The following is a 72,089-nucleotide window of genomic DNA, read 5'->3' on the forward strand; positions in this document are numbered from 1 at the left end:
CTCAGTGTCACATCTTAAGAGGGATGTCCAAAGAAGCTTAATATAATACATTTGTGAAGCTTCTTAGCAACAGGATCTGACTTTGTATGTAGTATTTTTATGTAAAAAAAAAAAAAAAAGGAAAACAATTAGTATAACAGATTTGTTGTTATAGGTAAAAAGGACATGCTCATTTAATAGATGGGGGAATTGTGGCTCTAAAAATTAGAATACTTTTTCAAGAATGTGTGTCAAGAACATTGAGAGACAGACAGCAGGCCTGCTGTGTGCCACAGTATGTGGAATGAGGTGAAGCTGTAGCTGAAGCAAGCTGCCCAGCGGGCCTCCTAGGTCCATCAATGGATAAAGGACACAACTGAGGCTAGAACACCTACAGTGCCAGAAAGAATTGAAGTAGCACTGAGATGGCAGAAGAGAGGGAACTCGAGGATGCCCTCACCATGTGAAGAGAAGAGACTGCATGTCTCACCAGCCCTCCTAGCCTGAAACAATAGGCGGCAGCAGATGACTAATTACCAGGTGTGACAAGGGACTTCTTCTAGAGGGAGGCCAGTGAAGACTCTAAAAATAGTAAAGAACCAATATGTAGATTTTTAGGCCAACAGAGTGAGGAAGAGGTGATAAATTAAACACCGATGTGTTGACTTTGAAATACCTGTGGGACATTTGAGTGGATGTACACTTTGAGAAACTAACTTGACAATCATTTGCTTATAAGTAAAAATTGAAAGTATAGGCTTTACTATCAGCATCATTGGGCTTTACTATCAGCATCATTGGGTTTTTATGCCATCCCACCAGGACTTCCTTTGCCTGACCCATCCGTGTTATAATAGAGAGAAAAGCCATGTTCACACAATGTGACATCTCCCTTCCAGGCCACAGTTCACTGGATGAGGAGTCAGTGCATTGCCCACATTAAACTAACGAATTTAGAGTTTGGACTAGAATAGACTAGCTTCAAACAGGTTGCTTGTTCAACATAAAAGATGTAAATTTGGGAAGTTGTTTCAGCAGCCATTTGCCATCATGTCGAGAAAGAAACAGAGAAAGTCAGTCTAAAGCAGGAGTGAAAGGATGATGCTGGCATGAGGAGAAACACAACAGAGGTAAGAACAGATAGAAAAGATGTCCTGGGTTATCTACAGTGCTTCAGTTTCAGGTTAGATTCATTCCTAACACCTAGACACATTGAAGGTCTTAAGAGTCCATGAGGCACTCTTCCATCTCAACCAAAAAAATTCCTTATTTTGTTTAATCAAGTTCAGTTTGATTTCCATTACTTTAAACCAAGAGTCTTGGCCAGGCACAGTGGCTCATGCCTGTAATCCCAGCACTTTGGGAGGCTGAGGCGGGTGGATCACTTGAGGCCAGGAGTTCAAGACCAGACTGGCCAACATGATGAAACCCCGTCTCTACTAAAAATACAAAAATTAGCCAGGCATGGTGGTGCGTGCCTGCCATCCCAGCTACTTGGTAGGCTGAGGCAGGAGATTCATTTGAACCTGGTAGGCAGAGATTGCAGTGAGCCAAGATCGTGTCAGCCTGGGTGACAGAATGAGACTGTCTCTCAAAAATAAGTAAATAAATAAACAAATAAATAAATAAATGTCTTAATCCATGGAAAATAATAGTAATAATAAATAAGATGTTGTGGAGACAATTTTTAGAGGGAAGAAAGGACCAAGAATGAAAGGATCTTGAATAATATTCAACATCGAATTTCAGGCAGAAAAGAGGAATTCACAAGATATTGAAAAGCTGAGAAGTGGCCAGAGAAAGAACATCTAGAACCTCTAGTGCCTTTCAAGTCAGGAGAAAACCATTTTGACAAAGAGGTAGAGGTCAGCAATTTCAAATTCTGTTTACTAGTCATAAAACATGAATGAAAAATGTCCCCTGTATTTAACAAGTGGGAGGTTATGATTAACCTTGGTGAGAACAGTTCAAGGGGATTGGTGGAGGTAGAAACGAAAATATTTGGGGGCAGTGACGGGAAGCTATGAGGAGTAAATAGAGGAAGTAGAAAGAGCAAGGACATGTAACCTAATCAATAAATTTGATTTTAAAGACAAGGACAGAAGTGAGAAGGGTACTTCGGATTAATAGATTTTTTTCCGTGTGTATGTGTGTGTGTATGTGCGCACGTGTGTGCATTATGCACCTTGCAACCATGTCAATGTGCTTAAATTCTGATGGGAAAGAAACACCAGGAGAGGAACATACTGGAGATACAGTAGAGATTGGGTACTGGCATGAGAAGGCCACAGGGGTGGGATCCTGCCAACAGTGAGAGGCACCCCTTGCACTGAAAGTTAAGAGAAGGAAGAAAGGTGCTAAGTCTGAGATAAGACGCCTGTTCTTTGTCAGGGAATTAAGGAAGTGTGGCCACGGGACACAGCACTATTAGAGTTAGTTGTATCTGCCCCTTCCTAGCCACATTTCTTTTCCTTCTTCAAGTGCTGGGGACATGGGACCTTATAACCCTTGCCATCCAGTGAGAAAGGTGGTTGGAGCCAAAGAAGTCTGTGATCCAGCACAAGACTTCGCATTGCTTGATCAATGGCATCCTCCTCTATGCTGTTTTGTTCTCTCCTCACCACATAAATTCTATCCTCCATCCATAGACATTTAGAAACATTTGTTCTCTCACTTAAAGTTAAAAGCTCTTTGTGGGAGAAAAACATGTATTGTCCAGTTTTGTATCTTCCCCTTCGTAACTTACATACAAATGGCTCTCAAAAGCAATTATTTCAAAAATTGAATAAAAATGCTACCTAGTGTCTAACTTAAACAACAATTCATTATCTAACAATCCTTTTTCACTTCAAACACTAAAGTATCATAATTTCTGTTTACCTCATAAAAAGTGAATTGATATATATGTTTTCTACTGATCACAGAAAGAAGACACTTTGTAGCATTTATTTAATTTGTAGATATTGTAGAAGCTCTTATAATGTGATTCATTTTAATGAACCTCCAAATAAGTAACAAATTACTGGATTTTCTTTTTTTCATAGTTTATTAAAGATTTCTTCTTTAGTTCTTTTCAGACCTATTTATTTCAAATCTATTGTAGAGTCATCCAAAATTTAAGACATTTAGATTAATTTTAGGCATCACATAATGCAGCTACTGTTTCTATGGTTTCATATTTCTACGTCTCTTGAATACACCCTTAAATATTGGTAATATCGTATCCTGTCAACACTCCTTCCCCCCCCCCCCCGACCCCCTGACATTGAGCCTGTATTTAATATCTATTAATCTAAAAATATTCAAATGCAAGTCATGTGATTGGGAATGCCTTTCTGCTGTTAGTATTTCTAATACATTTTTTTAATTTTCATTTATTCAAAGTAACTAGATTGAAAATCCAGTTAATGTTTAATATTCAGCTTTGCTCTAAATTCTGAGCCACCAACACTGTTTAATGGTACGTTGCTGCCCTCTAGCTTACGTTTGAAAACTTTTCTATAATGTAACAATTTATCCAGTAGTCTCTTGGATATGCCCAATACATTGATATTCATTTGTATTTAATGAATCCTATATTAGCGGTTTTATAAACATTAAATTTTTATAGTTATTAATTAAAGTGTTATTTTTCTTTCCAGGTAAAACTGATCTTATTAATCTTAGGAAACATCTTGAAGAGACAAGAAAAACTTTGTTATGTCATTGTGTAGCAGGTTCTCAGCCAATTTCTTTTTCCCTTAATTTACACATTTCGCCTCCATATAGGTTGGCTATTTTCAAAAATCAGTGTGTTTTCTTATCTTTCATTTCTTAAGAAGCCAGAGAGAAGTATCAAATCTTTTATGCTCTCAATGAATGCTGAGTTCTTGTCAAAGAATATTTCTAAAAATGAAACAAAATAAATTGATTGGCACTATTTCAAATTCTAAGGATGGTCAGAAATTTCAGCCAGGTGTTTTTTGTGTTCAAACAAATTAAGAAACTACTTAAGGCTTGAATTACTGTTATCTGACCAAAGTTCTGAAATAATGTTATGGCATCATACTTCTTTGTCATAAGACCTTCTGGCCTGGATAGAGTTATCAAGCATGTATCTACTACCTACTTCTGTTCATTTTAATGCCTAGAAGCCTTAAAACTAAAATGTAATATTCAGCATAATTTTCAGTATTGTACTTAGCTGAGACTGTAGTGAAGGGCATTCTGGTGTAGCACAGAGACCATGAGACTGAAAGTAGAAACCTGGATTTGATTCCTAGTTCGTTCAACACAACAACTTTTTAGGGTCTTAAATCTCGTTTTTAAAAATAATAAGTCTACCTTTCTCATAAAATTGTAGACAGCATGAAAAAAGGAAATGAATGAGAAAGTGCCCACATGATGTACGTTATGTACTAAGAGCTTAATAAACCTTTGTTTAATCCGTATCTAGTATAAACATTCAATTGTTCCTAGTCTTCTGATTAAGGGTAATTCTCTGCCTTTCTTCTTCTCTCTTATCAAAGTTTTCTTGCTCTTCGCCTGTCTTTTTATATACTGTTTTTCAGTCAGGCTTCTTTCTAAAAATTCTAGCTACTTTAAGAAAAAAAGAAATTTATTTAAAAAATATTAGATATTTAATAGAATCTCGGAGGGCCAGAAAATCAGGTTCAGAAGCTACGCTTGACTGTTCCAGAGACCCGACAGCCACTGGCACTGGCAATAGCACCACCAATGCCCCCCCACAATGCCACCCCAGGATGGCACCCATGGATGCCTGTCGCTGCTGCCTCCCTCAAGCTCAGCAGAGTGGAGTCCATGTTTTATGACTGCATCTGATTGGCAGAGTCCTTGTACCGTGGTGTGTCCGGAATTGGTGGGTTCTTGGTCTCACTGACTTCAAGAATGAAGCCGCGGACCCTCGCAGTGAGTGTTAACAGTTCTTAAAGGCGGCGTGTCTGGAGTTGGTTCCTTCTGGTGTTCGGAGTTTCTTTCTTCTGGTGGGTTCGTGGTCTCACGAGTGAAGCTGCGGACCTTCGCGGTGAGTGTTACAGCTCTTAAGGCGGCACGTCTGGAGTTGTTCGTTCCTCCCAGTGGATTCGTGGTCTCGTTGGCTTCAGAAGTGAAGCTGCAGACCTTCCCGGTGAGTGTTACAGCTCATAAAGGCAGTGTGGACCCAAAGAGTGAGGGCAGCAAGATTTATTGCAAAGCGCGAAGGAACAAACCTTCCAGGGTGTGGAGGGGGACCCCAGTGGGTTGCCACTGCTGCCTCAGGCAACCTGCTTTTATTCTCTTATCTGGCCCCACCCACATCTTAATGATTGGTAGAGCCCAGTGGTCTGTTTTGACAGGGCGCTGATTGGTGCGTTTATAATCCCTGAGCTAGACACAAAGGTTCTCCACCTCCCCACCAGATTAGCTAGATACAGAGTGCCGATTGGTGCATTCACAAACCCTGAGCTAGACACAGGGTGCTGATTGGTGTGTTTACAAACCTTGAGCTAGATACAGAGTGCTGATTGGTGTATTTACAATCCCTGAGCTAGACACAAAGGTTCTCCACCTCCCTACCAGATTAGCTAGATACAGAGTGTCCACACAAAGGTTCTCCAAGTCCCCACCAGAGTAACTAGATCCAGAGTGTCGATTGGCGTATTCACAAACCCTGAGCTAGACACACGGTGCTGATTGCTGTGTTTACAAACCTTGAGCTAGATACAAAGTGCCGATTGGTGTATTTACAATCCCTTAGCTAGATATAAAGGTTCTCCACGTCCCCACCAGACTCAGGAGCCCAGCTGGTTTCACCCAGCGGATCCTGCACCAGGGGCTGCAGGTGGAGCTGCCTGCCAGTTCTGCGCTGCCAGCGGGCACTCCTCAGCCCTTGGGTGGTCGATGGGACTGGGCGCCTTGAAGCAGGGGGCAGCCCTCGTCCGGGAGGCTGGGGCCACACAGGAGCCCACGGAGTAGGGGGAGGCTCGGGCATGGCAGGCTGCAGGTCCGGAGCCCTGTCCAGAGGCAAGGCAGCTAAGGCCAGGCAAGAAATTGAGCACAGCAACTGCTGGCCCAGGTGCTAAGCCCCTCACTACCCCGGCCGCTCGGCCGCTCCGAGTGCAGGGTCCTCCGAGCCCACTCCCACCCGGAACTCGCGCTGGCCCGCAAGCACCGCGCGCAGCCCGGGTTCCCGCCCGCGCCTCTCCCTCCACACCTCCCAGCAAGCTGAGGGAGCCGGCTCCGGCCTTGGCCAGCCCGGCAAGGGACTCCCACAGTGCAGCGGCGGGCTGAAGGGCTCCTCAAGTGCTGCCAAAGTGGGAGCCCAGGCAGAGGAGGCTCCGAGAGCAAGCGAGGGCTGTGAGGACTGCCAGCACGCTGTCACCTCTCAATGGCAGCAAGAGAAATTGGGAAGGTGAGGTTCTGACTTCTACTTTCTGAGACAAGAGCCCAAAGAAGAGGGATTCCACAAATCTAAGAGAGCTATTGAAAGGTTCCACATGGCTAAAAAGCATGACAACTTCACCTTGCTCTTTTTTTTGTTTTTATTGTTGTTGTTCTTTTGATCCCCATCAAGCTAATCAAATGGTGTTTACTCAGGAGTTTCTAGAAGCAGAAAACCTGAAGAAGTTCTAATGGCAGAAATTACAGGATCAATAAAAAAACACAAACTGTTGGACTTCTCCACTGTCTCTATTCCTCCCTCTCTCTGGGTAGGTGAATTTGTGTGTTTTATACTGGACAAGCATAGTATTGTACTATGCTAATAATATATGCATTGATTGATTGATTGATTAAACATTAATTGAATTCCAGAACATATGCAAGGAACAAGAAGTATTAATGCAAATGTAAGTAAGATCTGTACCTTTTATTCTGAGAAGTCACATCCTAATTAGCAATTAGGAAGTATCATGTAAACCCCTAATTATAGGCAGCATGAGAAGAGCTTTAACAGGGAAGGCACTGTGCACATAGGTAATGTTTAAAGACACAAATTCTTACCCCTGTCATAGAAAACCCAAGGTTAAAGGTATTGTCCAGTCATACCTATATCATAAACATATTGGTAAGCGTATTTTGTCAAACAGGTGACTGGAGATATGTCAATAGACTGTTCTGTTTTACTGATAAGCTCAGACTTCACTGTATGCTTTCAATTTTTATTCAGATTAAAGTTTTTTGATCTTTCATTGCCTTCAAATAATCATTTCAAGCGTTGTTGTTATTCAAACACTGTAAAATGAAATTTTAGATTATAGAATGTCCTTGAAAATAGAAACTTGTTACTACAATACTAATGTTTTAATTTCTAGTCTTAAAATATTATCACTTTTAATTTACATTTCTTATGTATACTCATTTAATTACCAACTTTAAATTCAGTAATCACATTTTTCCCCTAAGCTTTGATTAGAACAATTTTAGTAAATGAAAATAAGAAAGCAATTTTTGTAAAGCTATTTATAAAACACCCTTTTCGAGCCATAAAGAAGCTTTCCAAATCGTTTTTTTCAGCATTAGGTCTACAAAAAAAAATTATTTATGTTCTGCTTAAGATACACAGATCCAAAACTCCTTCATTGTCTGCTCATCTTTGTTTTGGTCTCCCCTAGTATGGTGGCTCCCAGCTGAAGGCTTAGCACACAAATGGTGCTCAATAAGTGCTGCTGAATGAATGTCTGACCCTCTTAACCCAGACCAAGAAGGTAGAAGCATCAGCAGAAAGTCCCTTCAACAATAGAAAGCCTATGAACAGATGAAAGAAATAGAAAAATAGATAACTGATTTTTACATGTACCTACCCCAATTTGTCTTTTGCCCTGAACTCTGCTGGCCAATGCCTCTTTTTGGGTTGCCTTAAAGAACAAGAATATACATCAGCACACACCTAACTGAAATCTTGGAGACTGCCACACCAACTTACATTATCAACTGATTTGTAATCTATGGCTGAATATTTTCTTTGACTCACTACTGTACACTTAATACTGAAGATAATATTCCTAGTTATATAATTCCTTCACATGGCATCCTGAGTACTGTGTTTTTAAGTTATGCTAATAATGCGAAAGGGGAAAAAACGGCTTCAAACACTGTGATTATCAGACTTTTTACAGCATCTTTGCTCATTACGGTAAAATGAAGTCAATGCATTAGACATGTTTCATTAAGGCCCGTGGACTATAAAGGGATATGCCACTTTATAGGGATGAGTTAGAGCCAATCCCATTTTTTGCATGTGTGGATCCCTTTGATTAACTCAGATTATCCTCTCTAGAAGTGGGAATATTGAGGAAGTGGTCTTTCACTGGTTCTTATACCTTTATTCTTTCATCCCCAAATCCCTCAAATTCCCCACTCATATGCACACACACACACACACACACAAACACACATACAACACACACATGGAAAAGAGAAAATAAATTTCATTGCAACTAACAAAGAATCAAAATCATTGTGGCTTAAAGAAGATAGAAGTTTGGTTCTCTCTCAGGTAAACATCTGGATGTAGGCAAGTCAAACTGCTCTACAAAGCAGAGGTTCCACCTTATTACTGTACCCTGTGAAGCAAACCTCCCTTCCCAAGGACATTATCCTAGCCACATTATCTGTAGGCCACTCAGCAGGAAGGGTGAAGGCAGCAAGAGAAAGAAAGGGCAGAGCACACAGCATCCGTCATTTAAAAAAATGTTCTGAAGTGTGGTAGGGCATGGTGGCTCATGCCTGTAATCCTAGCACTTTGGGAGGCCGAGGCAGGCTGATCACCTGAGTTCAGGAGTTCAAGACCAGACTGGCCAATATGGTGAAACCCCATCTCTACTAAAAGGCCAGGCATGGTAGCAGGCACCTGGGATCCCAGCTACTTGGGAGGCTGAGGCAGGAGAATTGCTTGAACCCAGGGGGCAGAGGTTGCAGTGAGCCAAGACCCCCCCAACTGCACTTCAGCCTGGGTGACAAAGTGAGACTCCATCTCGGAAAAAAAAAAAATACAAGAAAAGAAAAGAAAATGTCCTAAAGAACTTACATGCAACACTTCTACTTTCACCTCTTTGCACTGAACCTAATAACATGACCACATCCAACCTTAATGAAGGCTCGGAAATATCATTTCATTTTTCATTGCTTTCAAAGAACATATTGAGGTTTTATTACTGAGAACAGAGGGGGAAATGAACAGAGGGGAATTTTCTAGCAGACAGCTAGAAAATTGGCATGAGAGTCTTCCTTATCCCTCCCATGATGTAATGTGTGGGATTTCATTCTGGAGGTTTCAGGACAGGTTACCTTCCTTCCCCCAGCTACCCTACACTATCTTTCTCTCTACCCCATATGCATCCATGAATTTTATTCTTTTCTTTTTTTTAAGACAGTGTCTCACTCTGTCAACCAAGCTGGAGTGAAGTGGTGTGATTATGGCTCACTGCAGCCTCAAACTCCCAGGCTCAAGCGATCCTCCCTTCTCAGCCTCCCACGTAGCTGGGACTACGGGCATGTGCCACCATGCGAGGCATTTTTTTTTTTCTGTAGAAACAGGGGTCTCACTATGTGGTCCAGGCTGGACTCAAACTCCTGGCCTCAAGCAATCCTCCTGCCTTGGCCTCCCAAAGTGCTGGGAACTTTCTTCTTATGTATCCAAACACACTTCTCCTGCTCAAAGGAGAAAAGAAGGGAGTAATTAGTGAAGGATAGACTGACTGTCACTATTTAAGCTACTGAGTAATATGAATTTTAATAAGAGGATCTGAGCCAAATTCTAATCCTCTGCTTGTGTGTTTGCTATCTAAATTGAGACCACAGTCAGTTTTAATTGAACATAAAATCTGCTGTTTGATCCTAAGCAGTAGAATAATGTTTCATTTGCTAGTAAGTGGATTTTGGACTTCTTCCCAAAAGAAGCTAAACTTTTGTGATAGTTAACAATATTATCTCATTCAAACAAAGGCCTGGAACACGTAATATTCTCTGGGGAGGTACCAACCTCTGTGAGCAGCAGATTCAGTAATTTGAATAACAAACTTAAACTCCAAACATAGCCCTGGCTAGCCAGGCAGTTGTTCTCACACTCCACAGAGCACTAGAGGTTTCAGAGGGACATCTAGTTTCAAAGAATGAAGCAGAGTAGACAGAGCCCACCTACCCTCACACACAAACATCTTTCTATCTATACTTTGTGTATTGAACTTGTATATGAGGCATTGTTAAAAGAAAGGCTTTAACTACTTTTAAAATCTGACCTCGTTGTTACCAGCTCCAATTCTATTCCTTAGGGTTTTGTTTCTTGAGGACATTAAAACCTTGAAGTTCATAAGCTTTTCAGGAGCTAGTGGAGAAGGGTGAAAAGAGAAGAGACTTAGGGGAAAACTGCCTACCTGTCATTATATTTTGGCAAAAGTTTATTTAACTTGTTTAGAAAGATCATAATGGTGCATACAACCTGGATTCACAATATTATTTGATTAGCGAGACTATATTAGTATATTTGTCTCCCTGGAAATCATAACCTATGTGTACCATTAAAATTTCTTCTCCTTTTCTTTTTTAGTCATTTAAATTTTGCTTTCTAATGCTTAAGTCTTTTTTTTCTTAATGTGCGAATATATTTATTGCCCCCCAAAATTGGATATTCTTATCCAGGTCAACATACACATAGGAAATGACTAACTGACAAGATCTGGTAAGTTTGCATATTATAGCTTCACCACAACTTTGTTGTTTGTTTCTGTTATCAGAATCTTCTCAGCAGTCCTACTTCATCTTTCAAATATTCCATGGACAAAAAAAAAAAAAGTCAAAAGCATTCGTAATCTTGTTATTGTTGCTGTTGTTAATTACAAAAGTTCAGTCTTTTTGTTTTGGTAGATTAGCTTTAAGTAACAATTACATGTCTAAAGGAGTAGTTGTGAGCTCTATTCTAAATAAAATACTCTAAGAATTTATTTCTCTCTGCAGCTATTTCTTCATTCTCCAACTCATATTTCTTCATGGCAACAAAATATCGAATAAAGGTTTCTCCTAGAGCCTGTCTCAGACATTGATCTTCTTCCAGTGCCACAAGGGCATCTTCTAGTTTTAAAGGGATCTCAGAAGGTTCTACTTGGTAAAAGTCTGTGCTCTCATCTGGACCAGCCAAGACCTCATTACTGCTATGAAGTCCATCTAAGCCAGCAGCAACAGTTGCAGCCAGCACCAAGTAAGGGTTTGCTGTTGCTGAGCCTAGTTTATTTTCTATCCGGGTGCCTTTCTCTCCATGACATTTGATATTAAATATACAGCTATTGTCATTGTATCCCCATGTTGTAGGCACACTCTTCTTCAGGTCTTTCCTGTCCTTGGAATAACGCTTTCGGCAGCTAACAGAAGGCGCCATCAGGCAGCTGAGCGCAGCAGAGTGCTTCAAGAGTCCTGCCAACCATTTTTTCCCAGTGATCGTGAGCTGCTCAGTTCCAGAAGTGCTGCAGAACATGTTTTTCGTCCTATCGACATCCCAGAGACTATGAGACAAAATCCCTGAATCACAAAATCCAGTCTCAATGAAGAAGCTGGCAATGTAATTATATTTCCTCGCCACTTCTTTGACACCTGTTCTGAGGGTAAATGCATTATCAGCTGAGCTAATGCCAAATTCAGGCAGGAAAGAGATTTCCATCTGACCAGGCCTGGTAGAGGAGGAAAAACTCTCGACATTGGCTCCAGTGTGATACAAGCCATCAACAAGTTCCTGCATGAAGGGCTGATCATGGTTATTTAAAAATGTTGAAGCAGGAAAAGATATAATCTTTGAATTTAAAATTTCAGGCACACCAAAAATGCAAAAATCATAGATGAAAGCAGAAAGCAGGGAAAAGCCAGAGGCCTGCAGCTGGCTCAGCTGCCTCTTTGCAATGTACCTTGGGGAAGTCAAAAGAGGCTCACCAGTCACAGTGAAGGTATCACATATCACTCTTGCAGTTCTGTCAGCCCATGGCAAAACTCTAAAGGTTGATAACTCTGGCATTAGGACTATGTCGCTATTAAAACATGTGGCTCTTATGTGATTCATTTCATTGTCCTTAGGATTTGGTATCACTTCAAGATAACCTCGGGGCATGCAAACACCGTGGCTCACTTTCTCCTAAAGAAGGAAAAAAATGAAGAAATTAGGTTTTGAAAACAAACAAAAGGGTTGGGGCGGGGGGCGGGGGGAAAGCCTTGCTAATGAAAAAAAATATATATATATATATATAATAAATATATATATATATGTTTAACATTTGTTGGTTAACATTAACTTGATATCAGATAAATGTTAAACATTTTAAAATAAAACCCCCAAAGGCAACTTTATAAACAATGCATTGTTTTAAGCCTTGAAGGCCTTATATGCTCTTAGATCTGAAAATAGCAGTTATAAATGAAAGGTATAATGATAAAGAAAATCCGTTACAGCAAAAAACAAAGGTAAAGCCTTATGGAATTATTTGAAATTATCATCATCAAAAGTGCTTCCTGAAGCACTTTTTATTTTATAGTACAGTTGTTAATTCTTCAGATAAGGCTTTATTTTTGCTTATTTTATTGTAATTCTGAGTTAACTGACCCTCAAAAGTCTACAGTAAACAATTCTCAATCCTTCTCAAATTGCAGACTATGGTCAGTACTGTGGCACACAGCACATTTGTCCTAACACCAGGGGAGCCAGGACGCTGACAGCTGCATTCCTCTCTTTATTCACTTTTACAACCCATTTAAGAATTAAAAACTTCACTGTCTGAGTCCCAGAACCTTTGTCCGTGAATGTGGACCTATAACTCCAAAGTTATAGCTTCCAAAATGTTGTAGCCTTCAAGTCAGCATGAACTGGGTGTCAACAGATCTGCCTTCTCATCCTAGCTCTTTCGTTAATTGCTTCTGTGAATTTCGGCAAGTCATTGGATTATGTGCCTCAGCTTCCACATCAGCAAAACAAGTGTTAGACTAGATGACTGCTAAGGTACTTTCTAGCCATCTATCTCTAGGGTTCAGTGAATTTGGTCATTTATTTAACTTTTGCTCTGTGCCAGGCAACAGGGAAGCGATAAGGTTATTAAGTTGAACAGACACATAAAACAATTTCTGGAAATTATGTATTAGATATATCAACAAGGTTGAAGGTTACGTTAATAGATGGAGAAAAATCACTGAGTGTAAAAGGTTGGTTCTCATGAAGTCAGTGAAGATCATGAGGTTAATAAAACACTCTAACAATCTGCAAGCCAGACACTTTCCTTTTCTTTCTTTCTCTTTCTTTCTCTTTTTTTCCCCTTATAAACAACAGAAACTTATTCCTCTTTAGTTCTGGAGACTGAGAAGTGCGAGATAAAGGCAACAGCAGATTTGGTGTCTGGTGAGGGCTGCTTTCTGGTTCGTATATGGCTTCTTCTTGTGTATCCTTACATGGTGGAAGGAAGCCAGACTATTTCTTATGCTACCTCCAGACCCCAAGAAGCATGGCTATCAAAGAGGGGCTGGTATTAGCCAAAGTAATTTACTGGTTCACTCTTCCGCATTTGCCCATGAACCACTGCCTCCACTTTCCACCATCTCTACACATATTTTCGAATGCTATTTGACTGAACTTATCCAACTCCACTTTAACCAATAATAAAGTTGAGTGAGCCAAACACCATTTGGTGCCTGCCTAATTTTCCAACTCACTCAGGGACCTGTACATGTAAACTTTATACACACGCGCACACACACACACACACACACGCATACTGTGGGATATTAGAATATTATAGCATGGAATCCTTTAATTCATATTTTCACTATAAGCAATAATGTCATTTCCCTGCTTGTCAGTTTTTTAGTTTGAAATTCCGTATATTAGTTCTTTACATATCTAAAATGAGAAATAATATATTTTATTCATGAGACTTCTATGAGTTCCTGCAATTTAAATCTGTGTTTGTATGCACTTGGCTGTGAGTAGTAGAGAACAGCTGGTTGCCATTTCACTCCAATAGTCCTATATGAACTCAAACCATAGTAAAAAGTCACACTTTATTCTTTAGATTATTTAATTCGTATTTTTTTGAACACTCTTTTCTGGCACTGTAATTTGCTTTATTCTTTTCTTGGACATAGAGAATGCAGACTACTCTATTAGTTACGGGAAATATATGAATATATGTTAATATATTCATGATAATATATTGTCTTAAGTAGTGTTTATAGATATAAAGCACTGGAACAACTTCATCTTCAATATAGATCACTATGGACCCAATAAAATTTTTGCAGAATAACTTAAATCCTTATCACAAATGAAACTTGGACCATAGTAAAGGTCATCTTTTGAAATAAGCCAAGAATTAGTTACAAGTCCTGTAACAATATATTATAATTTGGCTAGATCAAATATAGAAAAAGCCTACATTATTTGCATATAATTTAAATAAAAATCAACCCTTTTGATAGAACAGAGATAATATAAGTTGGTTGTAAGATTTAAACCTTAAAACACCACACACACATGCAATGTTTAGGTTACTTTGCACAAATGAATCTTTTTTTTTTTTTGAGATGGAATAAGGTACACACACACACACACACGATATTTAGGTTACTTTGCACAGATGAATTTTTTTTATTTTTTTATTTTTTGAGATGGAGTTTCACTCTTTTTGCCCAGGCTGGAGTGCAATGGCGCGATCTCGGCTCACTGCAACCTCCGCCTTCCGGGTTCAAGCGATCCTCCTGCCTCAGCTTCCCAAGTAGCTGGATTACAGGCCCCTGCCACCAGGCCCAGCTAATTTTTGTATTTTTAGTAGAGATGGGGTTTCACCCTGTTGGCCAGGCTGGTCTCAAATTCCTGACCTCAGGTGATCCGTCGGCCTCAGCGTCCCAAAGTGCTGGGATTACAGGCATGAGCCACTGTGCCCGGCCTCTTAAACCTATTTTTAATGTCTATTCACAGCAAATTTTCCAAAATAAATTATTTTCTCTTAAATTACAAATATTCATTGTGCTAATACTCATTATTTATACCTTCACAAGTTTCAAAAATAAATTTAAAGTGGCTTCTTAAAAAAATATAGATACTCTATGATCATTAAATGAGAACAAAATAATAATAACTAGGTAATGAAATAGGGAAGTTAGTTATTAGGAAACTGGGACTAAGAATAAATATAGCCATTGAGAAGGTGTATAATGAGTTACATTAAAATTCTCATGATAAACAAACTTTTTCTCTAGCTAAACTCAAGGAAAAAAAGTGTTTTTTGTATGTGGGATATTGAACAAAATAATGAAAAATATTTTCAGTAGCAGTTGGATAAAAAAAAGTATGCAGAATTTTTCTCTTTATGTCAATTATATCAATCCTTAGCAAGTATAAGCAGCATACTGTTTTATTTTTGTAAAAGGATTCCACTGAGAAACTAGAGTAATGCCCTATATGTGGACTTTTAGGTGCCATTAGTAAAATAAATGATTAAAATTTGACAAAAACTAAATAGCAAACAGTTTTACATTGAGGTCTCTGGCAAGTACTTAAAGTGCCAGTTACTTTTCCTTATGATTGAAAGAGACTCATTTGAATTACATTCTGGGCTTGTCCACAAGAAAATCCTCATTTTTAATAAAAATTAAACAACATGTATTCTTGCCTGAATGACAAGGAAACAATATCTGCAAGCAGGTCCAAATAATTCCTTAAGAAACAAGTTTGAATCTGTTAGAATTATTTAAAAAGAGTTTTTGAAGATGTCCAGTTTTACCCAACATGAAGCAAATTTAAAAATTAGAATCTGATGTTAATGTGATAAAAGTGTAATATTTTTAAACAGTTAAACCTAGAGGATGCTTAACTTTCACACTTTCTTAAATAGTACCGACCTGATGTCCCTTGCTAAGAAATTTGATATTTAATTAACACAACAACTCAGTCATCAAAATAAACACATGACAAAAACTGATACAAAAAATTAAGGAAGTCTCAAAACAACAAAAACACAATATTTCTTGATATCATCATTTTTGGGAATTTAATAATATTCATTAAGTCATCCAACAACAATGGAATGTTTTCTTATCAGAATTTGGAGCTGAAAGGAATACATTTTTTATCTAGCAAATATTTTCTATTTAATCATTTTTTCCTTTTTATGTTTGCTTTTGGGTCTTCTGTTGCAATTTTCTCATGTCAAATAAAATATAATCTTCATAATTGCAGTAAGGGAGAAAAAATAATTCTGTAGAGCAAAATTATTCAAGGCAGGACTAAAATTACCAGTCTCAGTTTTGTATTTCTATTGGGTAAAGAAATTGCTGTTTGAGAGCTGAGAGTACATGTTTAGCTCCTTGGGGAGCAATAATGTGTTTGGGAGGAACAAGGGAAGAAACAAAATAAGTTATTTATTTTCAGCTTGAATTGCTGTATAAGATTACAGGAAAATAAGAAAGAGTAATAAGAACTGTTTGCTTGCTAATGGTCATGAAATTACATTTAGTCACAACTGTGTGTAAAACTCACTTGAAAAAAGTGTGCAGGGATAGTCTTAGACCTGGACACGCCGTGGAGGTCTGTTGCTTCAAATCGTACAAACTGGAGGCGATTTTTGGCCATGGCTTGTCTAATGTGTTTCATTCTAGAAGAGAGTTGAGGTGGGGTCAAAATTTGACTGCTGTCCCTCATGCAATCTGCAAAATAAAAAAATAGGTTCTAACTCATGAGATCATGATGGACTGAGAAGCAAAAGGAGACTGGAGACTAGTGAATTAGTCAATATTATTAACAAAAACATTATATATTCATCATGTCACTGGCTTAGAGTTGGATATCTTACCTTTCTTATTCTGCCTTTACCGTCTTCCCAAGAACATTGTGTCTAAACAACCTGAGAGATCATTTATCAGTTAGGACGAGGTCAAAATTGACATTATTTGCATAAGGATATAGCGATATCATATGTAGATACTTACTGAAAATCCCTTTGCTTATGGAAATTAGAACATATTTGCATAAGTTCACAGCAAAAAAGGGACCATAAAAGCCTGTCTGTAGGTGACTATTATTAAACATATTTGGGCTTCTTGAACTAACTGTTAATTTCTAAATTTAAACTTCTATATGATTAAAAGTGAATTTGGTTTTATTTTCAGGGGTTTTGTTTCATTCTGGGAGTTTTTTGCCCAAAGGGCTTTATATCTTTTTAATGGCATCTAACTCTAAGAAATGTACATATTTCTGTCAAATTTAAAACTTGCTTAAATAAGCAAACAAAAGTGTGGGGTTTTTTTAAGAATGAGAGTGTAGGAGATGAAAAATCTGGACTGCATACTCAATTTAAAATTAGAAATATAAAAAACATTCTTTTCAAGACTTTTAAGATGGTTTGAAAATTCTAACTGTAGAGCTAGAAGAGAACTTTGGAGCTAAATCATCTAATCTAACCAACTCGTTAGCTTGAGTCCCAAAGTGGTACAATGAGTTACTCCAAACCACACCATCAGTCCACTGCAGAATTGAAACTAGAATGCAGACTTTTGATTCAAGCTGGGTGGCTTATTACCACAAATTAAATTAATATGTCTATAGCACATAGAATGGACAGGCAAATAGTACACATTATAAATGTTAGTTGCTGTCAGAACTTTTAGGAGAGGAAGCAGAGTGTAGTTTGGGTTAGCACAAAACACTGAAGTCCATCTACCTCCCTTCCAATCCTGCCTTTGCCCTAGCAACAATCTTATCCTCTTTATGACTTGACTTTCTCATCAATAACATATGACCCACTTCATAGGCTTGTTATGAGGATTAACAAGTTATTAACAGTTACTGGCAGACAGTAAGCACCATGTAAGTGCTACTTAAATGCATAAAGTGAGTACAATTACTCTAGCCCAAGTAAATGTTATCATGATCAAGTCTGCATCCAAACACCCATCAGTCTCTCACATCATTGATGTTGAGCAGCTATAATTTTAAAGTGATACCTGAGTATTCTTTTGCAAGATATAATTAGGCTTTAAAACTAAGCATAAAGATTGACAGTTTAGAAACACAGATTAAGTAGATTTTAAGTATGAAGCATGGGAAAAACAAATTACTGGTTCCACATATGCAAATATATTAGTGATAATGTGCTATCACTGATACATTTGGCTGCTCTGAAACTCCGGAGGCTTTATAACTACCTTCCATTTAAAACAAACAATTAAACTGTAGCAATTAAAGTATTTCATGCTAAATTAACCTTGCTGTATTCCCAACCTACACTGAAATATTGGGTGTTCAGCCCAAGATGAAGAATGCTCCTTAAAACAAAATGCATAGGCATTTTAAAATATGGAAATTTGGGTCAGGCGTGGTGGCTCACTCCTGTAATACCAGCAGGAGTGAGGTGGGCAGATCACTTGGGGCCAGGAGTTCAAGACCAGCCTGGGCCAGTTCAAGACCAGCCTGGGCAACATAGCAAAACCCCATCTCTACTAAAAATACAAAAATTTGCTGGGTGTGGTGTCATGCGCCCGTAGTCCCAGCTACTAAGGAGGCTGAAACACAAGAATCGCTTGAGCCTGGGAGGTAGAGGTTGCAGTGAGCAAAGATCGCGCCACTGCACTCCAGCCTATGCGACAAAGAGGGACTGTCTTAACAAATAATAATAATAATATGGAAATTTTTAGATAATGAGTATTCTAAACATAATAAGCAATTATACATAGGCTATAAAGAAGACATCTCCTATAAAAGGAGAAAGGGTAATTTTTTTGGTTCACTAGTAATAGGATAACAGGTAGTCTTACTAGTTTTTTGCTTTATCTGTGTCTCCTGAACTTTCTACAATGGATACATATTATTTTAAAAGAATAATATTTGGCTGGGTGCAGTGGCTCAAGCCTGTAATCTCATCACTTTGGGAGGCCGAGGCGGGTGGATCACGAGGTCAGGAGTTCAAGACCAGCCTGACCTACATGGTGAAACCCCGTCTCTACAAAATGTTTTTTAAAAAACTAGCCAGGCATGGTGGCATTCACCTGTAATCTCAGCTACTCAGGAGGCTGAGGCAGGAGAATCTCTTGAGCCTGGGAGGTGGAAGTTGCAGTGAGCTGAGATGGTGCCATTGTACTCCACCCTGGGTGACAGAGTGAGACTCCATCTCAAAAAAATAAATAAATAAATAATAATAATAATTTTCATTCACTCAACATAGATATTTTTCATCATCACATACTATTCATACTGAACGTGTACCTAGGAATCAGCCAGAAAGAGCCCTACCCTCATAGAACTTTATATTATGATGTGGGGCAAGTATAGATAATAAACATGCCATCAAATACAAGGGTGGGATAAATTCACACAGTGAAAGGGCTGGAAAAAAAAAAACCACAATCACCTGAAGTATTAATTGTATGAAACTTGATCACAACATGGACAGCTCTAACCCTTGATTAATTTTGAAGTCTCCAAGTTGCCCTGTGACTGGACAGTGAGTAGGGTATGTGTATTAGTTTGCTAAAGCTACTATGACAAATGCCCCAGACAGGCGGCTTACACAGAAATTTATTTTCTCATAGTTCTGAAGGCTAGAGGTCCGAGACCAAAGGTGTCAGCAGGATTGTTTCTTCTAAACTCTCTCTCCCCTTGGCTTCTAGACAGCCATCTTCTTCCAGCACCTTCACATGTTCTTTTCTCTGTGCATGTCTATGACCTAAACTCTTCTTCTTATGAGGACATGAATCATAATGGATTAGGGGCCACCCTACTGACCTAAGTTAACATTAATTACCTCTTTAAAGAACGTATCTCCAAATTCAGCCACACTATCAGGTACTGAAGGTTAGGATTTCATTTTAACAATTTTGGAGGAACACCATTCAACACATAACAGTGTATCATTCTGTTTCTATTTTCTTCAGTGTCCTTATTGGCACCTGCCACACTGTATACTCACATGTTCCTGTCATTCTCCAATGCCTATCAGCTCCTTGAGAGCCAAGGCTTAGTTTTACCTGCTGCTGTTTTCTTGGTACTTGTAGCAGTATAGGCATCTCATAGTCACTCAACAAATATTTTTTAAATAAGTGAGTGAGTGAATGAATGAATACATCCTGTGTGATTTGACTTTGTCTAATTAATAAGTAAAAGTTGTCATCATATATTTTAGTACATATCCTAAGCATCAATTTTTCATTTAAAAGTTCAATTCTTTCACCAAATATGAGAACCCTATCCAATCCCATTTCATTTTCAAGGCATCAACTGATCTTGCTGCATCATTGTCTGAATTTCTTTTCTTCAATAAATCATACTTGTTATTTACAATTAAACCTTTTGGTCAGCCTTTCCCAGTTGCACATGTTGAATAGCAGGCAGATAATTGCCAGTTCAGGAGCTCATTTGTTTTTCCTACAGTGTGGTTCCTAGGAGATTTTCTTCTTTTCTATTCCCTCAGAGGATTAATAAATTAAATCAATGTGTTTTTATAGAAGATGTTTTAGTGCTGTGAATGTTTAGGGAAAAAATAAGAAAATATTAAAAAAAAAACAAAAAAAACCCTTAAAGCTCTATAGCAACTAGGAGGCCTTGGAGAAATTTTGTCTGTGTTCAGTGACAATGAGGACATATATCAGTTATATATAGAGAACAAGCCATGGTCACTTATAAAAGGGAAATTGAAGAGATGTTTGGGCTTTCAGAAATACCAATTCAAAGAAAGGGAAAAGTGCACTTCAGAGAAAACTCTGGAATACATTCAGCTTATTGCACACCTAGCATAATGTACCATGCTCTTTCAAGGTCCAGCCATCTTTCATCATTGTGGCTATGGTGGGAGCCACCCTGTTGGTGCTACCTTCTGGCCACATCATATTAGCGCAGACATTGTTGGAAAGCCCAGGTGGCAGAATAACCAGGTACAAAGCAGGGAAAAAAAGCAATACAATAAAAAGTGGGAGGGAAAGGAGGCTTTTCTTTGAAAAAAACAAGTATTAGTTTTGGAAAAACTTAGAGAAGTTATTCCAAAGAAGAAATACCATATCAAAATTCCTTACACTTATTTTGGGAGTTTATTTTTAAATTATGTATATGTATTGGTTTGTGGTTTAAATTTTTAGTACTGAAGGCCTATAGAGAACTTAATACACTCTGGGCCAAAAAGGGAGCTTCTGAGCTAAAGAAGTTGAGTTAGTAACGGTACCCATGCTGTAAGTCACAATTGACAGTGCAAAGAGAGCTCATGATACAAGATCTTTCTCCAGATTTCTGGCTTAAGACAAAGAAACGGTAAATCCATCTCTCTTTTGTAGCTGAAATTAGAATATATAAAACAATGACCACAAACTGTGGAGGAGCCAATGTGGCCAGCAGATGTTATCTGATTAGTCTTCCCAGTGTTTAGAAACTTTTTTGAAATAGTGGACAGCACTTCACTATTAGAAAATTTTATGTAAAAATCTTGAGTTCAAATTTATTTTGAAACTAGATCTGGTAACCCTGGGTAGGTATTTCTCCATAGCAACAACTGGTTGGAACTCTGAGGTAGTCTAGATGGGCAGGCAACCTCTGCTTCACGGGGTGGCAAGCATTTTCTGTAAAGGACCAGATAGTAAATATTTGCAGCCGTGTAGGCCACATGGTATTCGTTGCAGCTACCCATTTAGCACAATGTCATTTTAGCACAAAAGCAGCTATAAACAATTTGTAAACATTACTTAGAAAAACTGACCAGCAAGCTGAATTTAGCCTTTGGGCCATAGTCTGTTGCTCTCTGCTCCAGTTTTCTCATGACCAGAACCACTCCCTATGTTCTTACACCAGCCCATCTTTTGTATTAACTGTCTGGCCCCTGTGGGTATTTGTATCAACAGCCGCCTGATGTTCAGAGGTTGTTAGTGCTCATGCTCTTCACTTTGGAGAAATTCATAAAGCCAAAGTAGAGAGAAATTCAGTTATGAGAGACGGTGTGGTAGTGAGATGGGAGAGTTCCCTGACCTCCTCGCGGAGCATGCAACAGGGGCATGACTCATTTACTCGGCCACTGCACTCAAACCACTTATGGGAGGGGGAACGTGCAGGTGAGCCAAGGTGAGCGCTTTCGGGTTGCGGCCCTACAGCAGTGTTTAGGGGTGTTACCATGCTCTTTTAGTTTTGCCATCCACGGACGGCTAAGTGTTAACCAGCTCAGTGGAGAGTCCGGGTAACGGCCTTTTACACCCTATTCTCTAGGTACCTGGCTCTTTGTCCGGAGTCCGGGAAGAATCAGGTCACATGGACTAGAAGGATGGTGAATGTGGGGATTTTATTGAGTGATGGAGGTGGCTCTCAGTGGGGTGGTTGGGGAGCAGGAAATGAGATGGAATGGGAGTATGACTTTCCCCTGGAGTTCGGCTGTCCCGCGACGGATCTCCTCTCCGACCGTCCCCAGCTGAACTCCTCCCCACCTTCAGATGCTCCTTCCCTCTCTGCCATTCTGTTCTCCTGCTCTGTCAGTGGAGCTTGGGGTTTATATGGGCATAGGATAGGGACATGGTGGGCCAGAGTGGTCTTGGAAAAGGCAACATTTTGGAACAAAAACAGAAATGTCTGTTCCTATTCAGAGCCATGGGTTTCCAGGCTTGAGGGTGGGGCCTTTGCCAGGGAACTGCCCTCTTCTATGCAGTATTTCCCTGCCTCCTTTCGGTATCAGTAGGCAGAATAACCCCTCGAAAATTCCTGCCATACCTAATCTCTGGAATATGTGAATATGTTAAATTGCATGGCAAAAGGGACTTTGCAAATGTAATTAAGGTTATGGACCTTAAAATAGGGATATTATCTTGGATTACCCATCTAAGCCCTTGAAGTTAGATGGCTTTCTCCAGCTGAAGGCAGAAAAGGGAAGGGGAATTCAGAAAAGCTCTAAATATGAGAAGGATTTGAGGCATTGCTATCTCTGAGATATAAAACCACAGAGAGGATTCTGGGAGATAAGGGCCACCCCAGCTGACAGCCAGCCAGGACACAAGAACCTCACTTCTACAGTCACAAAGAACTGGATTCTCTCAACAATCTGAATGAACTTGTAAATGTACTGTTGCCTGGAGTCTCTAGATAAGAAACCAGATGGCAATACCTTGACTTCAGCCTTGGAAAACCTGAAACAAGGAAACCAGATGAGCCAACCTAGACTTCTAACATACAAAACTGTGAGATAGTACACTTGTATTTTTAAAAAGATAATAAGTTTGTGTTTACTTTCCAGGCTCTAGCTCTTCCTTAGGCCCTGTGTGTACTAAAGGATTTAGCCTTGCCCAAAGAGAGCTCTGGTCTTTGCCCTTGGTCCCTGGGAGATAATCTCCAAGCATTTAGAATGTCTTGCCTGACAAGAGTGTGTTTGTTTACCAAGGGGTTCTAGGCCACGCCAGAAACTCTAACAATGTTATTTATAGTGGTGACTTCAAGTCATGCAGTAACTGCTTGATCCCCAAAGCAGCTGGAGAGTGAGGTCAGCCAAATGCCCAGTTAACCGTGAACCCCCAGTAAAGACTCTGGACACCAAGACTCAAGTGAGCTTCCTTGGTTGGCAATATTCCTCACGTTATTGCCAAGAGAATAGTGCTGTCTGTCCATGACTCCACTAAGAAAGGACAAGTGAACATTCTGTGCTTAGAACTTGCCTGGACTGCCCATGGCTGATTTTTAATCTGTATCCTTTTAGTGTAATAAACCATAACCTTGAATATAACAGCTTTCAGTGAGTTCAGTAAGTCCTCCCAGCAAATTACCAAAACTAAGGTTAACTTGGGGGATTCCAAAACTTGTAATTGGTGTCAGAAATGAGGGTAATGTGGTAGACACTATCCCTCTAACGTCCCACTCTGGTATATTCTCATCTTTCCAAATCTTGTATGTTTAACCCTGTCATTATAGATTTCCTTTTTTCAGAGTGGGGTAGGGGGGTAGGGTCTCTCTCTTGTTACCCTGGCTGGAATGCAGTAGCACAATCACAACTCACCTCAACCTCCTGGGCTCAGGTGATCCTCCCACCTCATTCCCCTAAGTAGCTAGGACCACAGGCATCTGCCACCACACCAGCTAATTTTTTTATTGTGTAGAAATGGGGTCTGCCTATGTTGCCCAGGCTGCTCTCAAATTCCAGGCCTCAACTGATCTCCCCTCCTCAGTCTCCCAAAGTGCTGGGATTACAGGTGTAAGCCACTGTGCCTGGCTTTTAGATTTGCTTTTGTAACTAATTTCCAGCATTTCAATTCAAGTGAGTTTTAACCAATACACTCATGTACCAAAATAGTTACATCACTATTAATAAGCCAGAAACTTAGAATAATAGGATTTTACTTTTAGAAAAGGCAAGACATCTTCCATTGCAACCCCTCTATTTTCCAGATGAACAGCCTAAAGGGTAAAGAAAACTACAAAGTATTTTATAAAAGATAGGTATAAAAATCTTTGTAAGTGTTCTGACTCCCAGGCTAGTATTCCTCAACCAACATTACATTCTCTCTAATTCAAATACAAACTTAGGGTTAGTGGCTAGAACCACATACCAGTTTGTTCCAGAATCCTTACCAGTAAATCCTTACCAGAGTTTGGGTTAAATTCACCTCCAGGAACATTGGTTGTTGTTCTGGGGGGCAAAGGTTTTATCACTGTTGTCTCATCCTGAGAGTCCTTGTCATCATATGACAGATGAGACTCAGCAGAGCCAGGTCCCATGACAGGTTTGCTTGTGTTCCCTAATTTGTGGCACACCATTTGGTTTCTGATCCTCTCTGTAGTAATAAGGAAAAATGTTAAAATATGTTTCCACTGTTTTCAGCTGTCTCTTAATATAATATGGAGAGGAATACTTGAGAAAATAGTATATTTCTAGCAGTGACATATTAAATGAGGGGCAATGGGAGTGGGTCTACCCTAGTCACTGGCCAAGAAAGTGCATTGTTTATAGAGAATTTAAAAACAGGCCAGGTGAGGTGGCTCATGTCTGTAGCCTGTAATCCCAGCACTTTGGGAGGCTGAGGCAGGTGGATCATTTGAGGTCAGGATTTTGAGACCAGACCGGCTAACATGGTGAAACCCCATCTCTACTAGAAATATAAAAAATTAGCGTGGCATGGTGGCATGCCCTGTAAACCCAGCTACTCAGGAGGCTGAGGCAGGAGGATCACTTGAGCCCAGGAGGCAGAGATTGCAGTGAGCCAAGATCATGCCACTGCACTCCAGCCTGGGTGACAGAGTGAGACTCTGTCTCAAAAACATAAATAAATAAATTAAAAATAAATAAATAAATAAATAATAAAATCTACTAAAATCTGACTGCTTTTTATTGTAACCATATGCTGGGAATTCCTACTGTCCTGCCTTAGGACACAATGATTCCTAGGATTGAGCCTGTTGCCCAAATTAACTTCTAGTTTTAGCAGTGTCTCACATCTGTTGAAATCTAGTTGGAGTTCCAAAATGTGTTATGAAAACACCTTCCATACCTTTCTTATGGCCCCTCAAATCCTCTGTAATGATTTTTGTATTCATTTTCAGAGCAGAAAACTGTCTCTCTTCCTACTCATACATTCCTCTGTTTGTTCTTTTTTTTTTTCTGCTACTGTCATCCTGATTCTAACCCTCTTTACATTGTAAATATTTTGATTGGTTGTTTTTATATATTTACGTTGTAAGCTTATATTTGCCATCTTTTATGACACTTATGTAGGAATAACTTTTATTTGTCCTTTTGCTTTTCCCAAAAAAGAAATGAAGATGTTTTATGAAAAGAAAGACCAAATGGAGATTGCCACTGACCACACCATTTTTGAGGGCTCAGAGTAGTTAGATACCATTTGAATTGGACATATCCGTTTCTCCCACTTCAGTTGAACAAACATGTGGTTTAGTGACTTTCTTCCTTGTCCTTCTTAATGTGTTCATGCTGTTGGCTTCAGTCTCATTGCCTTCATCTCTTGTTGAGTCCTGTTGATAATTAATAAACAAAAAGCCAAATAACAGATTATTCAAACAATGATATTTGGATGTCGAAAGAGTATATTTGAATAGCTCAATTTTTTAATGAGCATAGAAGACTTTTATAATGATGAAAATTTTGTCACTTCCACACTCACCTGAATAACTCACAATTTAAAAGCCCAACGTTGTGCTGATAGGCCAGATATTCTCTATCTCCTTTTATATGTGATACAGAAAATATCATTAAGTAAATTAAAATCTTGTCTAATTACTCAAGATTTCTATGTTTATTTTTTACTTTGGGAATTTTATATTATTTATTCCTAAATAATTTTGCAAAACCTATTTTAACTAAAAAGTTTACTTTTTATGATTTCTTTTTTTAGGATTTCTAACCTTTTTGTCTGAAGGCATAAGCATCTGAAGAATTGTATTCTCTGCTCTCTTTTTCCTTATGAAAAAGGAAAAAATTAATAATGCAATTAATAATTGCATCAATATTTACTTCACTTCAAAACAGTACTTGAATTCATAAAGTGCTATTTTGTGACTGTATTTTATATGTGTAAAACAAACATCATATCCAAACCATTTTACAGCTTAAGAAAATCTAAGGAAATGCATTCAAAACAAAATAACCTAACTTTCACAATCTAGTTATAATCTTTGACAAGACAGGATATGCCCAGCAGGGAGCTGGGCAGTGAGGCACAGGCTGGTGCTGGGGAGCTCAGGAATCTCAGCACTAACAGTGCACAGAGTCACCCCTGCAGTCCCAAGACACAAAAGCTGTCACTGAAAAAAAATATGAAAAATTTTGAAAAAGCTGACACTGGTATTTTTAAGGTTTTTTACAAACCCCTCATAGTGGTTTGAGGAGAGAGGAAAGTGACAGGGTCAGGGTCAAAAAGTATGTTGTAAACACTTTGAGCTTAGTATCTTTTTGAAAAGCAGGCTCCGAGAGGTTTCACATCTGTGGGCAAGTTATATAAATATATGTTGAGTAGCTGCTGGGGAGCAGCTGTATCACTTCATCTATAAAACCAATTCATTCTCCCAAGGCTAAAATAGAAAAAGAAATATTTTAATTTTTTGCTTGCTTATATGTAATTATGATGCATTGTTATACAAAGTTATAGTTCCTAGAACAAAGGCTTTTCTGTAATTTTAAAGTTTCACTTATTAGAAAATTGTGGTCTTTTTCACTCCAAATAACCTTATATTTGGATAATATGATATTTAATATATAATAATTAATTTTGTGAGTAATTTAGGATTTAATTTCAATACTTGCATAAATTTTCCCAACACACTTCTGATAGAATCTGGCAGAAATATAAAGCTTTATTGTACATGTTCACCATGTCTAAAATTGTTTTGCTAGAAATGCATAGTCTATAATTTCATTTTTGTTAAATGCATATGTATATATTTATTTTTATTTATTTATTTATTTATATAGTCTTTTAAAGAAGTATTGTTTAGAAAATGAAATACTTAGCCAGGTATATAATTATCAATGCAATATGAGCAGACTAAATTTGTCTTAGCTTGACCCTTTGCTCATATATAATATTTTCATATATAAATGGAAGGAATTGGGTGAGATAAACTTTAACATCTCTTTCAGTTTCAAACTCTAACCTGCAACTGAATAAACAATTAAATAACAATGTGTTAAAATTAAGCACATTGTAAAGCATGTTTTCTCATGGTACCCCTTAAGTTAATAAAATCTCACCATCTTACAAATAAGAAAAATGAGACTCAGAATAACTTGCCCCAGGCCACAAGAGTGAATGAAAGATGCAGTTTCTAAAAATACCTTGTTTTTCAACATGCCATGCTGCTTCCTAAAAGCCAGAGATCCAAGACAAAAGAAAGGTCATTTTAAAAACATTCACCTTCCCTCATATAAACCCGATCAAAAGAGAAAGTTTCTTAAGAAAAAAAAAATTTACCTAGTTACTAACTGAGAATTTCACCAATAAGAGCCCAAAAACTGACCAGGCGCGGTGGCTCACACCTGTAATCCCAGCACTTTGAGAGGGCAAGGTGGGTGGATCACAAGGTCAGAAGATCGAGACCAGCCTGGTCAACATGGTGAAACCCCATCTCTACTAAAAATACAAAAATTAGCCAGGCGTGGTTGCACGTGCCTGTAATCCCAGCTATTTGGGAGGCTGAGGCAGGAGAATTGCTTGAACCCAAGAGGCAGAGGTTGCAGTGAGCCGAGATGGCACCATTGCATTCTAGCCTGGGCAAGAAGAGTGAGAGAAGAGTGAGACTCGGTATCAAAAAAAAAAAAAAAAAAGTCCAAAAACTAAGGCACAGTACATACCTTTTACTCCATAAAAATGCTCAAAAAAGGGAGTAGGGGTTTCAAATGAAGAATACATTTCATTCAGTCCTTTGGTTTTCTTTTACATACTAGGGTGATCAGCACATAAATATAGCTATAATAAAACAAATTTATTGGATCCTTCATTTATCCCACCTCCATTCGAGTATTTTTATTCTCCTTAATCCTTGATCTTTTAATTACACTTAGGTGCAATGTGAATGATGCTTCAGTAAAAAACTTACTAGCCCAGATGACTGAGGTTTGGGTTGTAATTCTGACCTTTCCACAAAGTAGCAAGTCCTTCTAGGGCCTAGGCATTCTCAACTGTAAACACTAATATAAATAAAATCATACTGTCAAATTAAATTGAGCCTAGGGCTACCTCCTTATATATTTTAAGTTTGACTTACAAATTTCTAAGCAGACTAGAAACTACTCTTCTACCAATCACAGTGTTTCAGCCAATCACAGGTGGCCAATTGTTCAAAACATGTTCAAACACTGTTTCTGTATCTCATTCCCATCTTCTTTACCAAGATGGAAATCTTCTGTACATCACTTTTCTTTTCCTGTCCATAAATGTCATCTGACCATGTGACAGCCTAAGAGTCGCTCTGAACATATTCTTGTTCTGAGGGCTGCCTGACTCTTGAATTGTTCTTTAACTGAGTTTAAAATTTAATTTTTCTACAGGTTTTCTTTTAACAGATGGCCTCAGAAGTGGGATTTGAAGTAGAGCTTCCAGCAACCCCCAGGAGCACTGAGTGATTAAGCAAGGTACACCAGCTCCATTGTATCTGTTGCTCTCTTGAATCAACTGGGGATCATGGGTAAGTTGTCTCTCAGATTATGGAGATCCATGCGTTTGTGTTTTGACTATCTGAATTTGTATGGGCACATTTTTTATCTTAACTGGGTTCAGAAGTCATGACAGACACTGGACTGGGTTAGACTCAATAACTAATTGGATTATATCCAGTTAGAATTCTTAGATGGCTGACTGGTTAGACAAACTGGCAGTAAATGGCAATACTGCAGAAGGTGTGAACTCTGGCTTTCAGAAATTCACCAGGATTTTGTGTTCTATCCCTTTTGTTTCTTTTTCTAATGCATGAGGTAGGGAAAAATCTTCGGCTTAGTTGATCAAGATGTGAGAGCCAAAACCAATTTTCAATATAAAAATGGAATCCTTAATTTCTGATGAACTGAGTGCTCCACTTTTGTCTATCCCATACCTCTACATGTATAATTATTAGGTCCCACAAGCTGCAAATACTTACAAAAATGGCAAAATCTTATAAAGATAATTTAAAATTATAGTGGAATGTTCCAAATAAACAACACCAACACCACACTTTAAGAACTGCATTTAAAAATGAAGGCTCCCAAATTAGGCATATCCAGGGACACCTATTGATGTGCAGAACCTTCTTAAAAATGTTAATATTTCTATTGCCTCTTTTAAAAGCCTTTCAAAAGGCAAACAAAAAGCTTAAGCAACTAATTGATAAGAAAAATTGAATCTGCTAATCTTTTGGCTTAGTTACTATCCTGCCCCAAAGATAAAAAGAGAATTATATAAAGTGTTCATGAAAGGTAGGCCCTCAAGTAAAGTAGGCTTTTTTCTTTTTCAGAGCTATCCATGCTGAGTCCACACATAGAGAATTATTTCCTGGCCTTATTAATTAATGGGCTCCAACCTGAACTCAGTAATTTTAGCTAAAAAATAGTGGCTAACTTAAAAAGACTGCCTATTGAACTAAATTGGTCTCCAAATTCACCTTTCTGGCATTTAGCTGGCTATTTTGAAACATACTTGTAAAGGAAATTTACATCTATAAAGGAAACCTCCATTTTTAAGGGTGTCTGCCTCTGTGCAGCAGGAAGAGAGGAAAGACTAAGTTACTAGAGACTCTTATCATTGACTTACATTTATGTAACAAGTCTCCTCTAAAGTACCTTTTCCTATCCATCCTGTCTTAACTGGGCATTTATCCACATCCTCCCTCCTTGATTTGAGCAAAAGATGGTACAATATTTAGGTCTAAAGTCTCAGCTGTATGCATTTGAGAGATAAAATTTCTACCTTGTTTTACCTAAAAGTCATCCTTTTAGAAGTGACATTTTAGGGTTTTCTAGCTAACAATTGCTTAGAACAATGAAACAGGTAATTGGAATATTGATAGTCTGAATTGGGGGAAAGAAAAACTATTTGGAAACTAGTAAATGAAAATTTTTTCTGAAAATTTTAACTTCTGCCCTTGTCTATGTCTGTCTATATGTCTATAAGTGTTATGTGTATCAGATATTTCTTTCTGATCTTATATAATATTTGTCAAATGAAGCAAGTTTTTACATTGTTGGCAAAATAAAATAGGAATGTCTTCAGAATTGTCAATACTAAATATAATTCAGACTTTTTTTTTCTGGGCCTACTGGTCAGAAAGGTTTATGCTATTTTTGCTATATGTTTTAGGGTCATAAAATTGCTGCTTCTGTCAAATTTTGATACGTGCTTGATTGTCTGTAAGCTGACACTGAAAAGGCTGGCTACTGGGTTCCCCTGAAGCCTTTCACACATCTTACTGTGAGCTTATGTCTTTGATTTTGAGCCTTTGATTTCTGAGGCCTGGAGAGGTGGTCATGGTGAGGCCTGGATCCGTGTATGTCCACTGTACCTGGGCCACCAGCAGCAGGGCACAGCCAAGCCCACTATGGCCCTGCCCTTCCTCCTCCAGCTTTGCCTGCTGGCCATGCTGAAAGGGGTTGGATCCTCCAGACATCCTTTTCATAGCTCTGTCCTCAGTCCTTGACTCTACACCTGGTGTGTAAATTAGGGACCCAGATGGGCCCTGGCCTTCCTAGCCATCCTAGGTGCCACTCAGGACATTACGGAGAATACCTATGTTATTTTTTCAAAATTATTTTCAGAAACTTAAAATCTTAAAGCCGCGTTAAACTCAGAAATAGGGAAAGGAGCAATGGCTCATTCCTATAATCCAAGCACTTTGGGAGACTGAGGTGGGAGCATCACTTGAGCCCAGGAATTTGAGACCAGCCTAGGCAACACGGTGAGATGCAACTCTACAAAACATATAAAAATTAGCTAGGCACGGTGGTGTGTGCCTGTAGTCCCAGCTACTCGGGAGGCTGACGTGGGAGAATGACTTGAGCATGGGAGGCAAAAATTGCAGTGAGCCAAGATCATGCCACTGTACTCCAATCTGGGTGACAAAGCAAGATCTATCTCAAAAAATAAAAATAAAAAATAAGAATAAATTCAGAAATAAATACTCATTAAATATCTGAGTCATTTCTAAGAAGTTAAAATATTGAAGTATTAATTATTAACATAAATTTATGCCTTAGCATCTTATTTTTATATGATATTGAAAATGTAAATATATTTAGATCTATTAAAAATAATTGAGGAAACATCTTTCTACACAATTATGAAATGGTTTTTATCTGCAGATACTGATATAAAACACTTCAAAATCATTTACTTCCTAGGTTTTACACTGGAAGTTAGAATTACTAAGAGTTAAAATTTAAGTTAATATATGTAATTATAACTACTAAAGTAAATAATTTGGCTGGCCACGATGTCTCATGCCTGTAATCCTAGGACTTTGGGAGGCCGAGCTGGGAGGATCAATTGAGGTCAGGAGTTGGAGACCAGCCTTGCCAACACAGTGAAACCCCGTCTCTACTAAAAATGCAAAAATTAGCCAGGCATTGTGGCACACACCTGTAACCACAGCTAGTAGGGAGACTGAGGCAGGAGAATGGCTTGAACCTGGGAGGTGGAGGTTGCAGTGAGCCAAGATTGCGCCACTGCACTTCAGCCTGGGTGACACAATGAGACTCTGTCTTAAAAAAAATAAATACAATAAAATAAATAATTCTATATGTAAAGTGTACAAGAAAAGCAAGATTGTTTTTGATGAGAAAATTAAAATGTTTGTTGAGAAAAAATAATTTTGTCTAGTTTAGAGGTTATTTAAAGGTTCTTTCAAAATGAAAAAATTATATAAATAAAATTAAATGGATATTCAAGGTTGGGGGAAAATAGAAAAAAATGTAAGAGGCTATAAAAAGGATTATGGAAATCTTGTGTGTTCAAAAGCTGATTGAAGGTGAATGTATTTGTTTATAAGGTTTTCTTAAAATTAGCAGTAGTATTGATTATATACTAACACAAAAGTAAAATTCATATTTCTCTGCAGAGTTCACAGGGAAAAAAAGTAAAATTCTGGTTTCTCCTTTGAATAAGAATTTGTTGTAGTATTAATAAGAGTGAAAGATTTTCTTCCACCTTTTGAGTAAAATGCAAAGAAAAATAGAGGAGAGACAGATTTTGTTTTGTGCTGTCTTTATTATGTCTTTTGATTATTTGGAAAACTGAATCTCCTCTTCATCAACGAGTAAGGATTTTTGCTTTTGAAAACCTTTTAATTATCAGTTAGGCTAAATTAATTACTATTATTTTGCTGTAATCTGTGATTCTATTTTCATAGTGTTTAAAACCTTTGGCATATTTGATAGGCTTCCTAAAATCAAATTTCAAATTCTAAAATTAACTCTTTTTTCCTTCAAACTAACTTTAGGATGTTCCAAAAGGTCCCTGAAGCATCCAAAAAAGAGACAATAAATAGGCTTATTTGATATGTTAAATAAAATGGAAAGCATCATAAAATAAATGGTACTTAACATTCTCTGAGTTATATTTTATGAATATATTATGAATATGTATTTCAAAATTATATGTGACTCCTAATATTCTGATATGTCTTAGTATATGTTATCAGCAATAATTATGTTTATTTATGTTAAATTATTATAGGATACAGAAAGAGCCAAATTTCCTTGTCAATTGCATCTTTAACCATAACCATTTTAAGTCTTATTCACAGTTTATTAATTCTGATGAACTTTCTGAAAGCTCATTACAATCAAGTAAAATCCTAAAATGTTGTGTCCTCAAGGAGGTTCATGGAAAGGTTTGAAAGAATGCTCATAAACACTCTTGAACACAGGTTTCTGATAACTCTAGAATGATATACATTTGGACGGGATAGGAATACTAAAAACTCTAATGAAGAAGTTGACCAGTTTATAAAATTGCCAACTTAAGTAGCACAAGAACTAATTGAATACCAAGGAAATACTTTGGCAGATTTCCATGCTAGATCAGCCAGTACTGATGTTGTTAAAATATGCGATTTGAATGAGGTTCATGGTTCAAGTCAAATTGCCTACAATAACCCATTTGATAAGCAGTGCTATGCACCTAAATTGAAGAAATGAAATTTGTATTTAAGATAATATGAATTCATTGTCGAGTGTAGACTCATGGAGAGTCTTGAGAGCCGCCTGGTCCTTCTCAAGTAATTAAAACTTCCATCATTGAAAGCTCTACACTCAGCCAGGCTTGGTGGCTTTCGCCTGTAATCTCAGCACTTTGGGATGCCGAGGTAGGTGGATCACTCGAGCTCAGGAGTTCGAGTCCAGCCTGGCCAATATAGTGAGACCCCCATCTCTACTAAAAATGCAAACATTATTCCGGCATGGTGGTGAACACCTGTAATCCCAGCTACTCGGGAGGCTGAGGCAGGAGAATCACTTGAACCCAGGAGGCAGAGGTTGAAGTGAGCTGAGATTGCATCCAAATTATATTTTTAAAAATATACTGGTGTCATGACTATTCTAAGTTGCCAAAGTGGTTTATTTTGTTTTGTCAAATCCATAATCCTAGGAAGACAAAAAAAACTTCAGGTACATTTTTGCTACTTGATGGGCCATTTGAACATTTACAGATGGCTTCTATTCAATTGTCATTTGTAATGCATGTTTTCTAGTTATATACAAGCTTTCTCATGCAAGAAGGCTAATGCAATAACAATAGCTAAAATAGCTTAACGGTTATCAAGAAATGTGTTTCTCTCATGGAACATTCCTAGAGAAATCTCCAACAATAAACGTACTTGTTTCACTGGACAAGTTGTAAAACATAAGGTGTTACAGCTATAATAGCATTAGGCAAGTCTAACTGAATGGACTGAATTGTCTTGGTCAAAGGTACTGCAGACTGATGACAATCAGTTCCTCTTCCAATCAAAACATGAGTTGACCGTTTATGAAATAGTCACTGTAAGGCCTCTAATAATAGAACCTTATGTATCTTCTGCACCTAAATTCTTATATGACTAAATGCTACAATGCGGGCTGCAATGCATTGTGCCAAAGTGTATTTTCATTAGGTAAAAAGAGCTTTTTATGATCCACTGACCGGGTACAGTCAAACCCTTCAGGGTCTAAAACTTAGAGACTGGGCCTTCTGGAAACACCATCAGAGAAAGACTTCCCTTGCCACTCACACTGCAGTAAAATATTGGGACCTTGAACCTTGAGTCTGGCCCATCCAGCCTCTTGAAACCAAACACTTGTTAGAGACCTTAAGGTAAAGCTAACCAGAGAACTTTCTCCCTTGAAGCAGATGGCATCCTAGACATAGAAAGCTTTCCCAAGATCATGGAACAAGACTTCTCTCCCATCATAAGATTCTTAACCTTTCTTAACTTTTGCCTTGCTTATGCCTCTTGGAACAACACAGTGGGAAAAGGGGCCTATGTGTGTGGAGTATATTTTTATTTGCGTTAGATTTCACAGACAACCTTATACATGAGCAAACTTATCTCTTGATGGATGCAAGATGAAGGGCCAGTGTAGGCTAGGAATTTTAATGACACCTTTGTTACTCCATAATCAGTCAGAAACAGAACATCAGTCCACTTCTCTTAACGTACATCCTAGGTTAAATAAAACACTGCCAGGAGGCCTTCACCTTTCTAGATGGGCATCATTTGTTAGTTCCCTTTTTCTATGGCTTGGAGTAAATGAGGTAATGATTAGAAATGTATCCTTTACAGTAGTCTCTATAGCAGATTTTACTGCAAAACCTGTGGCTGTGCAGCAGACTTCTTTAAATTCTCTTGCTAAAGTTGTGCTAGATAATAAAATTGCTCTAGATTACCTACAGGCTGAACAGGGAGAAATCTGTGCAGTGGCTTACACTTCTTATTGTACATGAATAAATACACTGGGTTTTGTAGAGATTCAGTTACAAGAGATTAATGAACAGGCTGCTTAATTAAAACATGTAGACTTTTCATCTGGCTTATTCTTTGATCTATTTAACTTTAGTTGATTAATAGGAACTAATAGGAACCTTGGCTAAGGAGCATACTCCAAATTCTTGGTATGCTCCTGCCAGTCACTATAGTAGTCATTATCATTATCATTCTGACAGTCACAATAGTATTCTATCTGGTATGCTATATTCTCTCCAAAGTTTTAAATGTTTGCAGACAGCCATGTGTAGAATGTCAGATGGTCTCTTTGACTGGAATGACAAAATCTCAAAGAAATGCCTGATCGTGAAGACACTATAACCTATCAATAATGTGCTAAGACAGAAAACCCAAAATAATGGTAATAGGAAGTAGCACCAAAGTCCTAAGTTTTGGTCACACTCTCATCTAGGCGAGAACCTGACCAAAAGAAGAGAATTGTTAAACAAAATTATGGAAGACCATTGTTCTGGACTGAACTCTTGCTTTAGGCCCCAACAGAACAGACCAAATCAAAACAAAATCACTCATGCTAATACAACATAATCACAGTGAAACTTTAAGGAAGAAGATAGATTCCAAAACAGTACAGTTTTTTTTTCTTCTGAAAACAGGAGATACCAGCATAATAAAGAAGTCCCCTCTGCTCTAACCCTTACAAAAAATTAACCTAAAGTAAACAATCAGGTTATTTTTCTCTCATTCTGTTTCCATATTCCCACCTTACAAAATCCACTGTACTGCTATTTCCCAGTGGAATTTGAGACCAAATAAGTCCATTTACAATGGTGTGAGAGTGACGTCAATGCCTAAGGTTTCAGTCAACCTCTCAATCTTAAGAGGTTGACCCAAAGGGAGGAATTGTTTACATAAAGCTACCTCCTTACATATCTTAAGTTTGGCCTAGAACTTTATAAACAGACTATAACCTACTCCTGTACCAATTAGAATTTCAGATGCCTGCCAATCACAGGCAGCCAACTGTTCAAACCATGTTCAAATAAGGGAAACTCCCAGCTGTAACTAATTCAGCTGTTTCTGTGACTCATTATTGTCTTCTGTACATCACTTTTCTTGTTCTGTCCATAAATGTTATCCAACAATGTGGCAGCTCCAGAGTCGCTCTGAACCTATTTTGGTTCTCAGGGAGGCCCAATTCCCAAATCATTCTTTGCCCAATTAAACTCTGTTAAATTTAATTTGCCTAAAGTCTTTTAAATAATATCCAGCCAGGTGGGGTGGCTCACGCCTGTAATCCCAGAACTTTGGGAGGCTGAGGTGGGTGGATCACTTGAAGCCAGGAGTTCAAGACCAGCCTGGGCAACATGGCAAAACTCCATCTCTACAAAAAATACAAAAAATTAGCCAGATTTGGTGGCTAATTTGGTGTCTGTAGTCCCAGCTACTTGGGAGGCTGAGGCATAAGAATGCTTAAACCCAGGAGGTGGAGGTTACAGTGAGCCAAGATCGCACCACTGCACTCCAGCCTGGGCAACAGAGTGAGACTCTGTCTCAACAACAAAAAAATTAAGTCTTTAAAATAATACCTATAAAAATATTAACATTTTAAAAGCATTGCCATATCCAGACAATATTTTATATTTCATCTAATACCCACAACATACAGGGAATATTTATTATTGCCTACATTTTTTCCAAAGCAGAAATAACCCACAGGGGTTAGGTAATTTGTTCAAGGTCATATCTGAGGAAGAATAGGAATTCAAATCTAAGTATTTTATTTGAGGTGCTTCCTACATCACCACAGCTTGATAATTGACTTAAATGGAATTCTGTTTTTATTATATAATGTGATCTGTGTAACTCATAAAACTTGTTCAACTTCTTCAATTATATATTCTTTTTCAATTGTATTTTTATAACTCTTTTCTGTATAAAAGCAAAACCCATCTTAATTCACATCACCACCAGTTTAAACTTCATTAGTCCCAAGAGTGAAGATGTAACCTACTATGGATAAGGCAAAATCAAAAGACATAAAAATAAACAAAACATAAAACATGATTCACAAAGAATATTACAATCTAGTAGAGGCAATAAAGTGTTGCTGTGGCAGTTAAGGGCCTCCATGTTGTAAAGAAAGAGATATGCTTAGGTTAGCCTAGTTCAAGGAGAGCAAACTCAAATACCAGACAGATTACAAAAAAACACAACGGGCTGGAGGGCGAACACAGTAGTTGATACCCCTTCCCAGGAAGGAGCCAACACAGGAGTCCAGACAATTGTTGCCATATTAGAACGTGGCCCTCGTGTTGCCAGTTTTACAAATTTTCAAAACATTGCTAGAAATCTGGATTTTTGTTTGAAATTTCATGATTGTTAAACACTGTCAATTGATTTAAAATATAAGGTAAGAAGTAAAGAAATAAACTTTCTCAACTACCACACAACTATGTCTCAAAACTACCGGAATGCTGTTCAGAATATGCAGCAGCTCTAGAGATATGAGGCACAACTGTATCAGCAGTGACCACCTGTCTTTTCCCCAACAGTGGTATCTAGTGTGGTACTAAAGGGTGATGGTAAAAATATTTAGCCATTAGTACATCTAATAAAAATAACCAACACTTATATTGTGCCTATTATGTGCTAGATCTCTTCTAAATGCTTTACATGTCTTAATTTATTTAGTCTGAAAAATATCCCATGTGATAAATACATTACCATCCTATTTCAGAGATGAGAAATATTGAGTCAAAGAAAGACTAATCAACTAACCCGAGCTCACAAGTCTCGTAAGTGAAAAGCTCAGATTTGAACCCAGCCAGTTGGCTCCAGAGCACCAAGTACTTGGCACACTCTTAATGAACACTGTCACCAGGATATCCTCCCAACCATTGCTGGGGTGCTAGGAAGCTGTAGCAAGGTCCTGGAGGGCCTGTAGGGCCAGGTACTAGCTCTTTAACTCTTTAATTGATGGGCTGTGGACAGGTCCAAGAGCCCCAGGGAAATACTAGGACAGGTAGAAAAGTTTGGGTAGAGTGGACCATTAAGAGGCTCTTGTTAGCCACTGTTTACCAATCAGTTTAGAAATATTTGACCATTTATCAAGTACTCAGTGATGCAGCTCTCCCTGGTTGCACCATTATGTTGGAAAAGCAATGCCTGATGCATAGTAAGTACTAAACAGAGGTCAGCCACAAATATTACCTGGGCACCATGCATTACTGAGGATTTCTGGTGGAAAGATAACTCATTCTAGATTACCTCACAGGCCCTGGCCAGCCTAGAGGTGACTTTCATTGAGTCAGGCACTATTCCCTTATCTAAGAAGCTCCAGATTCTAAACACAATAAAATAGGGGAACCTCTCAGAATCACGAAGGCATATCAAGCAGTCCGAGGATTCTTAGAGTGGGGCAGTGTGATCCAAATAGCCTGGCTTGGACTCTACAGTAATGCTATTACTACACAGGCAGAGTATTTCAGTCTTCAGATAGGCTAACCTTAAACAGAAGAGGGCACATTTCAGCTGAAGATAGGGAGTGAGGTAAACCAGGCTGGAAGAATCATGAGCGTAAGTACAGATATGCAGTTTCATTTTGATTGCATGGCATAAATATACACATTTAATTCATGCTTAATTTGGACAATCCCAAATTTCTACTACAACAGGTTGATTTTCATTCTTTTGATATTTTCACCAGAGCAGCTTTTCACAATTCCAAAATGTTTCCACTATCGTTTCGTCAGATGGCTTTTTGTCTCATACACGGGAATGGCCATAAAAAATGTTTCCTTCTTACATTCAAGTTCATTACAAGACATTTTCATAATTCATGTTTTTCTCACCATGGTGATTCTTTTGAAATGGTGTTTATATGGTTTAATGTAAGTTTATCATTTTGCATTTCAACTCAGTGACTTGATCAAATTAACTAAAAAACGCTTAACCTAAAGGAATACTGCCAAGCATTAAATGTAGACCCTAATTTGACCTAATAAATTTCTTTCCAATATAATAATGCGTTATTTAGGTTCTAAATATCACTGATTTTATTGATTTAATTTTCTCTAACAGTTACCTTTTTAATGTCAATACAAAAAAAAAACAAACTTTTTTTGACCCCTGTATAATAGTTATAGTCCTAGGTGTAGGCATTAATGCATTTACCAAACATCTGATTTTGTTAATGAGAGAGGTGCATGAAAACGCAAACAAGCAAATCAAAATTTCATCGTTTTAACCTCTTTTAGAAATAGTGGAAAAAGGGATCGATAATTATCAAACTTAAAAGAATATGTCAAAGAGGAAAGAATGTGCCTTCAGTTACCTTTAAGTGTGTTCTTCAAAGAAAAAAGAAAGAAAATGTGCTTAAAATATTTACAGAAGTGTTATTTCAAAGACTACATCACAAACTTGTATTAATTACTTTAAAAATATCCGTACCTATTAACCTTGTATTCCTACTCCTAGCAACTTGGTTTAAGAAAATAATCCAAGATATGTCATGTATGTTCAGTGCCACCTTCATTATAATAGTAAAAATGTGAAAGTAGCATACGAGAAAGTAGAAAGAGTTAAATACACGTGGCAATTCCTTTCAAGTGATTTACCATTTAAAAATAAGCGCTTCTGGCCGGGCGCGGTGGCTTACGTCTGTAATCCCAGCACTTTGGAGGCCGAGGCAGGTAGATCACCTGAGGTCAGGAGTTTGAGACCAGCCTGGCCAACATGGCGAAACCCCGCCTCTAGTAAAAATACAAAAATTAGCTGGGTGTGGTGGCGGGTGCCTGTAATCCCAGCTACTCCAGAGGCTGAAGCAGGAGAATTGCTTGAATTTGGGAGGCAGAGGTCGCAGTGAGCCGAGATCTCGCCATTGCACTCCAGCCTGGGCAACAGAGCAAGACTCTATCTCAAAAAGAAAAAAATAAAGCGCTTCCATTTTCCATCTTTTGTCACCTGGATTGACACAATTTTTTTCAATATCTTCTTTTTTGAAGTGTCTTTTTAAAACTGCCCATTTTTATAAGATTGTCTGGTGGGGTTTTGGGGGGTTTTCCTTTAATTTTTTAAACTGACAGATAAAATTGTATGTATGTATACCACATAATGTTTTAAAGTATGTATACATTATGGAATGGTTACATCTAGCTAATTAAATATGCATTATTTCACATACTTATCATTTGGTGATGAGAACACTTAACATCTGCTTTCTTAGAATTTTCAAGAAGGTATATTATTAGCTATAGCCACAATGCTGTGTATTAGATGTCTTGAACTTATTCTTCCTACTTAACTGTAATTTTGTATTCTTTGACCAACTCCACAATTTCTAACCATTCTCTGTGCATCCAATGTTACCCTTCTTCTATTCATCCTTCATACTACTGTCATGTTATTTTTCTATAACACAATTTTGGTTTTGTTATTTCTTTGCTGAAAATACCTCCACAATTCTCCCTTCACCTTCAGGGAAAACTCAAATTGGTATTCTCTAAGGCTCTGCATAATCCAGCCTCTCAACAATCTCTCCAGCCTTCGCAGCTGGGAATTTTCACATACAAACCCTATCTCCATCTGTACAAAACTAGTTTTATCATTTCTTGGGGTCACACTGTTTCCTTCTTTCCTAGGCTCCTGTTGATTATCTAGCCTGTCCTGATAAGACAGTTACCTACTTTTCTGGCCACAACCAAAAATTAACCTGCAGGGTGGTTTGATGTAGCCATCCATTGCAAAATGATTAATGTTCTTATTTGGGGACAGAAGGGCTACAAAAGGTGACCTAGATCTCCTTTCCTTTTAAAATGTTTATTAATTTTAATTGACAAGTAAAAATTATATATATTTATGGTATACAATATAATCTTTTGATATATGTATACATTGTGGAATGGCTAAATTAAGCTATTAGGATATATATTATCTCCCATTTTTTGTGGTGAAAACACTGAAAATCTATTCTCTCAGCAATTTTTATATATACAATATGAAGGTATGTCAAAAAGTTCATGGAAATGGAATTAAAAGATAAAAATATAAAATATAAACTTTATTTCTCAACATAAGCTCTATCAAGGTTAATATACTTTTGTAAGCAATCATAGCAGCCATTTAGTGCATCCCTTTAAAAATGAGGGTCCTGGAATGTAAACATGTTAATGCGGTCTTTTTTACATTATTAACTAAAGAAAAATGAGTCCCCTTTACAGATTTTTGTAAGATTAGGAAACAAAAGGAAGACAGAAGGAGCCAAATCAGTGCTGTAAACTGGATGCTTATGATCTCCCATCAAAATGCTCACAAAATTACCCTTGTTCGATGAAAGGCATGAGCAGGAGCATCATCGTGGTGAAGTAGAACTCTCTGGTGAAGGTTTCCTGGGCATTTTTCTGCTAAAGCATTGGCTAACTTTCTCAAAACACTTTCCTAATAAGTAGGTCTCATTCTTTGGCCCTCTAGAAAGTCAACAAGCAAAATGCCTTGAACATCTCAAAAACCAATTGCCATGACGTTTGCTCTTGACTGGTCCAGTTTTGCTTTGACTGGACCACTTCTACCTCTTGCTAGCCATTGCTGTAATTGTGCAGTATCTTCAGGATCATACTGGTAAAGCCATGTTTATCTCCTGTTACAATTCTTTGAAGAAATGCTTCAGAATCTTGATCATACCAGTTTAAAATTTCCACTGAAAGCTCTGCTCTTATCTCCAATTGATCTGGGTACAATGGTTTTGGCACACATCAAGTGGAAACTTTGCTGTACTCTAAGTTTTCAGTCAGAATTGTGTAAACTTAACTAATTGAGATGTCTACGGTGTTGGCTATTGTTTCTGCTGTTAATCGCCAGCCGTCTTCAATCAAGGCATGAACAACTAGGGCAAATTGATGTGGATGATCTGCCACTTCAGCCTTCATCTTCAACATTGTTTAATCTCTTCTCAAAAAGAGTCACCCATTTCAAACTGCTGATTTATTTGGAGCGTTGTCCTCACAAACTTTTTATAAAGCATCAAGGATCTCACGATTCTTCCACCCCAGCTTCACCATAAATTTGATGTTCATTCTTGCTTTGATTTTAGCAGAATTCATGCTGCTCTGATACATGCTGTATTCAAACTGACGTCCTATGCTTAATGCCTCAAACTATATCCTGTTCAGACATGTCATAACAAGTTAGCATGAATTTACTTTGGTTCAAAATATTTTAAAATCCACGCACAGTTTTTATAATACACATTTTCCATGAACTTTTTGAGGTCCTCTTATATATTATTATTAACTGTAGTCACCATGTGGTACAGTAGATCTCTTGAAACTACTCTTCTTTCTAAATAAAATTTTTTATTCTTTGACCAACATCTCCCCAATCCCTCCACCACCCACCCTCTGTTAACCACATTCTACTCTCTGCTTCTCTGAGTTCAACCTTTTTACACATCACATATAAGTGAGATCATGAAGTATTTGTCTTTCTGTGTCTGGCTTATTTCGCTTAACATAATGTCCTCTAGGTCCATTCATGTTTTAACAAATGACAGAAAATTTTATTTGGCACTTAAGGGATCATAATGCCTGGGCTAAGCTAATTATTGCCTGTTTAAGGCTTCCTTCTTTTTAAAGGCTGAATACTATCCCATTGTGTATATATATCACTTTTTCTTTATCCATTCATCTATTGCCAGATGCTTAGGTCAATTCTATATCTTAGCTATTGTGAATAATGCTGTAATAAACATGGGAGTGTAGATATCTCTTCAGCATACTGATTCCACACCCTTTGGATATATATCCAGTAGTGGATTGCTGAATCATATATGGTAGCTCTATTTTTAATGGAAGATTGATGTTCTTCAGTCTCCAATGAAAGTAGAATCCTTATCAAACTTTCTGTCCCTTCAAATAACTCATAGTTATGTTGTCTTCATTATAATTGGTAAATTATATAGTATCCCTTTGGAGATCTCACCTAATGCTTCATTAAATAACTTTCAGTATCATTAAAGTAGAGCTTTCGTCCATGTATAAGTTTTTTTTCTCCAAACTAAAAGGCATTAATTACTTTAGTCCCAGGCATTATGATCTCTTAAGTGCCAAGTATACATTTAAGTGTCCCTTGTAGAATTGAGAAACACTACAGTTAGGTCAGGATACCATAAAACAAGGAACTATTTATATCTCTAATACCCACTTGGGTAATCTAGAGTAGAGATTACATTGATCTGAACTAGGAGAATAGCTCTGGAGAAGCGGGCGAAATGAGCATAGTGCAGACATACTTGGGAAGTGCATTTCGCAGCTTGGTAACTAGCTGGATATAGGAAGTGTCAGAGACAGAGGACTGAAAAATGACAACCACATTTCTGACTAGGAAACCCAAAAAGCAAAGACTTGAGAAAGGAAATTATGAGTTCTGTTTTGGGCATATGGAATCTAAGGTGATTGTGTCATCTGGAGGTGTCCAGCAAGCACTGACCATAAGGGTCAAAATGTAAAAGACAAAATGGAAGGAAAAAATAGCCTTGACAGTGGTTGGAATTATTAAGGGAAAGAACAGGGACTGAGAAAATAAGAGATGTAAAAGAGAACTGAGATGTTCATTTAAATGGTGCACAGTAAAAATAAATAAATAAATAAATAAATAGAACTAAAAACCCACCATAGTTAATGAGTAAACATAAAAAGGAAGTACCAATGGACCATGCTGCTGAAATGATAAATAAGATTGGTATTAATACTTGCCCATTGTATTTTGCAACCCAAGTCACTGGAGGCCTTGGTAAGGACAGTCACAGTGGAAGCATGTGAGCAGCAGCTAGATCCAGTGAGTTGAAAAGGAATGTGAGTTGTTTAGCCCAGGATCTACACCCAGTAAGCACACAAGAAATATTATCAAATGAAAATATGAAATACAACTCAAAAGTATGAAGTAAAGAAGGCAGAAAATATGTCTACCAGGGGAGTACATAGAGGCTCAAGAAAAGTTTACGTTGCTTTTAGGTAGAGAAGACTTGCATATATTTAAATGCTAAGACAGCCAGGCCCAGTGACTTACACCTGTAATCTCAGCACTTTGGGAGGCCAAGGTGGGCAAATCACTTGAGGCCAGGAGTTTGAGACCAGCCTGGCCAACATAACAAGACCCCCGTCTCTACTAAAAATATAAACATTAGCTGGACATGGTGGTGCACTCCTGTAATCCCAGCTACTCGGGAGACTGAGGCACAAGAATCACTTGAATCCGGGAGGTGGAGGTTGCAGTGAGCCAAGATTGCACAACTGCACTCCAATCTGGGCAACAGAGTGAGACCCTGTCTCAAAAATAAATAAATAAATAAATAAATACATACATACATACATACATATATAAATACATGCTTAATGAAAGGAAACAAAAAAGGAGATGTAGGAGACAGTAGAAAAAAAATAAAGGGAGGTCCCTGGGAGGAAAAGATGGAATCTGGGATTCCACCTGGGATTGAAATAAAGGAATTAACTTTAATACATTTTCCTCTATCAGAGGAAGGAAAAGGGGTAGATCATTAGAAGAAAGAGCAGAGTTAAGAACGGCATGTTTGTGTCCCCCACAAACCATACAGTAAACCCTAACACCTAATGCGATGATGTTAGGAGGTAGAGCCTTTGAGAGGTGATTAGGTCATGAGGCTACAGCCTTCAAGATACAATTAGTGCCCTTATGGGGAAAAAAATATAGAAGAGTGCTTACTTCCTCTGTCTCTGCTCTCCACCATATAGGATACAAGAATATGTACATCTACCAGCCAGAAAGTGAGGCCTCACTACATGCTAGATCTGCCAGAGGCTTTAACTTGGACTTACAGCCTCCAGAACTGTGAGAAATAAATGTTTGTAATTTAAGCCAGCCAACCTATGGCAATTTGTTATAGCAGCCCAAACTGACTGAGACAAGGAAGGAAGAGAAAAAATGAGGAGGAAGAGGACTATTAGGAGGAGAAGAGAGAAAGCAAAGAATTGTTAACATTTCATGAGTGCCTTTCAGATGAGATAACTGAGCCTCAGGAAGATTTTCACCCAATAAATGGCAGAATTTCAATCTAAAACTGATTTTAAACCTTAATCTATCTTATCCATTCTGGATAAGAAAAGGTGGAGGGTTGTGGTGCTTCCAATTTTCCCTTTAGGGTAAGAAGTGTTCAGATAGAGTAGGAATATGGAAGACTAAAGGCTTAAGGAGAATGGAAATTGTTTCACATAGTTATAGTGGAAACTGAGAAAGAGCCGACTCAAGAAAGAAAAATATCAAGGGCCCAGAAAGAATTGGAGGTTTTAAAGTTTAAAGTGACACCAATCTGCACAGGTAATTATTTTCTCTAGCAAAGCTCAGCTGGAAATGTGAAGACACCATGGTTTAAGGTTTCATGAGGTCACAAACTCAGAAGGACAATGACAAAAATAAGTTGAGGATTTGGGCAAGGAAGATGCTAAAATAATGGGATATGGAATCCAAGACAGATGGGATAAGAAGTCAAGTCAGGAAAGGATGACAAGAAGAACATGTCAAAGACTGAAGATTCTTAGAAGGTGGCATTTAGATGTATTGCCTAGCATAAAGTAGTAATTGAGTAAATAATTTCTAATTAATTAATTATAACCAAGACCTACCATGTTGAAGTATAAGGCCAGAAAGGACATTTGACTCAGACTTCTCCTTTATAAAAGATTCTAAATGAGACTTCTTTGGATGTCAGCAAGACCTGATGGTAACCCACTAGGATGATTCAGTCAAAACAGCTTTCCTTGATAAAATATGGCATGGACTTCTTCAAAGTTTTCTCTAGAAGGGCTTAGACCTGTGCTTCTTTACTTAGATGGGCTTGTGCTAGTGAAAGCCTGCTCTACAATGCCTCTGTAGCTTTACTCTATAAATTTTACCTTTTCTTTAGGGTTTTTTCACAGTAGTTACCCTCAATATCAGGCCTTTTCCCCACGGTTATGATTACCCCACTTAAGATACTGAGAAAACATTATTTCTCTTGCTTTTCTGAAGAATAGCTAAAATGTTCTCTCTCTCTCTCTGTCTCTCTCTCTCTCTCTCTCTCTCTCTGTGTGTGTGTGTGTGTGTGTGTGTGTGAGTGTGTGTGTATGCATGCTCTCACTCTCTATATATCTATATAAATACATAGATATATATTTCAGTGAGGCAACTGAGGATCTGATAAATGCAGAAACTTGACTGGCTTCATAGCTAGAACATAGCAGAATTCAAATATGTGTGGTTTACAACTCTTATTTCATCTCTTCATGCTACTTACAAACTTTATATGTGACAAAATACAGAAAACTAAGGAAATTCAGGTCTTTAAAAAAAAAACTCCACATTTCAAGTGAGAGTTCAATAGTATCTCTATCTTTTGAAGTAAAACAAAGCACAGAAGGAAAATCCAGATAAATTTCTTGGAATTTGCAAGGAATCAGAATTTTACTTAATATAATGAGCCCAAAATGGAATGGGCTATTTGTCAAAGTGTTGAGTTTCTCATCTCCAAGCACATTTGGGGGGAGATTAGCCAAATGTCAGGGTCAACCTGGTTAATTTCCACTTCTATGATCAAATTTTCACTTTCTAACTGTTTAATCCTCACCACTTTTACAAGATAATAACCTAGACCTAAGTTGGCAGATTAGGTGGAACATTCAAATGTGACCAAGAATGATAGAGCAACGATCATTATTGAGAGCTCTGTGTGAAAGAAGTATCAGAATGTAAATGATATAGCTGCTCCCATATGAAAAGCTATGAGTCTCGTTTTTATTTCTAACAAATTGGCTAATAGTCAACAGTGTTTATCAACCCATAAACAAATCTCACCTCTGTGGGCAAGTTATGCAAAATCTACAATAGAAGTTCTACACAAGAAAAATATACCTAACCAAACATTTTCAGAGAAGGAAAAACATAATTTTACGAAGGTCTAACACCATGTGATTTTGATAATATGAAGCTAAATAATAAAGAAAACTAAAACAATAAAGGAAGCAAAAAGTTTTGTTTTATTTAGTATGTTCATAAGTAAATCAAAGAAGAATTCTCCATATTTTTTAGAGAAATTAAGATCGTATGGCTAAAAATATATTTATCCATGTAGACAGGACAAAAATAATTTGTGAAGGCTTTGTGGGTGAGCAGAAAAGCAACAAAAATATTTCAAAGGTAAAAAGACATGTAGAAAAAATTTAAATATTCATGTATATATAATATATATTTATGATAATGGGCTCTGTAATATAGTATGAAAAAAGATCCAAGAATGTTATGGAACTGTTAGTGAAGATATCAGCTAATGGGCTGCTGCAGCATATAAAAATACTGCAAATATGAATATAAAAATACTTTAAATGTGAGAGGGGAAGGTGCTCTACCCTTTAAAAAAATTATAATATGCCTGTAACTGATTGCTAAAAATAGTTCTAGTCGTGCCTTAGGAAAGCCTTAATAGGCTAGAAGTGGATGGATATATGTTTATGTAAAAAGGTATATTATATATAATTGTTATCATTACTATCATAAGCAAACAAATTCTATCATGTAAAGGAAAACATGTAAAACTCTTTAAGGCTGTAAAAATGAAAACAGGAGAGCTATTAGAGGTCAACATAACATAATAAAGTATATGTAATGAATGACTCCTTTTTAATGAGTTCTCACTATATTGTAAGCACAGTTCTAAGCACTTTACATGTATTAACTCATTTAATCTCCACAAAATCCCTTCCTGTAGGCACTATTAATGTCCCAGTGAGGTACAGAGAAGTCCAATACTTTGCCCCATGTCATACAGCTAGTAAGTAGCAGAGCCAAGATTAAAATGCAGGCATTCTCATTTCAGGAAGTGCAAGCTTAACCCACTGCCCTTGAAACTCAAATCTAATTTTTGTCTTGTCTCTCCATTGAGATTTCTTAAATGGAGAGCTAGTTGATACACTGGAAGTAGGTAAGTTTGAGGTAAATAATTATAAAATGAACTATAAACCTTGAAATCTTCAGAAGACAAATCTTCTGAATTCTCAGAGACAAAACAAATGGAAAATACAAAACAAGAATCAGGAGGTCTCTAGAGTCACACAGACAATAGCATAAAGCAGGGAAAGCTGGGGTAGGTAAATCTCTAGCCTCTTGAAGCAAGCCTCTAGAAGGTCAGGTAAAGCCTCCCATGGGGCTGCACTTCATGCCCCCAACAGATACAGGCTGCAGAGCAGGATGAGTCTCTGACTTCACCCCAGATGGCATTCATTCCTTCTGTGATATGGAAACGTCAGAACTGTGTCTACCTGTGTCAGTGTTCTCTGTATTGAGTTATAAATATCTGCAGGGTGGAGAACAGATCTTACTTACTTGACATATTACCCAGCTCAGCACCACACACAAGGTTCTTGATAAACAGATTTTAATTGTTATGATATGCCACTCTTTCACTCAATTTCACAACTTCATACACCCATAGGATCTACTTTAAGAAGTAAGAATGTGTTTTCAATCTATTTTTTGTCTGCCACTGCTAAGAATGTAGCTGAATGCATGACTTTACAGCATTGTTTTAAATAGAGAATCTCAGTAAAATATTCTTTAGGGAAGTAGCAAACGTAAGATTAATAACTGTTCATTTTACTGAATATTCTGACAAAGAATTTCTTCAGACTGGGGAAGTAAGTATTCTGAGGGATTTTCTCCATATACACAATCTGCCCTTTGGAATCCACTGAGCTTTTGTTCAGCTGCTGTGTTTTGTAGTTAACTTCATGCTGCTCTTGCTCACATTACCAGAGCATCTAGCATGGAACACAGTCTTGTCCTTTTCCAAACATTGGTTAGCTGGAAAAGGAATGTCACATGTCATCTCTCTCCCTCCTTCCATATTCTTTCACTTCCTGAGAATGTGACCCTATACAGGAGAGTATAAAAGAGCTTACTCAGTGGAGTTGGGTCAAGCGGCCAGCCAAGATTCACCTTTATTACATCTAGTAAATACAATGCTCTATTCCAACTTTGAAGGAACTTTTCCTCAAAAGACAGAGAATGTCTCTTGCTGTGAGAATTGTGCAGTTTAAAAATCATATTGTTCATTTTTCTGCTCTCCTAAGAGTAAACAATCAACATTTGGTCTAGACTGGTCTTGAGGAGGGCATGGCTTTTAAGGACTTTCATGGGAGCTGTATCACCTGGAATCCTGGGCTAAAATTGTGGGAGCTGGGGAAGAAAGCAGAGTTCTGCCATGGGATCAGAAGTAGTAAGTAAAACTAGTCCAAGAAGTTACATAGTTAGAAATCAAAATCCCAAAAAGCTAATGATGTATATGCTAATTACCTTTACTTTCTTTCTATAAGCCTTCCTTTGCAGCTATGAATTTACTTTTAGCTAAATTCATTATAATCACATAAACATGTCCACCATTTGATGCCTACAACAGTGACATGACAGTACAGGATAAGCCACAGCTCCTCCTCAGGGAGTGCCTTCTTCACATAGCTTTGCCCAGTTTCCTTAGGGAAAGTGCATTTGTTCTTGATTCTATTTCAAAACAACTGCTTGTATTCACTATACAGATCAGTGAACCCATTCTTAGATGTTAGCTATCTTCTCCACTACATGCAAAAGTGCGGGCCAGGTTTGTTCTCTATATGCCACTATTTCATACATAATGCACTGGTCTTCCACTGCACTCTTCACATAGTAGGTATGCTTCTTGCATTATATTTTCTTAACCTACTAAAGATAACTCACATCCTCCCAAATTTTACCACAGCTTGCCTCCAAGTCTGCACTTCAGTCTTTCAGAATGGTCAGTCAGAAATACAAGAGTGAAGGTTGGGTACACACACATTAAGAAGTGAGGAGAAATGTTATATGTTGACAACTGATTATTTTAATATATGCTAGACCCTATAAGTGGCTATCATTATTCATGCTGTGTATTTCAAATATAATTTGAAAACAGGTTTCCACCTTTAGTCATTTAATCTCAAAGCATATTTATTAGAAAGAGGCCAAAGCTTTGAGAAAAACAAAGATTATTCTCTCAATAACAACCAAAATAGAAATAAAATTTTTTATAGCATACTTAGGCTTCTGAAACTCAGTGTCTATTGAACTTAAATGATTATTCAAACCAAATGAGCTTTCCTAGATGAATATTTTGAATTGTTTAGTTTTCATTATCTTTATAAACTCACTGTGTAGTACAGAAGGGCAATTCTTCATAAACTTCTCCTGAGTGGACATATAACAAGTATAATTATGCTGCCCTTATTGTTACTGGCATTCAAATAATTGACATTTTTTTAAAAAGATTTACTGTCAATATTTTGGTTAAAAACATTTTAATGATTAGCTTCATACCTCCTGCAGAAGGTCCTCTTCATTATTCATCTCAACACTTTTTAAGTTCAGCGTTAGAAACCACAATATCCTCAACAAATGCATTCAACATGTATTTATATGTGTACCTACAACAAAGACTGCAGATGATGAATTCCATAGAGGCTTTTCCAGAGGGGTCTGGCAGGTAATAAAAGATAAACATCAGATTCTGATGTGTCATGCCCAAGGCACAGTATGCTGGAAATGCACTAGAAGAATCGAATGACAAATGCTTGTTTACGCCTGACTCCCTGCAAACAAAAGACATACAAAGCTTAAAATTGTGTTGATTGACTTTTTTCTCCAACATACAGAATTTTTGTTACATAACAATTGTATTCTGGAATGATATCTATTGTCAGATTCAGATGATGAAACACTTATTAGACGACGATGCTATCAAAGCCCACAGACAAAAGCACAGCTGGAAAAATACAGCTATAAGTGACCCAGATTTTTACCAATGGCAAATATCCACTCATTTGTAATTCTCATTTTTATTTTCTTTTCTAGGTCCCTCTGGCCTCCAAATTAATTCTGGACCTTCATTATAAAACTGAAATATCTTTCTTTAGCTTTTCCAATTCTCCGATGTCAGTCTGTGACAAATCCCAGACCATCCCCACTGTGCACAATGAACACGGAATCATCTACAGCCTGCCCCATAGGGTCCAATAAACAATCCTAACTCAGTAGAGGAAATAGGGAATGCTTTCTCTTCACTAGTAAAGGGGGTTTGAAATCACACTTCTGCTGCTATCAACTCAACTTCAAGTATTGTTGATGAAGGAGGATATGCAGTTTCTTCTGAACCAAACCAAATTCTCTCTAAGCATTTTCCATGTGGAAGTGTATAGTCTCCATGGCTAATCACTTCTTCCTGGTCTTCTGGGCCTGAGGAAGACCAAGCCAATACTTACAACCACTCAATCCTGCCTGACTCTCTTGGCCTATTTCAAAAGCCCCATTTCCTAAAGACAGTGATTAACTATTCCTATTTCCATTCCATTGGTACTTGTTTCATGACTGACTCTAAAGCTTCTGCTCTGTGTAGCCTGATCTACAACCAGATCTTGAATTTGGACCTAGTTCTGATGCTGATGCCAACCTGAAACTGCATCCTGAATATGGCTGTTTTGGACTCTTGAACCTCCCCAAGAAAAGGGATTCTATCTCCTATCCTAGTATTTGACTTGCTCTTGGTGCTTTCCCCCAGATCTCTAGTAGGGTGTTTAATTCCCACAATGTCTTGTACCAGAGCCTTACCTAAATTTTTCTCAATCCTCTTCTGAGACCACATTTGCTTCCACTTTTACAACTTTTTCTTGCATGTGCTTGTCTCCGTGCAAAACAGGTGTCATTGAGCTATGGAAAAAAATGTTTTGTGAAAAATTTCATTTTTGTTTCAGAAATGTTCCCTTTCCTATATCAAAGAAAAGAACTCCAAGCTGGTTTACATGTTCAGTTACATATTGGGACATGTTTTTAAAAAATCATTCCTTTATAGTACTACTTACCCAAATTTTCTCCTGGGAATTTTATTGTTATTGAATATGCAATTTGGTTCATTTCATCTTCTTTTCCTTACCTTATTTTGACAATCTCTTCTTCTCAATGTGTATCCATGATTTTTTAATAATATCCTTTCCTGAACCTTGATTTGCCCATTTTTGTAAAAAGTGTTCTAAAGCTTGGTTGGACATATGGTGTATAACCTAATTTATGGTATTAGCATGATACATATTTTAAAAGCATTACCATTATTTAGAATCAGTTTTTCCAAAGGAGAAACCAAAAGTCAGTAAAGGGCTTAACAAATAGATTAGAAAAATAATAAATGGTCAATAAGTCCATATTAAACACTTTCATTCACAAGCATTTGTTCAATGTGTACTATATCCAGAAAGCTATCTTAGTCAAAATGAATGTAGCCATTGAGCCATGAATGTAAATGATACAAGTCTTTCTCTTACCACTCTTCTGAAACAACATATGGAAAGACTGTTCAACTCAAGTACTTCTCCTGCCAAAAAGTTGTAATCTAATTGAATGGATCCAGAGAAGAGTAACTAAAATGATTAAAGGAATTATGGGATTCATTTCATGAGAACAGATTGCAGAAGCTAAAGCTTACTAAGTACCAACAAGGGGAAACAATATGTTGTTTACCACTAAGTTACTGCCTTCTGATGAATTATTGAACAGGATTGGAAGAGCAAAGGATGCAAATTAGGTAAAGGATTAAATCTATTCTTTCACTGTGGGAGAAAATGAAATCACAATGAATCCGTTTTTGTTTCATGTTTACATATATTATATGTTACAGTACAGTGTATAAAATACAAAGTTCTTGTCTTCCCAGCACTAACTGATAAGGAAATAGGGTGAAAACATGCCCAATGAGACCAAGGGAATAACTGACTTGTGAGAATAATAGCCAAGTTCAGTGAAGGAAATAGTCTTTCTTATGACCTTCATGAATCACAAAAATGTGGTTCCAGGTCAGCATAAGAACATAACAACCACAACAGAAGGATACTTCCACCCTATCTTTCTCCTGATTTATTGTTGTTCTAGAAGCTGCATGGGTTTGTTCCTCGTTTATATACATCTAATTATGACATACGTAACAGGAAGACTACATTGACACCCTTTATTGAAGACAACATCATACAAAAATTATAAGGAGTAATATTTGAGCTTCCCTAGTGGTTCTAGAACTCCTGTTCACAAAGGTCCCCAAAAGTTCCTTTCATGAATCCAGTCCCCATTTCTTTTCAGTTCTTCCCAGAAATACCTCATTTTCTAAGAAAATGGTAGATCTGTTTACAGAATTAAGATTTAAAACCGATGATTAAAAAATATTGGAGTGAGGACAGGTAGAAAATCAGTGAATTCAGGGCTGAGCGGAAACAGACATTGGCAGAGAAACTGAAGAATATTTTTGTGTGTCCTTTTCATTTGTTTCAGAAAGGGAATTTCTCCTCTCATCTGCCCCTTCGATAATCCTAAGTAAGCAACGAGTAGAAAACAGTGTAACTCCCTGAAAAAAATTATTTTGTAAAGTTGATACAATTTAAAACTAGTTTAAAATCATTTTAATTTAGCATTTTCAATGATTTTCACATATCCTTAAGCATTTATATATTTAGCACAAGCTTCATAAAGTTAAATGAAGTCAGTTGTGAAAGTGGAAGCATGAAATTCTGAATTCCAAGGCACATAAGGAGCTTGCAATCACATATAATAAGTTAAAAATTATTCCAAAACAGCCCAAGCTATTTTTAGAAGAAGGAGAGTGCCACAGAATACATTTCTTTTTATTTGTAAGATTTATGGAGTCCAGGTGCAGTTTTGTTACATGAATATAGTGCATAGTGGTGAAGTCTCGGCTTTTAGTGTAGCCATCACCGGAATAGTATACATTGTACCTGTTAAGTAATTTCTCATCACTCATCCCACTCCACCCTTTTGAGTCTCTACTGTCTATTCACAGAAGACATTTTTATAACACCATTAATTTTAAAAAATTGGTAGCTGGTGTTGTCCTTGTTTCCTTCTTTTAATGGCATCATTCTACTTATTGTGATAATACCTACAAATTCTTGAGAGCACCAAAACCTCATATATATATATATATATACACACACACACACATACACACATGTTATGTTAATCAATATTAGCATATTTAAAAATATAATAATAATGGGCATTGTACATATTAACATAAATAGCATTTTTTATAGAAAATTGATGTATTTCTTATTTTCACAAATTGCTCTAATGTCTAGCTTAAGAGAAAAACCACTGGAATCTCATATATGTTTTTGCATTCTTTTTTTTTTTTTTTTTTTTGAAACACAGTCTGCTCTGTCACCCAGACTGGAGTGCAGTGGTGCGATCTGGGCTCACTGCAACCTCTGCCTCCCGGGTTCAAGCAATTCTTCCACCTCAGCCTCCCAGATAGCTGGGATTACAGGCACCCGCCACCACACCCGGATAATTTTTAATATTTTTAGTAGAGACAGGGTTTCGCCATGTTGGCCAGGCTGGTCTGGAACTCCTGACCTCAGGTGATCCACCTGCCTCAGCCTCCCAAAGTGCTGGATGACAGGCGTGAGCCACTGCTCCCGGCTTGCATTTATTCTTTTGATACAGCCCATGTCATGCAACCTCTGGAAAACTTCACTATATACTAATGCTAGATGAGAATGAAAAGGCAAATAGGGTCTTACCATTATTGTGAAAATAATTTTGACCTCACAGTCTCCTCAAAGGTTCTTGGAATCCCTAGGGCTCCCTGAACCATACTTTCAGAACTGCTGCTGTAGTGAAACAACCAGCAGATTAAAGACTTGAGTTCTATAGGAAACACTGTTTTTTAAAGACATATCACATAGTTTTCTTGATAACAGCTTCCTTTTGTGCAAAATGTGGTTTAGGGCAAGATGATATCAGGTTTCTCTTAACTCTGTTCTGTGATTGTGTAAGATATTAAATGAATTTTATAAAACAACTGAGAATACACATTGTCTTCATGAGCACATGGAATATTCTCCAGGACAGACTATATGTTAGGACACAAAACAAGTCTAAACAAACTTTTAAAAATTAAAATTATATCAAGTGTTTTCTCAGACTCCAACTAAATAAAACTAAAAATCAACATCAAGAGGAACTTTGGAAACTCTACAAATACATGCAAATTAAACAACATGCTCCTGAATGGTCACTGGGTCAATGAAGAAATTAAGAAGAAAATAAAAAAAATTTTTTTTTGAGACAAATGAAAATAGAAAAACTACATACCAAAATGTGTGGGGTACAGCAAAAGCTCTGCTAAGAGGGAAGTTGATAGCAATAAACACCTACATTTAAAAAAAAAAAAAAAAGAAGGCTGCGCACGGTGGCTCATGCCTGTAATCCCAGCACTCTGGGAGGCCGAGGCGGTCACATCACGAATTCAGGAGATCAAGACTATCCTGGCCAACATGGTGAAACCCCGTCCCTACTAAAAACACAGAAATTAGCTGGGCGTGGTTGAGCGCCTGTAGTTCCAGCTACTCAGAGGACTCAGGCAGGAGGATCTCTTGAACCTGGGAGGCAGAGGTTGCAGTGAGCTGAGATCACGCCACTGCACTCCGGCCTAGAAGACTGAGTGAAACTCTGTCTCAAAAAAAAAAAAAAAGGAGAAAATTTTCAAATATATAATCTAATGATGCACCTTAAGGAATTTGATTAAAAAACACAGAACAAACAAACAAAAAGAACAAACCAAACCCAAAACTAGTGCAAGGAAAGAAATAATAAATATCAGAGTAGAACTCAATGAGATAGAAACTAATAAAATAATACAAAGGTTCAACCAAACACATTGGTTCTTTGAAAAGATAAACAAAATTAATAAATCCCTAGCTAGACTAACCAGGAAGAGAGAAGATCCAAATAAGCAAAATTAGAAATGGAAAAGGAGACATTGTAACTGATATCACAGAAATACAAAAGATCATCAGAGACTGTTATAAACAATTATACACTAACAAACTGGAAAATCTAGAGGAAAAGGAGAAATTCCTAGAAACATAGAAACTACCAAGATTGAATAAGGAATAAATAGAAAACCTGAACAAACCAATAATGAGTAGCAAGGTAGAATCAGTAATAATGTGTCTGGAATTGGTGGGTTCTTGGTCTCACTGACTTCAAAAATGAAGCCGCAGACCCTCACGGTGAGTGTTACAGCTTTTAAGGTGGCGCATCTGGAGTTTGTTCCTTCTGATGTTCAGATGTGTTCAGAGTTTCTTCCTTCTGGTGGGTTCGTGGTCTCGCTGGCTTCAGGAGTGAAGCTTCAGACCTTCGCGGTGAGTTTTACAGCTCATAAAAGCAGTGTGGACCCAAAGAGTGAGCAGTAGCAAGATTTATTGCAAAGAGCGAAAGAACAAAGCTACCACGGTGTGGAAGGGGACCCGAGTGGGTTGCCACTGCTGGCTTGGGCAGCCTGCTTTTATTCTCTTATCTGGCCCCACCCACATCCTGCTGATTGGTAGAGCCGAGTGGTCTGTTTTGACAGGGCACTGATTGGTGGGTTTACAATCCCTGAGCTAGACACAAAGGTTCTCCATATCCCCACCAGATTAGCTAGATACAGAGTGTCCACACAAAGGTTCTCCAAGGCCCCACCAGAGTAGCTAGATACAGAGTGTCGATTGGTGCATTCACAAACCCTGAGCTAGACACAGGGTGCTGATTGGTGTGTTTACAAACCTTGAGCTAGATACAGAGTGCCGTTTGGTGTATTTACAACCCCTGAGCTAGACATAAAGGTTCTCCATGTCCCCACCAGACTCAGAAGCCCAGCTGGCTTCACCCAGTGGATTCTGCACCAGGGCTGCAGATGGAGCTGCCTGCCAGTCCCGCGCCATGCACCTGCACTCCTCAGCCCTTGGGTGGTCGATGGGACTGGGCACCGTGGAGCAAGGGGTGGCGCTTGTTGAGGAGGCTTGGGTTGCACAGGAGCCCACGGAGGGGGTGGGAGGCTCAGGCATGGTGGGCTGCAGGTCCGGAGCCCTCAGGCCCCACGGGAAGGCAGCTAAGGCCCAGCAAGATATCGAGCACAGTGCTGGTGTGCTGGCACTGCTGGGGGACCCAGTACACCCTCTGCAGCTGCTGGCCTGGGTGCTAAGCCACTCATTGCCCAGGGCCAGCAGGGTCTGCTGGCTGCTTTGAGTGCAGGGCCTGCCAAGCCCACACCCACCCAGAACTCCAGCTGGCCCGCAAATGCCGTGCGCAGCCCCAGTTCCCACTCACGCCTCTCCCTCCACACCTCCCTGCAAGCTGAGGGAGCGGGCTCTGGCCTTGGCCAGCCCAGAAAGGGGCTCCCACAGTGCAGCGGTGGGCTGAAGGGCTACTCAAGTGCCACCAAAGTGGGAGCCCAGGCAGAGGAGGCACCGAGAGTGAGCAAGGGCTGTGAGGACTGCCAGCACGCTGTAACCTCTCAATCCCCCCTCTAAACAGGACACCCCAACTGCTGTTGGGAATTTGGCTGATGACCGCTCTAGCTACTTCCTGCTGGATAGGGGTGAAGAAGGGGCCCTGCAGTTGTAGTGTCCTTCAGAGGGGAACTCTCTGGGCCAGGGGAAGTGCCAGCAGGTCAGTCCAGGGGTCCTCGGTAGAAGTTGTTAGTTGAACTCATTTGGGGTTCCATTTGTAAAACCATCTGTAGCTTGAAGGCCTCGATTCTAGAGGAAACAAATTTGACAAGAAGGTTAAAAATACAGGCCCGAAAGGTGAGTAACAGCAAGATGGCTGCCTCGGGACCTAGAAAGGGGAGAAGCCATGTTGCCCAACTCCAGAGGTTGGTATAAGTGGAAGCCTTTTCCTGTAAATGCTGGGCGGCATCTCATGCTATCCCTGACTGGTTAGTGTAGAAACAACACTCTTCCCCTAAGAAGGTGCAGAGTCCTCCTTTCTCAGCAGTGAGGAGGTCTAGGCCTCGGCAGTTTTGGAGAGTCACTGCTGCCAAAGAGTCTATTTGGGATTGTAAAGTAAGGATAGATTTCATTATTTCTTGCAAACTGTCTGAGAGGCAGATATGGGTTGAAGATCCACATAAGTAGGATATGCCTTGGCTGGGTAGGTAGACATTTACCCTGGCTTTTAAAGGAATAGGGTACACTGTTTTTTCTTTACTACTTCCATCTCTCTTTCTTTCTCTTCAACTTCTCCTTTGTCTTTTCCTCTCTCTGTCTCTTTCTCTGACTTTCTCTTTCTTTCTTTCCTTCTTGCTGGTCTTTCTCTACCTCTGCCAGCCGCTTATGCTGCTGTTCTCCCCTCTCCTTCCCATTTTGATGGCTTTGGTAGTGTAACCTCTTTGGGTTCCTGCACCGTGTGCAATAACTCCATAACTTCCCTGTGGCATCCAGTGGGGGTTCCCAGAGGTTAGGAATTCCCATTCTTTCCATATTGCAGCATGGGCATGTAGGATTAGATAAGCATACTTGCTATCTGTATACACATTTATTCTTTTTCCCTTTCCCAGTTCTAAGGCTCGGGTAAGTGCCACTAGTTCTGCTAACTGGGCACTGGTCCCTGGGGGAAGAGGCTTGCTTTCAAGTATGATTACATCAATAACTATGGCATAGCCTGCCCTTCATATCCCATTTTCCACAAATGAACTTCCACTGATATATAGGTTAAGGTCAGGATTAGTTAAGGGGACTTCTAAGAGATCATCTCGGGTGGCATAAGTCTGGACTATAATTTGTTGGCAGTCATGCTCGATTGGTTCCCCATCCTCTGGGAGAAAAGGGGCAGGGTTGAGGGCCACACACATGCATATTTGAAGCACTGGTCCCTCAAGGAGTAGTGCCTGGTATCTAAGTAGGTGGTTGTCTGATAGCCATAAACTTCCTTTGGCATCTAGTATGCCATTTACATCATTAGTCCAGACAGTGAGATCCTTTCCTTGTATTATTTTGATAGCCTCTGACACTAAGATGGCCACTGCTGCAACTACCCTTAAACAGTGAGGCCAGCCTTTTGCTACTACATCAATTTCCTTACTTAGGTATGCCACTGGTTGTGGGGTTGTCCCATGAGTCTGAGTAAGGACTCCAAGAGCTATCCTGGCTCTCTCTGTGACGTATAAAGAGAAGTTCTGTCCTGTGGGAAGGCTTAAAGCTGGAGCTTGTACTAGGGCCTGCTTTAAGGTTTTGAAGGCTGTTTCTGCCTCTGGTTCCCATTCTACTAGATGAGTATTTGCCCTCTGGGTTTCCTTGACTGGAGTATAGAGGAGCCTGGCTATCTTGCTGCATCCAGGGATCCATAGTTGGCAAAAGCCGGTAATTCCAAGGAACCCCTTCAACTGTTTAAATGTCTTAGGGCAAGGATAAGCCAGTATAGGCTGTATTCATTCCTTGCTGAGGGCCCTGGTCCCTCTGGCTAAGATTAGGCCTAGATATTTAACCTGCTATAGGCAAAGCTGGGCCTTCGACCTAGATACCTTGTACCCTTGATTAGCTAGAAAGTTCAACAGATCTAGAATAGCCTGCTGGCACGAGGCTTCTGAACTGGTAGCCAGAAGTAAATCATCCGCATATTGAAGGACAAGAGTGCCTGGACTTGAGAAGTAGCTTAGATCTTGGGCCAGTGCCTGACCAAACAGATGAGGGCTATCCATAAACCCTTGGGGCAAGACGATCCACATAAGTTGGGACGTGTGGTCTGTGAGATCCTGGGAGTCAGAGTGCAGGGGAATACAAAAGAAGGCATCCTTGAGGTCCAGAACCATGAACCATTCTGCTTCCTCTGGTATTTGAGAGAGCAGGGTATAAGGGTTGGGTACAACTGGATATAGTGGAATTACTGCCTCAATGAGTCTAAGATCTTGCACTAGTCTCCACTGACCGTTCAGTTTTTGTACTCCCAGAATTGGGGTGTTGCAGGGATTGCTGCATTTCCTTACTAAGCCTTGAGCTTTCAAATGTTTAACAGTATTCTGTAATCCTTTATGAGCTTCAGGACTTAAGGGATATTGCCTTTGATAAGGAAAATTTGTGGGATCTTTTAACCTGATTTGGACTGGACGGGCATTTTTTGCCTTTCCAAATTCTCCTTCCAATGCCCAGACTTCAGGGTTGATTTCCTCCTCAAGTAGGGGACAACAAATGGGTAACTTGTTCCCCATATTCATGCAGATAATAGCTCCAGCCTTGGCTAATATATCCCTCCCTAATAAGGGTGTGGGACTTTCAGGCATAACAAGAAAGGCACGTGAAAAGAGCAAAGTCTCCCAATTACAACTGAGAAGGTGGGAGAAATACCTGGTTACAGGCTGTCCCAGGATTCCTCATATGGTAATGGACCTTGAGGACAGTCGTCCAGGACAGGAGATTAACACTGAGAAGGCCACACCAGTGTCCAGGAGGAAGTCAATTTCCTGGCCCTCAATAGTTAAACATACCCGGGGCTCAGTGAGGGTGATGACATGAGCTGGCGTTTGCCCCGGGCACCCTCAGTCCTGTTGTTGGATCATCTGGTTGGGGGCTTCTGACCCAGGGAACCTTCATCCTCTGGGGCAGTGCACCTTCCAGTGATTTCCTCAGCATAGTGGACATGGACGAGGGTGCAGCTTAATTCTCATTGGACAATCTTTTTTAAAGTGTCCTAGTAAACCACACTGATAACAAGCCCTACCAGGTGATTGGCCTGCTCCATTTTCTGTCCTCTCTGAACCACCAAGATTTGTTTGTCTGAGGGCCATGACTAAGGCTGCAGCCTTTCTCTGATCTCATTTTTCCTTTTGGGCCTGTTCCTCTTGGTCCCTATTATAGAACACCGAGGTTGCCAGGTTTAATAATGCCTCTAGATTTTGTTCAGGGCTCAGGGCTTGCTTTTGGAGCTTTCTCCTGATATCTGTGGCTGATTAGGTAATAAAGTTATCTTTTAGAATCAATTGACCCTCGAGTGATTCAGATGACAGGGGAGTATATTTTCTTAAGGTCTCTCGTAGCCACTTGAGGAAGGCAGAAGGATTTTCTTCCTTTCCCTGAGTTATGGTGGACATCATTGAATGGGCTTTTTTCTAATTCTACTTAGGCCTTCTAGAACACAGGTCAACAGATGTTTACGACTCCAGTCCCCATGATCTAAGTCAAGGTCCCAGTGGGGATCCATACTGGGGATGGCTTGCTGACCAGTAGGGAATTTGTCCCTTTCTTCAGCTGTCATTCTATCATTTACTTGACTAAGCTACCAGGTGTCTCCAAACTCTTGGGCTGCAGCTAAAGCCACATTCTTTTCATTAAAGGCCGGGGTTTGATCTAACAGTAGCATGACATCTCTCCAAGCGAGGTCAAAGGTTTGCCCTAGACCCTGTAGGACATCTATGTACCTATCAGGATCATCTGAAAACTTCCCCAGGTCTGCCTTGATCTGTTTTAAATCAGAGAGGGAGAAGGGGACAGGTACCTGAGTTGGGCCCAATTCCCCTCCCCCTACAGCTTGAAGGGGACATAACCGATAGCCTGGGGGGTTTTGTGGTCCTTTGGAGATTTATTTGCTTATTTCCTTCTGGGCAGGGGAGATTAGAGGAGGATTATCATTAATAGGAAGGGGAGCTATAGGGAGGCTAGGATATGGGAGTAAGCTGAGAGGTCCTCCTCTGGGATGTAAATTGCAAGCTTTGCATAGTTGTGTATTCTCCCTCAATGAAAAGAAAGCTTGGACATAAGGTATTTCACTCCATTTGCCTTCCCTCTTACAGAAAAGATCAAGCTGCAGGATCTTATTGTAATTTGTACTTCTCTCAGGTGGCCATTTTTCCTCATCAGAGAGAGAATATTGGGGCCAAGCCGTAGTGCAGAAAAAAATGAGCCACCTCTTTTTCAGGGTTTGTGGGTCAAATTGGTCCCAATGGCTTAGGATGCATTTCAAGGGTGAGCCTGTTGATGCCTGAGGGTTTCCCATCTGAAAGACAAAACCGCCCGTGGTTTTGGTTTATTTTGTTTCACCCCCTGCCCAAGAACCCACAACGGTCCCTGGACCCTGCTGATCAGAATAGTTGTGCTCACCAACACAGCAGCAGAAACAACCCCTGCCCAAGAACCCACAACGGTCCCTGGACCCTGCTGATCCGAATAGCTGCACTCACCTACGCAGCAGCAGAAACACTAGTTTTCCTCCCAGACCACATGGAGGAATGAGGAAGGTCAGATTTAGTGGTCCTTACTGATGCATTCTCGAAAACCTGCACCCTTGCCTGTCCTCCTAGACCACAGGGAGGACTGACCGAGAAAAATCGGATTTAGTGGCCCATACCGACGCATTCTTGAAAACCTGTTAGAGTCCTAAGCATTCTCCTGTTAGTATTGGGACTTTACCCCTTTCCTATAAAGATGTTATGCCCCAAAAATGAAGTGGAGGGCCATACCCTGAGGGAGGGAAGGGATCTTCAGGGTTGGAAGAGTGACACCTTTTGTCCTCACTTATATGAATAGGAAGGATACAATTTCTGAGGCTCCCCATATCCTAGCTTCAGGAATAGCTTTTGTTAGGCCTGTCAGTCTGAGGAGGGATCCTAAAATTCCAGGGAGTGCCCACTATGACGGGGCTTTGGGCAAAAATTGTGTCTTTCTGATTGGTGAGCCCGGGTGCCTAAAGAAGGTAACAGAGTCCTGGAATTTATACTAGAAATCATTCTTATAGGAGAAACTAGAAAAGCACTAGAGACAGGTAGCAATTTTTAGAAGCAGGTCTAACCTCAGAGAAGAGAGGTGAGAGGAAGTTTGTCTGGCAGACATTGGGACCCAAGGGGCAAGGGTCAGGATAGATAGTATAGATGGGCGAGTCTCACTTGGGCAACATGGCTTTGAGAGTTCCGCTCATGGCCACAGGGTCAACCAACTTGTTGTTGACACCCCAGAGCTGCATGGCTTTCCTCTCTGTCGACCCTCGGCTCAGCCCAGAAGTAAAGGAAAAGTGGAAGCTGTTTCTAGGCAAACCAACGGTCCCAACTCCAAAGAGTTGGGGGTTGTTAGAGAGCCCTTTCCCGGAAAGCCTGACACCCATGTCTTTAGTCCAGTGGCCGTGCTAGTCACTTTCAACTGGCCGACAGGTGCCCGGTATTTAGCCCCAGAATTCTAAGGAAAGACAGGACAGAAGAGCAAGCGAAAGGGGTCCAATGGTACTCACTGCTTGGTGATAGGTGATGGTCTCATCGCTCAGCAATAGGCAATGGTCTCACTGCTTGGCAATTGTCTCACCACATGGTGGTAGGTGAAAGTCCCTTCGTGGTCACCAACATGTGTCCGGAATTGGTGGGTTCTTGGTCTCACTGACTTCCAGAATGAAGCCGCGGACCCTCGCGGTGAGTGTTACAGCTCTTAAGGTGGCGCGTCTGGAGTTTGTTCCTTCTGATGTTCGGAGTTTCTTCCTTCTGGTGGGTTCATGGTCTCGCTGGCTCAGGAGTGAAGCTGCAGACCTTCGCGGTGAGTGTTACAGCTCTTAAGGTGGTGCGTCTGGAGTTGTTCATTCCTCCCGGTGGGTTCGTGGTCTCTCTGGCTTCAGGAGTGAAGCTTCAGACCTTCGCGGTGAGTGTTACAGCTCATAAAAGCAGTGTGGACCCAAAGAGTGAGCAGTAGCAAGATTTATTGCAAAAAGTGAAAGAACAAAGCTTCCACAGTGTGGAAGGGGACCCGAGCGGGCTCCCCCTGCTGGCTCGGGCAACCTGCTTTTATTCTCTTATCTTGCCCCACCTACATCCTGCTGATTGGTAGAGCCAAGTGGTCTGTTTTGACAGGGCACTGATTGGTGCATTTACAATAAGAAGTCTCCCAACACAGAAAAAGCTGAGGACTGGATGGATTAACTACTGAATTCTACCAAATGTATGCAGAAGAACTAATAACAAGCCTTACAAAAAGTTGAAAGGAAGGAAATTCTCCCTAAGTTATTCTACAATGCAAGCATTACCCTGGCACCAAAACCAGGCAAGAAAAGAAAAGAGAAGAGGGAAGGGGAGGAGAGGGGAGGGGGAGAGAAGAAAGAAAGAAAGAATGAAAGAACAAAGAATGAAAGAACAAAAGAATGAAAGAACAAAAGAAAGAAAGAAAAAGAAAGGAAGGAAGGAGAGAGAGAGGAAGGAAGGAAGGAAGGAAGGAAGGGGGGAGGGAGGGAGGCAAAAAAAAGAAAAGAAAAAGGAAGGGAAGGGGAAGGGAAGAGGAAGGGGAAGGGAAGAGGAAGGGGTAGGGGGAAACTACAGGTCTATATGCCTGATGAACATAAACTCAAAAATCCTCAACAAAATACTGGCAAACTCAATCCAACAGCACATCAAAAAGATAAGACACTGTAATCAAGTGGGACTTATACTGTGGGTACAAGGATGGTTCAACATAGGCATATCAATGAATATGAAACATCACATCAACAGAATGAACAAAAACCATATGATCATTTAAATAGATGCAGAAAAAGCATTTGATAAAATTCAACATGGCTTCATTATTAAAGCTCTCAAAAAACTCGGTGTAGAAAATATACTTCACAATCATAAAGGTCATATATAACAAATGCCCAGCTGACATTTTACTAAATAGGAAAAAGTTGAATGCCTTTTCTCTAAGAACTGGAAGAAAATAAGAATGCCCATTTTAACCACTTACATTCAACATAGTACTAGAAGTCCTAGCCAGAGCATCAGTCAAAAGAAAGAAATAAAAGGCATCCAAATTGGAAAAGAGCAAGGCAAATTGTTCCTCTTTGCAGATGACATGATCTTACATTTAGAAAAGCTAAAAGACTACAAAAAAAATTCAAAAATGATAAATTCAGCAAAGTTTCAAGATACAAAATTAACATATTAAAAAACCAGCAGCATTTCTATACAGCAATCACGAAATATCTGAAAAAGAAACCAAGAAGACAATCTCATTTACAATAGCTACAAAAAAAACTAGAAATAAATTTAACCTATTAGATAGAAGATATCTACAAGGAAAACTACAAAACACTAATGAAAGTAATTGAAGAGGACACAAACAAATAGAAAGACTAATTCCATGCTCAAGAATTGGAAAAATTAACACAGTGAAAATGACCATACTGCCCAAAGCAATCTACATATTCAATGCAATCCCTATCAAAATATTAATGTCACTTTTATAGAAACAGAAAAAACAATTCTAAAATTTCTATGAAACTGAAAATGAGCCCAAATAGCCAAAGTAATTCTTAGCAAAAAGGATGAAGCTGGAGGCATCACACTATCTGACTTCAAAATATATTACAAGTTTATAGTAACCAAAACAGCATGGTTCTGGTATAAAAATAGACCCATAGACCAATGAAACAGAATAGAAACCCCAGAAATAAATCTGCATACTTAATGGCCAGCTGATCTTCAACAAAGCCATCAAGAAAATACATTGGGCTGGGCGCAGTGGCTCACATCTGTAATCCCAGCACTTTGGGAGGCCGAGGAGGGTGGATCACAAGTTAAGGGGTTGAAGACCAGCCTGACCAACATGGTGAAACCCCATCTTTACTAAAAATACAAAACAAAAACTAGCTGAGCGTGGTGGCAGGCGCCTGTAATCCCAGATATTCAGGAGGCTGAGGCAGGAGAATCACTTGAACTACTGGAGGAGGAGGTTGCAGTGAGCCGAGACTGCACCACTGCACTCCAGCCTGATGACAGAATGAGACTCCATCTCAAAAAAAAAAAAAAAAAATACATTGAAGAAAGGACAGTCTCTTTGATAGTTGGTTCTGGGGAAACTGGATGACCGTATGCCAAAGAATGAAACTAGACCCCTATCTCTCGCCACACACAAAAATAAATTCAGAATAGGTAAAAGACTTACAAGTGAGACCTGAAACTATAAAACTACTTGAAGAAAACATAGGAAAAACTCTTCAAGACATTGGTCTATGCAAAGATTTTATAACTAAAACCTCAAAAGCACAGGCAACAAAAACAACTCAGCAGTAAAAAACCCAAAGCACAGGCAACAAAAACAGCTCAACAATAAAAAATACAATAATGCCATTAAAAAGTGGGCAAACGACATGAATAGACATTTCTCAAAAGAGACATACAAATGGCCAACAGGTGTATGAAAAAATGCTCAACATCTCTAATCATCAGGGAAATGTCAATCAAAACCACATCAAAATCACATGAGATGTCCTATTACCCCACTTCGAATGGCTATTGTCAAAAAAACAATAAATAACATGTTGAAGAGAATGTGGAGAAAAAAGAACTCTTATACACTGTTAGTGGAAACGTAAATTAATATAGCCACTATGGAGAACAGAATGGAAGTTTCTTAAAAAAAAATCAAAAAATAGACCTACCATACAATTCAGCAATCCCACTATTGGGTATTTATTCAAAGGGAAGATAATTCAGGGTATCAAAAGGACAAATGTACTCCTATGTTTATTGCAGTACTATTCACAATAGAAGATATGAAGTCAACCTAAGTGTCCATCAACAGATGACTGGATAAAGAAAATGTGCTATACATACACAATGGAATACTATCTGGCCATAAAAAAATGATGAAATCATGTCATTTGCAGCAATGTGGATGGAACTGGAGGTCATTCTGATAAGTGAAATAAGCCAGGTGCAGAAAGACAAATATTGAATATTCTCACTCATATGTGGGAGCTAAAGAAGTTGATCACATAGAGGTAAAGACAGATATCGCAAACTGGTAAGATTGAGTGGGGGAGGATTAAGAGAAGTGGGTTAATGGATACAAACATACAGTTAAATAGAAGGAATAATTTATAATGTTGATAGTAGAGTAAGGTGAGACTATACAACGCATTTTTTAAAAGTTGACAACAATGTTTTGTATTTTTTTAAAGAGCTAGAAGAGAGGACTTGAAATGTACTAAACGCACAGAAATTATAAATACTTGGATAATTGATACCTTAAATACTTGATTTGATCATTACACATTCTATAAATGTAACAAAGATTCACGTGTAGCCTATAAATATGTACACATATAGAGTATAAAAATAAAAGAAAAAGAGAGAGAGACCCATCTGCAGTCCCTGCACTTACTTATGCTTCAGATGGTATTACTAGTTTCACACATGTCTTCACTCCCATGATGTAATTGTAATACAATTTATAAGGTCATTCTCCCTATAGAATATCTGTGTGTGTGTGTGTGTGTGTGTGTATATATTTATGTATAAAATTATAAAGTTTCTATGTATAGATTATATGGAATAAGAAAAAATAATGATTTTTTTTTAATGGACTCTCGTTCTGTCACCCAGGCTGGAGTGCAGTGGCATCATCTCGGCTCACTGCAACCTCTGCCTCCCAAATTCAAGCGATTCTCCCACCTCAGCATCCCGCGTAGTAGCTGAGATTACAGGTGTGCATTACCACGCCCTGCTAATTTTTGTATTTTTAGTAGGGACTCGAATTCCCAACCTCAGGCAATAGTACCGCCTCAGCCTCCCAAATTGCTGGGATTACAGGCGTGAACCACCATGTCCAGCCCCAAAAATTATGACATTCCTTTCTTTTTTTTCTTTTTTTTTTTTTTGAGATGGAGTCTCGCCCTGTCACCCAGGCTGGAGTGCAATGGCACAATCTCGGGTCACTGCAACCTCTGCCTCCTGGGTTCAAGGAATTCTCCTGCCTCAGCCTCCCGAGTAGCTGGGATTACAGGCACACACCACCATGCCTGGCTAATTTTTTGTATCTTTAGTAGAGACGGGGTTTCACCATGTTGTCCAGGCTGGTCTCAAATCCCTGACCTCTTGATCCACCCGCCTTGGTCTCCCAAAGTGCTGGGATTACAGGTGTGAGCCACTGTGCCTGGCCTGACATTTCTAAATGTAATGTAGTTTCCTAAAATACAAAAAGCCAGCCTGGCCAACATGGCAAAACCCTGTCTCTACTGAAAACACAAAAATTAGCCAGGCATGGTGGCATAGGGCTGCAATCCCGCTACTCATGTGACTGAGGCATGAGAATCACTTGAACCCAAGAGGCAGAGGTTGTGAGGTAGAGGCTACAGTGAGCCAAGATAGCGCCACTGCACTCCAGCCTGGGAGACAAAAGCAAGACTCTGTCTCAATTTTAAAAATAAATAAATAAATAAATACAAAAAAGACTTTGGACAAGGTGAGGTGGTTCTCACCTGTAATCCAGCACTTTAGGAGGCCAAGGCAGGCAGATCACTTGAGCTCAGGAGTTCGAGACCAACCAGGGTAACGTGGCCAAACTACATCTCTACACAAAATACAAAAAATTTAGCCAGGCATGGTGACACATGCCTGTGGTTCTAGCTACTCAGGAGGCTCAGATGGGAGGATCACTTGAGCCCAGGAAGTTGAGCCTGCAGTGAGCCATGGTTGCACCACTGCACTCCAGCCTGGATAACAGAGTGAGATACTGTCTCAAAAACAAACAACAAAAATATACAACATAAGAGAAAGTTTGGTGATGATTATATAAGAACTCTGTACTATTTTATTTATGTATTTATTTATTTCTCTTTTGAGATGGAGTCTTGCTCTCTTGCCCAGGTTGGAGTGCAGTGGTGCAATCTTGGCTCACTGCAACCTCCACCTCCCAGGTTCAAGTGATTCTCCTGCCTCAGCCTCCCAAGTAGCTGGGATTACAGGTACGCACCCCCACGCCTGGCTAATTTTTGTATTTTTAGTAGAGACAAGGTTTCACCATCTTGGCCAGGCTGCTGTCAAACTCCTGAGCTCAGGTGATCAACTTGCCTTGGTCTCCCAAAGTTCTGGGATTACAGGCGTGAGCCACTGTGCCCAGCCAGAACTCTGTAATATTTTGACAACTCTTCTTTAAGTTCAAAATTATCTCAAAAATAAGAAAATAAATAAATAAGAAGCCATTATAGGCACTCTAACACACCACGATTGAGATCATAGGAGTAGGGTTTGGGTTGGGGGTACAGCTACGCTTCAGATCCCTCCATAGCACCTGTCCGCTCTTCAGGCCCTCACTGAAGCTCTGAACCTCAGGGATTTTTTATTTCTTCCTAGTTCAATCTGAGTAGGTTATATATGTTCAGGAATTCACCCATTTCTTAATAGGTTTTCCAATTTTTTGGCATATGGTTTTTCATAACAGTCTCTGATGATCTTTTGTATTTCTGTAGTATCAGTTGTAATGGCTCCTTTTTCATTTCTAATTTTACTTATTTGGGTCTTTCTTGTTTTCTTGGTTAGTTTAGCTAACAGTTTATTGATTTTATCTTTTCAGGAAACAAACTTCATTTTATTGATCCTTTTTTTAGTCTCTATTTTGTTTCATTCTGCTCTGATATTTATTATTTTTCTTTCTTTCTAATTTTGAGTTTGGTTTGTTCTTGCTTTTCTACATCCTTAGGTTGTTTATTTGAAATCTTTCTATTGTAATGTAAGCATTTATTGCTACAAATTTCCCTGTTAGAACTTCTTTTGCTGTATTTCGTAGGATTTGTTGTGTTGTGTCTCCATTTTAATTTGTTTTGATCATTTTTATTTCCTTCTTAATGTCTTCATAGACCCAATTATTATTAAGAAGCATGCTGTTTAATTTCCATATATTTGAAAACCGTACATTTTCAAAGTTCCTCTTGTTATTCATTTCTAGTTTTATTCTATTTTTATCTGAGTAGCCACTTGATATGATACTGACTTTGTTTTAATTTGCTGAGACTTGTTTTGTGTCCTAATATATAGTCTATCCTGGAGAATGTTCCACGTGCTGATGAGAAGAATGTGTATTCTGTAACTGTTAGATGAAATGTTCTGTAAATGCCTGTTAAGTCCATTTGGTCTATAATGCAGATTAAGTCTGATGTTTCTTTGTTGATTTTCTATCTGGATGATTTCTCCAAAGTTGAGAATGGGATATTGAAGTTCCTAACTGTAATTGTATTGGAATTTAATCTCTGTTTAGTGCTAATAATCTTTGCTTTACATATCTGTGTGCTCCTATATTGAGCGCACATATATTTACAATTGATATATGCTCTTGCTGAATTGATCCTTTTATCATTACATAATGATCTTTGTCTTTTCATTGTTGTTGTTTTTTATGTAGAATCTAATTTGTCCGACATAAGTATAGCTACTCCTGCATGCTTTGTCTTCCATTTGCATGGAATATTCTTTTCCTTCCCTTCGCTTTCAGTGTACGTGTGTCTTCAAAGGTGAAGTGAGTTTCTTGTAGGTAGTGTATAGTTCAGTCTTGGTTTTTTTCCATCTATTCAGCCAGTCTGTATCTTTTAATTGGGGAATTTAAACCATTTATAATCAAGATTGTTATCAATAGGTGAGGACTTGCTCCTGTCATTATGTTGTTTTCTGATTATTTTGTATATCTTTTGTTCCTTTCTTCCTCTTTTATTGTTTACCTTTATGATTTGGTGGTTTTCTGTAATGATAACTTGATTTGTTTCTCTCTCTCATTTGTGTATGTGCTCTACCCGTAACTTTTATATTCTCATGTGTTTTCATGATGTCAGATAGCATTTATTTGCTTCCAGATGTAGGACTCCCACAAGCTTTTTTTGTAGATCCCCTCTAACAGTGATTAATTCCCTCAGTTTTTGCTTTTCTTATAAAGACTTTACTTCTCCTCATTTTCTGAAAAAAAAGATAGCTGTACTGGTTATAGTATTCTTCTTAACTAGCAGAGTGTTTTATTTTCTTTCAGCACTTTGAATATATCAACTCATTTCCTCCTGGCCTATAAGATATATACTGAGAAATATGCTGTTGGTCTGATGAGAATTCCCTTATATGTGACTTGACGCTTTTCTCTTGCAGTCCTTAGAATTCTTCTTTGAGTTTTGATAGTTTGACTATAATGTGCCTTGGAGAAGACCTTTTGGGATTAAATCTATTTGGGGATCTTTGAGCTTCCTGTATCTAGATGTCTATATCTCTCTGAAGATTTGGGGAGTTTTCAGTTATTATATTATTAAATAGATTTTCTACATGTTTCCCCATCTCCTCTCCTTCTGAAATTCCCAAAATTAAATATTTGTTCACCTTTTGGTGTCCTACATGTAACATAGGCTTTCTTCATTCTTTTTTATTCTGTTGTTGTTTTGTCTGACTGGGTTACTTCAGACCTGTCTTCAAGTTCAGAAATTCTTTTTTCTGCTTGATCTAGTCTATTGTTGAAGCTCTCCCTTGTATTTTTTTTTCCTTTCATTGAATTCTTCATTTCCAGGATTTCTGTTTGGCTTTTTTTTTTTTAATGATATCTATCTCTTTGTTGAATTTCTCATTCATATCATGAATTGTTTTTCTGATTTCCTTGTATGGTTTATCTTTTATATCTCACTGAATTTCCTTAAGATCATTATTTTGAATTTCTTAGGCATTTCATAGTTTTCCTTTACTTAGGATCTGTTATTAAAGAACTATTATTTTCCTTTGGAAAGTCATATTCCCTTGCTTTTTATGGTTGTGTGTGTGTGTGTGTGTGTGTGTGTCTTTACATTGTTATCTGCACACCTGATATAACAGTCACTTATTCCAAATTTATGGATTGGTTTTTATAGCAAAAGACTTTTTCCTGTAAAAGTATCTATAGCGTTGGTTGTGTAGTGTGCTTTGGTTTTGATTATGAGTGGATGCAGTAGTGTAGTCTCCATATGATTTCTTCAACTGTAGTCAACATCAGCAGTGTCTCTGAGTTCCTGAGTGGCTTAGGCTACACTTGTTAGTGTTGGCTTTAGCGAGGCTCTGCTGGAAACTGGAACACCAGGCAGTCCAGTCCTCAGGCTCCTGGGAAGTGCATATAGGTACCAGCAGAAGCAAGCTGATCCTCAGGCCCCTAGATGGCACACATGG

The 72,089-nt window shown here is 38.7% G+C and overlaps 1 protein-coding gene across 2 annotated transcripts; it reads right to left on the reverse strand.

Annotated features, from left to right (window-relative positions):
* Positions 1-6,804: 6,804 nt before the first annotated feature.
* Positions 6,805-50,774, reverse strand: LGSN (lengsin, lens protein with glutamine synthetase domain). Of its 2 annotated transcripts, XM_019028953.3 has the most exons (5): positions 50,705-50,774; positions 25,759-25,891; positions 16,457-16,623; positions 11,872-12,070; positions 6,805-11,450 (listed from the first exon to the last, which is right to left on the reverse strand). In XM_019028953.3, exons 1-5 carry the CDS (start codon positions 50,732-50,734, stop codon positions 11,353-11,355), a joined length of 627 nt encoding a protein of 208 aa, XP_018884498.1. In that variant the 5' UTR covers positions 50,735-50,774; the 3' UTR covers positions 6,805-11,352. The 2 variants fall into 2 exon arrangements, with proteins under 2 accessions (XP_018884498.1, XP_004044297.1); XM_004044249.4 differs by having other exon boundaries at positions 6,805-12,070.
* Between the last annotated feature and the right edge of the window lie 21,315 nt (positions 50,775-72,089).

This window comes from Gorilla gorilla, chromosome 5 (genome assembly GCF_029281585.2).
Source record: "Gorilla gorilla gorilla isolate KB3781 chromosome 5, NHGRI_mGorGor1-v2.1_pri, whole genome shotgun sequence".
Taxonomy (NCBI): domain Eukaryota; kingdom Metazoa; phylum Chordata; class Mammalia; order Primates; family Hominidae; genus Gorilla; species Gorilla gorilla.

Bases quoted from the DNA above. Each gene is read 5' to 3' on its own strand.
- LGSN (XM_004044249.4), bottom strand. From the start codon at position 50,734: ATGAATAATGAAGAGGACCTTCTGCAGGAG. The intron at 16,624-25,758 runs GTATCTAACTAC...TTTATTTTGCAG, and splicing joins GGATATGTCCAATTCAAATG to ATTGCATGAGGGACAGCAGT. The intron at 12,071-16,456 runs GTGAGTTTTACA...TTCCTTCTTTAG, and splicing joins TCCCTGCACACTTTTTTCAA to GAGAAAGTGAGCCACGGTGT.